This window comes from Apteryx mantelli, chromosome Z (genome assembly GCF_036417845.1).
Source record: "Apteryx mantelli isolate bAptMan1 chromosome Z, bAptMan1.hap1, whole genome shotgun sequence".
Classification (NCBI taxonomy): Eukaryota; Metazoa; Chordata; class Aves; order Apterygiformes; family Apterygidae; genus Apteryx; species Apteryx mantelli.
Window position 1 is genome coordinate 87,196,297 of NC_090020.1, and position 68,881 is coordinate 87,265,177.

At 48.0% G+C, this 68,881-nt stretch overlaps 1 protein-coding gene and 1 long non-coding RNA gene across 3 annotated transcripts; one reads left to right on the forward strand and one right to left on the reverse strand.

Moving 5' to 3' along the window:
• Positions 1-9,050: 9,050 nt before the first annotated feature.
• On the reverse strand, positions 9,051-14,367 carry LOC136995400 (uncharacterized). 2 transcript variants are annotated; one of them, XR_010886979.1, is made up of 3 exons: positions 14,217-14,367; positions 11,520-11,666; positions 9,051-10,064 (listed from the first exon to the last, which is right to left on the reverse strand). It is a non-coding gene; the product is annotated as an uncharacterized lncRNA (long non-coding RNA). The 2 variants fall into 2 exon arrangements; XR_010886980.1 differs by lacking the exon at positions 14,217-14,367 and adding an exon at positions 12,376-12,450.
• Positions 12,874-40,562, forward strand: ONECUT2 (one cut homeobox 2). The gene is made up of 2 exons (XM_067316263.1): positions 12,874-14,023; positions 40,230-40,562. The coding sequence occupies exons 1-2, from the start codon at positions 12,874-12,876 to the stop codon at positions 40,514-40,516; spliced, it is 1,437 nt and encodes a 478-aa protein (XP_067172364.1). The 3' UTR covers positions 40,517-40,562.
• Positions 40,563-68,881: the final 28,319 nt, after the last annotated feature.

Here is a 68,881-nt window from a genome sequence, read left to right on the forward strand (position 1 = left end):
GTTAGCTGGGCTTGTGCCCTTAATATCCTTTCCTTAAGTGGCTGCCAGACATGCTGGGCAACTTCCCCTCTTGTGTTTTTTTCCCATGGGCTCCTGCCCTCTATGTCTCTGAGCTTAGTGAAACCTGCTTTCATTCTTCAGAAGTGGAGAAGATAATGGGAATTCTATGTTTTCCTGGTTACCTGCACTCACCTTGCCTTCCATTACCACATTTTCAACTGATTCCTTCCTGTATTGGTTAAAGTCAAACCTAGAGCACAACCACTTGCCACAGTTTTAGGGAAATCCCAGGATTCTCCACACACACATTTCCCAAACAGATTATATATTGGTAGCAATGAAGAACATTACCATGTTGTATACTTTTGAACACATAGAGCTCATCTTCCAGCTGCGTCCATGGCTTGCAGGTCCTGCCTGAGGTGCTGCATAGCCTGTACCACCTGCTGATGCCTTTCTGGAGAGCGTCAGTATGCAGCCACTGGTTCTCGTGGGGTGGCCACCGGAGAGTCAGTCACCTCCTCCTGCTCTTTGGTACCACTCCAAGACTGTGGTAACCAGAATAAGTGCCCTTTCCCCACAGTTGCCCCACTTGCTGGGACACAGAGCAAGGGTCACTGCTCCGCCCAAGGATTTGTGCATCCCTGCTGAAAATCTCCACAGTCCATGGGGCTTCCTTTGGCGGCATTGCCGCTGTTCAGACCTGCTGCCATGCTCACAGAACCACTGTCACGAAGCAGGGACAGTGTCCAAGCTCCTGTCACACATTGAAGGGCTTTCGTTTTCATTTTAGTTTTTCCATCTATCTTCTATCTTTGTTTTCTGTCCTGTTATCTTCTGAAAACCCCCAGTGATTCTGATATCAGTTTCTGACAGAGCAGGAATGATTGTTTTCACTTTTCTATTTTCATAATACTAAGAGTTTTTGAGGATGTTAATATGGATCAGAATCTGACTACGAGTCCCTTTCTAATAGGAATTTACCACGTTGTCATTGCTTTCCACCAGCTTACTAGGTTGGGACAACAGGGACCAGCATTTACATGTCTCAACCCATACTTCATTGTAAACTGTTTATGCTGGTCCGCCACCCTACTGGGCAGTGTCACATAGTGCTGTATGAAGTACACGATACCCAGTGAGCCTAATTCTACCATTTGATTGGGCATGGCATCTTCTCAACTAATACACCAGGTCAAGGATTTTATTTCTTTCTGGACAATGTCAAAAAATCTATTTTTCTCTACTTTGGAAGAGCATTATTCTCCTATTCTTCCAATTAGTCTTCAGTGTATCTGCAACAAGGGCACCAAGTGCAACAGCACAAGACACAACATATTCTTCTAGGTCACTGCTCATTGGAAACCAATATAACACTTCGCTGTGCTCCATTCTCAGAATTTTTCAGTCCCTTTTTTTGTGCATTTTTGGTAGTACTTTAAAAATAGCTACCCTCTTACTGTTAATCAGAAACATCTTCACACAGAGGGAGTTCCCCCTTCAACAGGCACTTGAGACAAGCTGTGTGTTGTGCTGATAGCTGAGTCACTCTCTGAAGGGTCTTGTCTCCAACAGTAGCTTTGGCAGCCCAGGTCCTATTTTTCTCTGGACAGATATCACTCTGAAATTTGCATTTCCCTAGAAATGCTACTGAATCTCACCATGGTTTGCAAACTGCTTATTCACAGCTAGAAGCAAATCACAATAGCTGTTACTAGATAAAAGAAGAATAGACTTGTGGTAGGTAGAAACTGAAACACAGAACTCCCGACAGCCAAGAGACTGCCAAAACCATCAGTCTGGGCTGATGTACATGTATCCTCCGTCTTTTTGATCTTCTCCCCCTCTCTCAAAAAACTGTCAACACAAGGAGCTGAACTGGCCTTGCTTCTTCACCCATGTGTCACTTGGCATCAGAACACCTTCCTGCAAGATGCAGACTTGAACTGCACTGTGAAGGAAGTGGGTTAAACTCAGGAGTCTCCGATCAGACATGAGTGTTCCTAGGTACTGTGCTATTAAAAAGGAAAGCTCTTCCTCCGGCCGTGTTTAAAAGAGCAGTGGCAGTGACTGCTGAGACATTTTATGAAGAGCTGCTAAGCCCTGGGATGTGCTCTGAGAACTCCTAAGAGATGGTGCTGATAAGAAGGAGGATGCAAATCAGAGGGGTGCAGCCATAAAGCAGGCCTGGAGCTGCTCCACCATGTCAGGACTCAGGCATTTCTGAGTACAGTGCTTACGGGATGCTGTAAGTGCTGGCAGCTGTGGGCATTAGGAGCCTTTGGCAGCACACAGCAGCTGACTAGACATTTTAAGGGTCTACATTCTGGACTTCAAGGCTTGCATTCTGCATATTAGCATGTGAGCTTTTCTGTGGATCTGGCCTTAAACAAAAGGTTTTACTGGAAAACTTTATCAGAAGAGTTGCCAAAGGTCTTGTTTGTTACTTCCTATATTTCGTTATATACCACAACAAGCTTAGCATGGTGGATCAAATTCTGCATTACTGTGAAATATTTTGAGTTACAAAGCATGCAAATCAGTGCAGAACTTGGCTCAGGGTTTTTGTTCATTAAAGTGAATTACATTACCAAGAACATCTTATAATCTACATCCATTACCTACAATATACAAGTAAAAGGTATAGATTGCCCTGCTTTAGCATGCAAGTTTTATCTTTTGTTCCAATTTATGTTATATCATAGCAACTCTTAGCATTGAGGAAGCCACATCTGTGTCCCACACCGTCTCACCAACCTTGCAGTGAGGCAGGGTGGCAGAAGGAGTCAACTCCAGCGGTCTGCTCCCAGGTCCTCCACCTCCGGCCGCAACCCCAGCAGCAACATCGGCCTTTGGGTCTTTACTCTGTGATTTCCATGGCACTGCTGCAGCATGAGCGGCTCCCTACTGTCAAGGTCTTGGTCAGAGATGCATGCACCCAAGAAGAGCCCAGCAACCCCTGTCAATGTGCACCATCAGAGGGTAGCTGATTTTCACGGGCGACAGAGAAAGGCACAAGAGCCTTACAAAGCACAGCTCGTGCATCGTGGCAGACAGTAGAGCTGGCCAGCCAGAGGGGGTTGGAGAATGACCTGAAACTTGGGGGTTAATAACCACTATTTTTCTGTTTTCTCCTGCATCAGTGGATATTTTCAGTAGACTCATGAATATCTGATTCCAGTCTGAGCTGTGAATCTCTTGGCTTCCTTGTAGGGTAAATCCAGAGCTCTAAGAGCTGCCATTTTGCTGTGTCAGAAACGATCGATCGTTTCTACTCTATTTCTGCCTTGTGGCCAGTTTCTAGTCCAAGAGAGGACTTGCTGCTTGCCTCAACACTACTTGGTTCTCTTACTGGCTCCTTGCAAGGAACTTTGCCATGGGTTTTTTGAAGTTCACATAAACTCCCAGACATGCAGTTTTGCAGGATAGAAGGGGCCATAATAAATATTTAGTCAGAAGTGCACTACTCAAGAATTTCACTCAGGGATTCCTGTATCATGACTATGTTTGTGACTGAAATGCAATGCATGTTTTAAACTGACGGATGTAAAGACTTCTGCTGCTGCAGAATCCACGATCTCATTTTTTAAGTTGTCATAGTGGTTATTTTCCCCACTATTAAAAATGTGCTTTAAATCTCCAGTCTTTTATTACAGGCAGCTTCTGGATATCGGATTCTTTTATGCCTTTGTGAAATTACAAGGATAACTAGTAATAGGAATATTCTCCCTGTATCCTCAAATTCTTCTTTATCATCTATTTCAATATCTGTGAAGGAAGTGCAGGCGCACACTTGACTCCCTCCCATTAATGTTTAAGACTTAACACAACCCCGGCCAAGGCCAGGATCCTCCAGGAGAATCGCAGCGAGGCTGGAGCTGCGCAGGTTTGAGTACCTCCAGGATCTGCTCCTCAGGATTTCCACCTCCAGGTCATGGATTCAAAACACCAGAAGCCTCTGGCTGAAGGAAACCTTCAAGCTGTGACTCCTCCTCACACCAGGCACACGCCTGACACCAGGTAAGTCCCGGAGCAGGTGCCCACTTTTCCTCATCTGTTGCTGTCTCCTGTTCTGGATTTTTCTCCCTCTCACCACTACTGAACCCGAAACGATTGCCAGATCAATCCACATTGCCAGCATTTATTGCCTAGCAGTATTCACACAGAGGATACCAAAACCAAAAGTTACTTTGAAAGTGGTAATTTAGGTGCTCACCAGGATACTGGGTCTCTGACAATTCTAAGTTGGTTCCCAACAGTTCTTTGTCAAATCATACAAAAGTGAGAAATCAACCGTCAGATAATCTAGGTCCTTCCCAAATATTGCAGCATCAGTATTCTACAACATACTTGGCACCGCTTTGTTCAATCTGATTTTAAATACCTATTTTGATATACCAGGACAATAAATGAACCTATATCTAAAGAGAATGATTATCAGCTTGTAAGATCTAGCAGGCTATTGCAGGCATGCCTATTTCTCTGTTATTAGTATGAAGAGCATGCCATCAAACCGAAACAGAGAAAATTCTATTTTTGCTACATAAGAATCCGCTCCGGGGGTGCAGATTTGGGCTAATTCTGTGGGTTTGATTATTTAAGTCACAGCAGCGTCTGTACCTTAATTTTCTCCTACAGTGAAAGGTTAATGCTTTCACATGTCTCCTACCAGCTATACAAATATTTGCATCCAAAATTTTTCTCGCCACTGAAGTCGTGGCTTAAAACATGTAATCCTTAAAGTACACGATACAAGCTCTGATGTTTCAAATCGATATTGCTCTATGCATCAACATCAGAAAGAACTCGTCCATGTGTCGGGCAGCTTGGCACGACTCATGCATTGGCACCTGTGCAGAAGCGAGCTGCAATGCTGCTTCTGACCCCATCCAGGCGGCACGCGTGATACGCTGACTTCTGCTGAGAGAAAAAGCAAATGTCCAGCTTTCTGCACTTCAGTCCACACTTGTGTCTCACCTGCACAAGCGCCTAACCTCCACTTCCCATTTGGGGCCGAAAAGGACATTTCTGGACCTGTGCGATAGATCCGTCAGAGAGGGTGAGGGTCGGCCAGCGCACACCACTGCAGCAAAGTCAGTAGGCAGTCACCCAAGGTCTGCTTACAGCAACCACTCGTGCTTCAGACATATCCCCTGCTTTTCACTGCTGCTTTCCCCTCTAACACCCCGAGCCCGAAAACTCTTCATCCTCCCTTTTTCCTTTGTCGTCAGGCAGGATTTTCACTCGTTTGTCTTACAAAAGCACTCCTCTGCAACCGGTCGTCGCCACAGTACAGGTCCCTTCTGACCTTACTGAGAATCCATGGACAAGGACTGGCGGATAACTAACTACAGAGAAAGGGGTAATGTCAGGTTACACTTCTGCTCTCTGAATACGGCTGGTATTCAAATCTACCTCAAGACATCCGTGCTTGGGCTAGCTTCTCCTTGATTTGTTCTGATGCACGAATTGCTCCTGAGAGGTTTCCATGAACTACACTATATAAATGCAAGCAAGTTATTGAATGACATGTATTTCGCACCTTTGCACACCAGGGACTCATGCCACCGATATATTGTTAAACCCCACTCTTCCATATAAGTTAGATGGTGCATTGTCCCAGTAGATCTGTGGACACGTATACAGCCCAAGTAGGGCTAATAGTTTGGGCAATCAGTTATGAATCTTTGAAAAATGCTTTAGGACCCATCAGAAAGTGTAATATATATGAAAAATCATTGTCCATCTATGCTACTTACACGCTTCCCATCACTAGTATCTGATCGCATCAATTCCTTAGTGTATTTATCCCCATGATATTCATGGGAGACAGGCAAGTGCCACTCCCGTCATTTTACAGGCAGGAAACGAGGCGAAGAGCAGAAGGGGAGCAGTCTCCCCCAAACGATGGGACGTGTTGGATGATCAGGCCCCTCTGTCAGGGTTTTCTCCCCACGGGTGGGCACTGCGAGCATCCCCGCTGGCCACGCCGCCCCACACCACGCGCAGATGCCCGCCAGCTCCAGCTCCAATCTGCCTCCTGGAGGAGGCTCCTGCTCACCTGCTCCTTCCAAGCCGGCTTCGCCATTTCCCAACACTTCCCACAAACCAAACAACCTGCATCCCTCCCCCTCCCAAGACAAATATTGCAGACCGGGCCCGGTTTTAATCTTTAACCATGGCCCTCGCCGGCCAAGTGTGCCATCAGCCACTCCGCGGCTGGCCACCAGCCATGACCGGACTGTGGGGAGCCGTCCCGCGCTGGACAGTGGGACCACCACCGTTCTTCTGGAGACAGTGAGAAACCGGCAAGCAACCAGCCACCAGCCGTGCCAGGCTCCCACCGCCCCTCCATGCCCAGCACATCCCAGTCTCCCGTGTCTCCTGGACGTGGGGAGCACGCTGACCACGCACCCCGAAATTAAAAAAGAGCTTCCACCCGCTCACCCAGATGCCCCGCAGGGTGAATCTCCCGCTGGAGCAGCACCCATAAACACCAGGAAAACTGGGGTTTATTTCCCCATAATCCAATTTCTGGGATAGCAGTGGGAGAGGAAAATTCCTTTGCTTCATAGTCACACTTATAAATTCCAGGAAGGAAAACATTCCTTTTCCCCCCTCCTTTATCACTTCCCCCAGTGCGGGGGAAATCCCAGGGGGCCAAAGGCTGCCGCTCCGTGGAGCGGAGCCACGTTCCCAGAGGCGCTCGCCGCGGGAATGCCCCAGGTCTCGCTCCATGCTGGCTAGCGGAGTAGCCCTGAACGGTGGCTCTTGGTTATCGGATCACACTGATAAACCTGGATTCAATTTTTCCCCGACCTGTTTTATCCTCTAAACTGCCGTCCCTCACAAAAATCTCTGTGGGAAAAAAAAAAACATGTTGTCTGACTTGGTTTTGGCTGAGGGGGGAAGAAAAAAAAAAAAAAAATCACGAGAAAAGGTTGCTTTTTCTTCTCATGAGCTCCTGAGCAGCGGATTTGCCTAGTGCAAATACTGTTTTTGCGTCCCCGCTGGCTTCGTCCCCAGCTGCCGAAGTCACGGCCAAGGTGACCGTTGACTCCCCCGGAGGCTGGACCAGGCCCCTCTGCCCTTCGCGAGGAGAAAGGAATTGCGAGAGCGGTTTCAAAATACCAAGAGAAAACACTTGCAATATTTGCTTAAAAGCAGGTGAAAATACCTGTGCCACCCCGAGGCAGACGGCGCTAGCTATTTCAGGGGTAAGTCCCCGGTCCCGCACCACGTCGGGCGTCAGCGGGGCGCGCGGGGCTCCGCGCGGAGCTTACGAGTTGCCGGACTTTCCCTTTGGCCCAGCGTAGCGCCGTACGCGCGGCTTGGATCAGACGGCCGGTTTTGCAGCGCAGAAGGGCCGGGGTCGTGCCTGCCTCGCGCATCGGGAACTCCCACCGTAGCCAGCAGCTGCCGCGGGAAACCGCCGAATTGGGGCCCGCGTGAACAAAAGGGGGCAGGAATAAAAATCCCAGTACCCAGTGGAGCCATAGCCAAAAACAGGGATGAAGAACGAGAAAACCTAGGACTAGGCTGCAGGCAGGCCAGATCAGTCCCCACCGGTTCATCCCATCCTGCCTGCTGCCTCAGGCGGTGTCCACCACCTCATATTTTGGGGGGGAAAAATGGAAAAAAAAAAAAAAAAAAATCACACCACATGCAGCAATCAGCTGTGGGCTCTGCCCCCTCTGCAACTTCTCCAGCTACCAAAGAGGAGGCAGGGAAAACGCAGAGCATCACGCGGGAGCGGCTCCGTGCCATTAAGCACTTGCTGTATCAGTTATAATTGCACTGTACATTGATATTTATATATTTATGGTTGATTACCATGAAGATTTTGACATCAATTTGGCGGGGTGCCAGAATTAGACACTGCCACGGGTAATACAGTGTAATTGCAAAATGCAGTGATCGGGAGCAGGTTTAAAAAGAAAAGGTCATAGTTGGTGCTTATCTCCTGAATTTTGAAAATATCATTTTGTCGGGAAAAAAAATCAATTTCTCATTTTTCTTGTGTTAACTTAAAGAGAGCGTAATTGATCTAAATGAACGACTCAGTCCAGCCCCTCTGAAGCCAATGCCAAATGCCCCTTCGATTTTCATACCTACATCGCCAGCCCCTAAAGCCGCCCATTCACATGATGGTTTTGACTATGCGTTTTCATCAGAAAAATGAAGCGTGTTGTCATTCTCTCCTGCGACTGTGAAATTTTGTGGAGCTATTTGTTTAGCGTCTGTTGTTCAAACCAAGAATGCAGTTTGCCAACCCCTGTTAAGCCTTCAGAAGGGGAATTTGGGTTAAGTAATGCAGCCAGCAGATGTTGAACAGGAAGGGAGCCTGATTTTTTTTTTTTAAAAGGAAAGAAAACTTTGCAACACTTAAAGAAAGTAACTTACAGCCAGGGACGGAGAGGATGGATCCGATGGACCAGAGAATTCCACCCCTCTGAAAGCCCGGAAGGGTTTCCTGGAGCGCAGCTGCTTCAACATGCTACTCCTTAGGCAGGCCAAGGAAGAGCAAAACGCAGCCCTCTGATTCCAGGTGCTCCTTGACATCAGGGCGGCACAAGAGACTCAAGCGCAGAGGCCACCCCGGAGCGGCCAGGGCTGTCTGCAGTGCCTCAGAGTTTCTCAGCTTAGGCTGAGACTCCAGAGTCCTTCCCGCATCCCAGGGAACCTTCTTCTGTGGGCAGGGTACAATTTGCCATGATCGAGGACAGCTGAGTTTCTTCAGAAAATCCCGGCTGGAGGCCTGCTGAAATCAGCTTATTTCAAGCATGGCAGAATCAAGCAGTTACGTATTCACCTATACTTGTGAAAAAGCATCATATTGTCCACAAATCTCAGGGTTCCTGCTGGCTTCTGGAAGACACAAGTCTTAAATCCACAAGCACAGATGCCACTGAAGGCTAAGTACCACCCAAATTCATAAAGTGGGGGGCTGCCGAGAGAGAGCTGAATGCAGGTGGCTTTTCTGAAAGAAAAGGGGATCAATACACAATCAAGCAAATTGGGGGGGGGTGTCATTTTTTGTTCAGCAAAAAAGTTTTATTTCATTTAAGTTATGAAACATGTTAGAAGATTTTTGCAAACCAATGGAGCTAAAATTCAAAGTCTGATTAATCTTAATTTTTAGACAGTTGCTCACATTCTCTAAGAGTGCTGGTAGTTCCCAGGAATGACAGGGGATGATGTAGTTAAGTATACAAAAAAGTATGTTATGATACCAGTTTATATTTCTGTTATATTGTTAGGGTTCGGTTTGTATTAGCAAACAAACTACTTCCGCTCCTTCTGAAAGCATGGCCGAAATCTTAAATCCCATTTTTCCTGGTGCCGTGGGGAGTGAAGCCTGTTCCCAGCATCACCAGGTCCCATTTCCGTCTCATTTTAGAGGCTCGAAGTTTCAAATCAAGAAAGCGCCGCATAAACCACGAGCCCTTCGGCGCGTTAAGTAGCGCTCCCAGCGGGGAAGATGGGCCCTGGGATGAGCGAGAACACGGTTTCGGCCAGGGGACCTCTGCGTGGTCCCCCCAAGGCTGGGGGCTGCTGTGGGGGGAGGGAGAAAGAGAGGGAGGAAAAGAGAAAAAAAGGGAGGAGAGAAAGAGGGAGGAAAGGAAGAGATGGAGGAAGAGGAAAAAAGAAAAAAGGAAAAAGCGAGCGAGGAAGCCAGCAGAGCCGGGCCATCACCCTCCCTGCCCGCGCTGCCCGCGGCGCCTCCGCAGGGCTGCACTCGCCTCGCTCGCCCCAAAATCAACTGCAACTTTTGCCTTCCTTTAGGGAGGACAAAAAGATTTCACGCATAACTTGCCCCGAACAAAGGGACCTCACGCCGGGGATTTCCTTTTCTTCTTCCTTTTATTTCCTTTCTCTTTTCTGCTGCGGGCTGCCAACAGAAGGAGTGGCTGGGGTGAGGGGGGAGAACTTAATTTTATACCAACGCGGTCAGTGCCGACAAACAGCTTGGAGAGTGCTGTGAGCCCCAGGGACCCGCAGGGACGGCAGCGGGGGGGTGGAGGGGTCAGTAAACACAGACCGTCGGGATCCACGGAGGAAACCTGGGGACAGGAGAGCGGGCTGTTATCACTCGCAGTGTCCTTGTAAAGACACTCCAGGTGCCCTGCAGAGGGGTCTGGTAACGAACGCCTCTTCACCTAGGAAGAACATGCCTTGCACACGCCTTGCATCGCGCACAGCACACTGCATGCTGCACAAAACATCGCACACTGCCCTGCACCGCACACCACACTCCACGCACCGCACGCTGCACATTGTGCATGGCACACCATGCACCGCACACTGCACACCGTGCACCACACACTGTGCACCGCACACCGTGCATCGCATACCATACACCGTGCATTGCACACCGTGCACTGCACACCGTGCACCGCTCCCCGCCTTGGCTCTTTGGGGAGTTTTTCTCACCAGTGTTCAATGCAGGCTGAACTCTCACTGATCCTATCAAAAAGGTGACATTTTCACCCGTGTTACCGAGAAAAAAAAGGGGGTGTGACCTTTACAAAAACAAAGATGGTTATCAGGGCCCTAGATAAGACTAACATAAACTGCCAGGACACACTTCTTGGAGTTACGTGTCGCTGCGTTACTCATTAAAGCAAAGAGCAGGGGGCAGCGGAGGGGACTGTGCTGCTGGGAGCAGCCGGCGCAGCCTGGCACGGCATGGTCCAGCACACATGCATGGCACGGCATGGTCTGGCACGGTCCGGCACAGCCCGGCCCGGCGTGGCATGGCACAGCCTGGCACGGTACAGCACGAGGAGCTGGGAGCCAGGCTGGCTGGTCCCACAGCAGGGGCCGTGGGCAGCACAGCCTGGCCACAGCCGCGGGTGTCCCCTCGCCGGCTCCGTGCCCCGGCCCTGCTGCTCCCGGGGGCCCTGTGTGTGTGAGCATGTGTGCAAGGGTGAGGGTGAGTGCAGTCTGGGTGTGCAGGGTGGGTGTGCGTGTGCAGGTGTCTGTGTCTGTGCACGTGCGAGCGCGAGTGTGTGTGAGTCTGGGTGTGCATGTGTGTATGTGCACATGCATGTGAGTCTGTGCATGTGCATGAGTGTTTGCGAGTTGACGGCGAGTGTATGTGCATGTGAGTGTGTGCATCTGTGTGCATGTGAGCGTGCAAGTGCATGCGAGTCCGGGTGCGCAGGGGCGCAAGTCTGGGTGTTCAGGTGCATGTGAGTGTGCGTGTCAGTGTCATGTGTGTGCACGTGTGCACAGGGTGGGGACGCTGTGCGTGCGTGAGTGCGTGCAGGTGGGGGGGTGCGTGCACACCTGCGTGTGTGCCAACCCCCACCCCGGCACCCTGTGCACCTCGGCGGCTGCCGCAGGACGGTGCCCTGCAGCACGCACCGCACTGCACAGAGGTCACGGCAGGCCCAGGAGGCCGCTCCGAAACCGCGCGTTTCCCTGCTCCGGGAGCCGCTCGTGCTCCCGCCAGAGCGGCAACAGCAAACTCCTCTCCCTGCCAGCGGAAGCAGAAAGGATGAAGACAGACTCACCCTGAACAGATGCTTCTGCCGGGGAAAGGGGACGTGGGGAGGTGTCTGGAGCCGGGCGGACAGGCGCAGTTCAGCGGCGAGGCTGATGGCCAGCAACGCGCCAGATTAGCATGGGGTCCAGCAGCTCACAGATTCGGATCAATAGCCCTGCAATCACATGCCAGATGGTTTTGGCAAGGACAGAAATAAAATAGTTCAAACCAGCCCGCAATGATTACGCCTTTTTGCACTCCTCTGCTCAACCTATTTGGAGCGGAAATGCGCTGCTGCACCTTCCAGTTGCAAGGAAGAGCAGAGCCCTCTGAAAATGGCTTTTCCTCGGCGGAAAAGCCCGTGTGTGTGTGTATATCTGTGAGAGAGAGAGCGTGAGAGCGTATGTGCCTGCTAGTGCGAGGAGTCAGTTACATGAAAGAAGACTTACATGGGCAGCTGGATTTTTTTCTGGTGACCATAGCAAATAATTTACTATTTTCAGTTACTAGTACATGCCTTAGCAAGCCGTAATTTCTCCCGCATTTAATCAATATTAAGCCTTGTTTTAAAAAAAAAAAAATAAGAGAATGGAAAAGCACGGCAGGCGTTGTTAATGCAGAAGACCTGCGCCGCGTAAGATCGGCTTGTGCCGAGCCCGCGCCCGCGGCTCGAGCGGCGGCGGAGGGGTGACGCCGGCGCGGTTCCCACGGCGGCGGAGGCTGGCGCGGGGGCCCCACGCGCGCTTCCCACCGGGTTTTCCCGCAGCAGCTGGACGCGGCTGGCGGGGGCCGCGGCGCGGGGACCCCCCGCCCGCCCTTTGACAGCAGCTCAAAAGGGAACGGGTCACGCTCCTCAAGCGCGGGTCCAGCCTGCCCTTAATTACCGCCTCCGCCAACAAAGGCGACATCTGCGCGGCCCGGCCCTCCGCGGCGCGAGCGGCCCGGGGACAAACCGCGGCCGGGGGCCGGGGGGGGCCGGGGGGGGCGGCGGGGCCGGGGCCGCCCGCGCACAAAGCAGCGGCGGCAGCGGAGGCGGCGGCGGCCCCGAGGCCCGTCCCGGTGCCGCCCGCCCCGTCCCGCCCCGCCGCGCCATTGGCGGCCCCGCGGCGGCGCCGCCCCCCCCCGCCGCCCCCCCCTCGCCGCCGCCGCCGCCGCCGCCCGCCCCGTCCCGTCCCGCCCCTCCCCGCCCCGCGGGGCGCGGCCGCCGTGCGCGCAGCGGCCCGCTCTGGACAGCTCCCGCGGCCCGCGCAGACGGCGGAGGCGGCGGCGAGGGCGAGGACATGGCGAGGGGCCGGCGCGGGCCCGGCTGAGCCGCCGCGGCGCCCCGCAGCCCGGCGCCAGGCCCCGCCGCCGCCGCCGCCGCCGCCGCCCCCATGGACTGAATGAAGACCGCCGGCGGCGCCTACCGCTGCCTGCCCGCGGCGCCGGGGGCCTGCGCCATGAACCCCGAGATGCCGCTGGAGCCGCTGGGCAGCCTGCACGGCGCCGGCCCCGAGCCGGAGCTGATGGGCAGCCCCAGCCCGCACCACGGCGGCCGCGCCGCGCCGCTCCGCGCGCCCCCGCCGCCCCCGCCGCCGCCGCCGCCGCAGGAGCTGGCGCCGGCGCCCGCCCGCCCGGCCATGGTGCCCAGCATGGCCTCGCTGCTGGACGGCGCCGCCGAGTACCGCCCCGAGCTCTCCATCCCGCTGCACCACGCCATGGCCATGCCCTGCGACTCCTCGCCGCCCGGCATGGGCATGAGCGGCACCTACACCACGCTGACGCCGCTCCAGCCCCTGCCGCCCATCTCCACCGTCTCCGACAAGTTCCACCACCCGCACCACCACCCGCACGCCCACCACCACCACCACCACCAGCGCCTCGCCGGCAACGTCAGCGGCAGCTTCACCCTCATGCGGGACGAGCGGGGGCTGCCCGCCATGAACAACCTCTACGGGCCCTACAAGGAGATGCCGGGCATGGGCCAGAGCCTCTCGCCGCTGGCCGCCGCGCCGCTGGCCAACGGGCTGGGCCCCATCCACAACGCGCAGCAGAGCCTCCACGGCTACGGGCCGCCCGGCCACGACAAGATGCTCAGCCCCAACTTCGAGGCCCACAGCGCCATGCTGGCCCGGGGCGACCAGCACCTCTCCCGCGGCCTGGGGACGCCCCCCGCCGCCGTCATGTCCCACCTGAACGGCGTGCACCACCCCGGGCACCCGGGCCACACGCCGGCGCACGGGCCCGGGCTGCCCCCCGGCCGGGAGCGGCCCCCCTCCTCCTCGGGCTCCCAGGTGAGCGGCTCGGGGCAGCTGGAGGAGATCAACACCAAAGAGGTGGCACAAAGGATCACCGCCGAACTGAAGCGCTACAGCATCCCCCAGGCGATCTTCGCCCAGAGGGTGCTGTGTCGTTCTCAGGGGACCCTTTCGGACTTACTAAGGAACCCTAAGCCTTGGAGTAAACTGAAATCCGGCAGGGAGACCTTCAGGAGGATGTGGAAGTGGCTGCAGGAGCCGGAGTTCCAGAGGATGTCGGCCCTGAGACTTGCCGGTAGGTCCTGCCCCGGGCGCCGCTTCCCCTCGGCGCCGGCCCCGTCCCCGTCCCGCCGGCCCGGCCCCAGCGGCCCCTCGCCCGCTCGGAGCGGCGCGGCTCAGGCGCCGGGGGCAGAACCCCCAAATACTTTGGGGATGGGTTATCCCCCTCCCCCGGCTCCCCCCGCTGCCGCCGCTGCGCTCGCTCTTGCCTGCAGCCGTCGGAGCTTGTGTCCCCGCTGCGCGCAGCCGAGCCCCGGGGGCAGCGGCGGCCGCGGCCGCGCAAGGGAGGGAGGCGCTTTCCCCCCTCGCCCGCGGGCAGCGGCTCCCGCCGGGTCGGGTCGGGTCGGGTCGGGGCGCCGCTCGGGGCGCCGGCTCCCCCGAGCGCGGCCGCCGCTCCGCTCCGCGCCGCTCCGCGCCGCTCCGCGCTCCCCTGCGTGCCCGGCGAGGCAGCGCGGCAGAGCGCGCGGCCCCAGGCGGCGGGGCGCGGGGAGCGCGGAGGGGGCGCGGAGCGGCGCGGAGGCGCCCGGGGCAGCGCGGCGGGGCGCGGAGGGGCGCGGAGGGGGCGGCCCGCGGCCGCATTGTTCCGCGGGGAGCGGCGGGCGCCCCCTGGCGCGGCCGCGGCGCGCGGCAGCCTCTATTGTTCTGAAATCGCCCCAAAGCGCCGGCCGCCGCGGAGCGCAGCGGAGCGGAGCGGGGAGCGCGGCCGCGGGGAGCGCGGCAGCCGCGGCAGCGCGGGGCGCGGCATTGCGGGCGGGTTGCTCCGCCGCGGGGCGCGGGGCGCCGCGCAACCAGCCCGGCCCCTGTCGGCGCCGCCGGCAGCGGACTTGCGCGGCCGGAGGGAATTCCGGAGTATTCTGTATTCCGGAGGGAAGGGGGCGGCGGGGGGGTTGGGGGCCAGATCTCTTCTCATGCGACGGGGGAAACGTCTTGGCCTGGGTGCACGCCGGGGACGCGTTAGCACTGCTGTGGCTACCCCAAAGGAAAGGAAACGTTCGCAGAAATGCGTTTATTGCAGTTTGCTTCACTGTCCGATCACATGTTAATAGAGGACTTCAGGGGTAGCGAATACTTGTTTTCGAAGATACCCTTTAACACATCTGCCTCCCCATTAGGATAAATAATTTATCTCGTGGATATATGTAGATAAATGGTAAATAGGAAATCTGTGGACAGACACAAGTACAAACGTGGTGGTGTGTGTATGTGTCCGGCTTGACTCTCTACTGTGACAGCAACATGTCCACAAACACCCTTTAGAAATTTAGGGATGTTTGCTCGGACAAGTCCTTCGTTCCTTTATTTCTATCAATTCCAACCTGGAGTGATTACTCCTTGCATATTCTTCATCAGCAGAGTTTAAATATAAAGCAGGCTTTCCTAAAGGTTGTCTTTCAGTTCAGAGCCCACTCTCCGGCTGAGTACGCGGAGGAGTTGGTTGAGGGGAGAGAGGCAAGGGGCGGGGGGGATGTCTGCGGCTGATCTGGACCCTTCCAGCATTTCCTTCTCGCCCTTCTGCGATGCTCATGTGCTATTGCTGCCGTGGCCATCGTTCCCCGGGTGATGCTGTGGTTGTTACGCCCCATAGTGTAGAAAGGGACCCAAGGGGGTAGAGCTCTGCTTTGCTTTTGGGGGGCCAGAAAGCCCCCGTGGAAGCCGGAGGAGTTTCCCCCTCCTTTGTTCCTAGCGGGGTGTTTTGCGCTTGTCGCACTCCCCAACACAGTTTGGAGAGACCGTGAGAGGCAACTTCCAGCCTCTCCTCCCCCTTCCTCGTTCCGTCCTTGAGCTAATTAATGCGTGAGACTCCCGAAGTGACTCGCGCAGACCTCGTCGGCCCATCTCGGCTGTCAGCGGGACTCGCAGCGCTGCCTTGAGCAGGAAGGTAGTGGATGCGGCAAGGCCGGGGGAGCCCCGTCCCGGGCGGGACAAGTGGCGGCTCCTGGTCTCACCCGGCTCCCGGGCTCGTCCGTGGAAGGAGGGTCTGGCTGGTCGTGGCGAGGGCGGCTGCGATCATGCCGCTGGCTTTCCTTGGGCCGCCTGAACCGAATACACGCAAGGAAAAGCTAGCAAATATACCGCCCTTTAGAGGCATTCCCGTATGCACCTGCATGCCTCTCAGCTGCACCTTAAACTGAGCCGAGATCTCCCTTTTTGCCACGGGATTTTATTTGCGACAACAAGTGTGTGAAGGACTCGGTGCATCTCATAAAAGACCATTTTCTTCTCTCTCTCTCTTTTTTTTTTTTTTTTCCCCCGAGTCAGTGGATTGCTCTCCCTTTTGCAAAGTACTGAGAGACGGGCAGTTGGGTGCAGAGGGCCTCCGCATGCTGGGCAGCTCCAGCACGGGGTGGGAAGCGGGCAGGGCAGGAGGAAGAGAGGCCATGAATTATTGATGGCCGTAATCCCTGCCCGACCCAGAACTGGAGATGCTGTGGGTTAAACAAGCACCAGCCTGGAGCCTCCAAACGCCTCACCGAGGCGGCCGGGGATTTTTCAAGGTGAAAGAGGCTTTGCACAGCCGCCCTGCTCTGCAGGCTTTCACAGCAGCCCGGGGGCTGCCTGGATTGCAGTCCCTGCCGGGGCCCTGGTTAGCCGGGCGGGGGGAAGTAGGTCTTGAAGCACAGGGCTGCGGAGGTGGTTTTGTTCTCGTCTTGCAAATTCCTGCTGTCCTTTCCAACACCCCGGGTCGAGCGGGGACGGATATTCAGTCCTTTTACATTTTCAGCCTAATGCAGGTCTAGGTTTGTCCGCAGCAAGAGCGTCGGTGGAATGGAAGGGGCCTTTGGTAGTTAAAGGAAGAAAGAAAGAGAAAAGGTGGCAGTAGCGGCTGCTCTGTAGGAAGGGAGCTTTCGATCAGTGCCACGTACAGCCTGCGTGTTCATCACATTATGCTGCCTCTGATGCAAGAGACCACGAGTTAATTGTTTTCACCTTTGCGATAGCGATCGCTTATGGTCAACTCTCTCCCCCCGCCGTCACACACCCCTTTAACCCCTGCCTCCCCCCAGAAACCCCAAACCCAACGACTTCTCTATTATGGCGGCAGCGGCAGCGCAGGGCGGCGCGGTCCGCGGGGGTCGGAGCCGCTCCGCGGGCCTGCGTGGCCCCGCTCCGCGGCTCTGCGCGCACCGACGGCCTCCCCGTCGCGGGAAGCGCCAGCGCCGCGGGCGCCGGTTCCCCGCTCTCGGGCAGCAAGGGTGGCTCGTCCCCCCGACGGCTCCCTCGGCTCCCCCGACCCCCGGCCCCGGCTCCCCTACCCCGTCGGGCCGCCCTTCCTCCGGCGGCTTCCCCGCAGCGGCGTCGGCGCCGGCAGCGCTCGCAGGCCGGGCAGCAGCAGCAGCAGCAGCAGCCCCAGCCCGGCCCCCGTCGCCTTTAGTCCCTTTCGCTTTAATCCCAGCCTCTGGAAGCACGCGGTTATGTCACTTTCTCAAACAAACGTGTACGTGGAGGGAAATCGATGCAGATAATGTTTAGAAGATTAAAAGAGCATTAATGCTGGCAACAAGAACATAAACGTGTGGACCCAGTTTCATTGATCTGGAACCTGATCCGGCTTATTTCCAGTAATGCTGCCGGTGCTCTTCCTTCCCAGCACCTCGCTCCCCGCCCCTCCCCGCCGGCGCCGGCTCCTCGCCCCGCTCGGGGCGCTGCGGAGGGGGCGCAGGCGGCAGGACCCGCCGTGGCCGCGGAAGGGCGGTTGGAGCAGCCCCCTCCGCCGGGGCACCCGGCGGAGCGGCGAGGCTCCCCAGCACGCCGTCCTCGTGTTCCCCGGCACCCTTCGCCGGGCGGGGGGCTGTCTCCTGAGCTCCCGCGCGTTTAGAAAGGGCCGCCCGATATTCCTTCGCAGTTTTAATCCGGTTTTGTTTGGGGCTGCCAGTGCCTACGGATACGATCTCCGATTTTCTCTGTCTCACGCGCGCTGAGACGCGCACACATGCTCGTGGGTCTCTGCTCTCCCCGCTTCTTCCCCACTGCCTTTCCACTAAACTCGGCGTCGCTCCATCACAGCCAGGGCCGGGCTTTCTGGTTGCTTCCCCCTTTGGTGTGTTTGCAGGGCTTCGAGCGGGCGCTGAGAAACGCCGCTTGCTTTGCTATTTCCTTCTTCCAAAACCCGAAACCTCCCCTCCCCGGCGCCCGAGCCCTCTCTCCCCAGAGCGCCCCAGGCCGCTCCGCGCAGCGCCCTCCCGCCGGCGCCCGGCCGCCCCGGCCCCGCAGCCCCGCGGAGGGAGGCGCGCAGCGGCGCGCAGAGGCGGCGCGACCCTCCCGCGGGGCCGCCGGGCAGCGCTGGCTCCTCTCGGGCGGCCGCGGAGCCGCGGGGCCCCTTTGCCCGTGTGAGCTGCAGCGGTGACGGGGAAACAGTCCCTGCTGGGGCTTCCTGTGCAACCTGCTTAATTACTGCATATAAATCACACGGGCATCCCGTCGTGTCCGCGCCGTGGCCTAGGCGTTTTCTTCTCCGCGTAGCCGAGGAGCCAGGGAATAGCAGGGGACGATCCTCCCGGCCGCTTCCAGTCCGCGCCCGGCTGGGCATTGATCGTCCCAGGGAGCGGGGAACCCGCCTGCGCTCGCGGGGAGGGGGAGTGGGAAAGACCTTTGTAAATTACCGTCCCTTCGGGAAATTGATTTTTTATTACCACGTGTGAATATGCAGCTTCATTGCCCCGATGTTTCCTTTCCCTTTATTCTCCTACTTAAATCCCTCGGAGCAAAAGGAATGAACTGAAAGTGCTGTCAGATTTCTGAAAACCGTTTACCCCTGTGCTCTTGCCGTAAGTTTTCCTCAAACGAAACGAAAATATACTGTCCTTTGAGAGAAAGCCTTTCTCTCCCCATGGGAACTGTAGAAGAGGGATGTGCTCATTATTTATTTTTTAAAGGACTGCTAAGTCCGTTGATCATCTTCAGCCATTTCTGTACTGGAATTACCGACACCGCTTATAGCGATTTTGTGCAGTATCGGAGCATAAAGCTGTAAGCAGTACTTGGCAGCTCCTATGGAGGTGTAAGAAGCTCATGCAGTTCAAATTTCAGATATTATCCTAGTTTTAGACACCTACAGGAATACAGGCAGTGTATTCTACACACAGAATAGTAGATCACATCTGATTAAATTTTACACAGATTTTAAAATGTCTAAAATATATCCTTATGTTAACAAACACATTGTTTGCTGAATGCTTTAAAGATACAAGGACAAAATATCATCCTTTGGCATAAAGGTGCACATACAAATGTCTTCAGAAATGTTTAGAGGGAAAGATAAAATATGCATTCAAATGAGTGCATGGTGGTCTAAAGCAAGGAGTACTTGTCTTTGTACAAGCAAGGAGAAGGAGGAACCGCTAACAGCTGGAAGGATCTCTGTTAGCCGTAGGACTCTGCATGGCACATTGTAACAAAGGACCCCGATCTGCAGCAAGAGAAACCTCTGAGAATCTTCAACAGGAACGTCTGGCTTTGTTAAAGATTCCAACTACGCAGATGGAAACAGAAAGGTTTTTATTTCTGGAGAGTTGCTATCAATTTTGGATAAACATTCTCCTAAAAAAATAAATAAAATCTCGCCAGTCTTCAGATTCTCACTATACCTCGACTGTCACTTCACCACCCTTGTATCTCACCCTTGAAATTACGTAAACCTCCTCTTTCTGCGGCAGGGAAGATGTGACATGAATCTGTGTGGGGTGACCGCGGGGCATATGGAAGAAACGGCATGAAACCAAATAGGAAGGACACATAAATAACATATTCTTATCTTTAACGAGGAGGGAGTGTGTGGCTACTGTCTCCATCCCCTTCGGAGACTGAGCTGTCGGTGCACCCGGGATTGGCGAGGCCGAGGCCAGCAAGGCCCGAGGGAGCAGCCTGCTCGGGCGGCTGCTCCTGCCGTGCCTGGGCTGCCTTACAGAAGGCTGGTGCCCGCTGTGGGTGAGCCGGCCCGGCGGAGGGCGAGCAGGGCCGCGTCACGGGTCCACTGCCCACGCTGGCTCACCAATCTGCACCTGGAGAGGAGCGCTAACCCAGTGGAAAGAGGAGCCCTTTATCGTTTTATGCAGGGCCAGGGAAACCTTTCATATTGATCCTATTGATCCAGTCCTCCCCATTACGGAAACCGCATAGTTAAAGACCCCTGCTCAATAGATTTACCCTTCATGCTTGCAATACTCTTTTAAGTGGTCTCAGTCGAAGTAGCTGGACGGCTTTAAACCAGGGATCCAAACAAAAGGCGAGGTAGAGAAAGACTTTGCTCCAGGACACTTTGCTGAATCAGTGGTAGGTGTTTGAGATGAGGGTGGGCAAAGTCAAGGGGTAAAATACTTCCCCATGGTATGCTCAGCTCTCTCCAGAAAGGTTCATTTCCTGATTGCCCACCGTAGGCTTCCAGCACTGCTGGGCCTGGGCCCAAACCTTCACCGTACTTGCAGCTCTTCTGGCAGAGCAGGCCACAAGGAGTAAAACAGTGTTAGCAGGATTGTCCTGTCAGGTCAGGCAAGCTGGGGACGGCTCCGAGAGCCAGCAGGACAGCAAGGCAGGTGGGACTGTCATTCCCCAAGGGGCTGTGCTGGCTTGGCTCTGGCAGAGGCTCTGGCAGCAGCAATCTGCCCACTGCCCCCCCCCCCCCAAACTCTGTGACCTTCTAACTGCACGAACTGCAAATACGGAAACATTTCTATTAAACCTTTATTTGCTCCAGCCCCAGTAGGGCAGTCCCTAAATTTCTGCCAGGATGAAAAATATTAATGATCCCTAGGTGAGTCAATGTATTTATCTGCTCTGTGAGTTCAAAGGGCAGAGTTCAACTGTGGTTCAGGTTAATTGAACACGAAACCATGTCCTAATGCCTGTGTTGCCTGCAAAGTACTAAACCTCAGAATATTATCAGTTGGAAGGTGCACCAAATCTATGGTAAGCAAACACAGGAAGAATGCAATTAAAATAACTTTTGTGCTGTAATCTTTTGTGAGCTACCAAGCTCAACTGGGTTCTGAAACTCTGGGTAAAGACCTCTGGGGTGAAAGAAGCATTTTCTCACCCAATAATACAGTTCTCACCAAATAACACGGGTCTCACTGACCTGTAGAGCAGCTTCTGCAGTTTAGGCTGAGACTCAGCCTTAGACTAACATGCTCCTACCAGAGCAGAGCAAAACATTTGTTTACATAATCAGGTTTTTGCCTCATGCTTATTTAACCCCATCAAAATTATTTACTGCTTTGAAAAGTCGAAGGTTACAACTGACCCTACTGTACAAACAATGACAGTCCGAAAGCAAGGCAAAAGACAGTCTGGCTAATCCTGTGCTTTGCAGATATCTTATTATTTTTCTGGGCTGATCAGCAGAATGCTTGCATTGCTTGTTTACATTTCCTGATTGCTGAATCACGTTATTGATGATTAAACATTTTTGTACCAAAACACCATCAATGATTCATTTGTGCAAAACACACATACTGACCTCTTTGTATTTGTATCCCTTTGATCACTGCGCATTTCAGCAGTGCTGCCTGGGCCAGCGTGGCTCCTATTTGGACTGCCCAGCAGAGGGATGGGAGGGCCTCGCCACCCCCACCCCGCTGCCCTCAGCCCTGCCACCCCTGGCCCCGGCCGTGCTGGCCATGAGTGCCCCCTGTCGCCAGCTGCCCGTGAGCTGCGCCAGGGCACAGCTGCACGGCCCCACTGCGCAGGGCTGCAGAGCATCACCCAGGGGAGACACATCCAGCCCAGGCCCTGGAAGCCAGGTCTGGTTTAACAGGTGCTTACTCAAGGCTGCATCGCAGGTTCCCGCGTAGAAATCTAGGCCATATTCCTCACATTTGCTCCTTGCAAATGCTAGAAAAATGCACACTGTCCTGTTCTGCTTCTTACACCACCCCCTCACCTTAGCTTGATCTTCCTCCTGCAGTGTATTACAGGCTATGGTTAACATCTGATGTGCATGGTCTGCTCTCTTCTTCATGCCCCCAGGCGGCGGAGGGGGTGGCATGGGAGGGGTCTCACTGCGGCTCTCGCAACTGCAGCCACAGGGCATGGCCTAGCACTGGCACTCATCATGGAGGGCCCGGTCTGGGCACAGAGGCAGTCACAGTAGGAGAGGGTCCCTCTGGTCTGGACAAGCTCTTCTCTCTCTTCTCCTGGAGGAAGATACACTTAGGCAGTCACTCTAGGGCAGTGCTGATCTGTGCCACATTGCACTGTTTCATGGGCTGCTGTGCACTCCTGGCTACCTTATAAACCCCTTTGCCCCAGTGCACTGGGAAACAGTTCAGCTGTGGCTTCTGTGCAAAAAGTGCAGTAGGAAGTTCGGCAGGATGCTTTTCACACTGGAAGGAAGAGAAGTAGTGGCAGATAGAGAGATGGGCGCTGCTGAAGCCAATGCACTTAGAAAAGCCGACTTCCGTGGAGGGAAAGGAGAGCGGGTGCTCGACGGAGCCCGACGTCCGAGGGCCCTGCCGTGGTGAGCGGGGCAGCCCGGTGGGACGCGCCGCCGCCGCCGCGCAGACCATCAGCACCAGGGACAGCGCCGCAGCCCTCGGGCTTCAGCACCAGGGACGGCGCCACTGCGACCCTTCAGCACCAGGGACAGCGGCGGCGGCGCCCACCGGGCCCGGCCGCGATGGGCTGGGCGGGGCTGAGGCCGGGCTGGGGCCGGGGTTGGGCTGGTGCCCTGGTGCAGCCTCTGGCACCAGCAGGCACTTAAATAGCACCTTCAGCGCTAGGAAGCGTCCTTTGGTTGAGATTTGCTTATACTATAGATGATCGCTGAGGGAATCCTAGCTTCCAGGTGGATTGCTGTCATCCGCTTGGCCTCTGTCTGTTAGGATTCTAGCTACGTTTTCTTTCTGTGGATTTTGGAGGCTATTTTGTCACCCATTTTTGCCTAAAAATTAAGGCATAATAACATCTATATTAAGTACATTAAATATATATAAAACTATTTCTTAAGGTTGAACTAAATATGCAGTAATCTTTAGATCCTTTGAAAGGTGCTTAGTGGCTTAAAATATTAGTACTCTCTTCAGATATAGATTAGTGGTTATGTTTGAACTATCCATGCAATAAATTGTGGTGCTGTGTGATAAATCTTATTTCTCATGTATCAGCTTTCTAAAATAATATCCTTTCTGATCTTTTTGTTCCACACTGTTCCCAAAGATACTGAAGACATTTCTGCTCTGCATATATTCAAATACTATTTTTGTTAAGCAAACCATTTTTGTCAGTTTCTTGATTGGTTGATAGAGATAAATCTGACCCCACTTATTATTAAATGCATCTCTATCTTTCTTCCTCTACTTCTTTTTTTAAGAAACAGTCTATCAGCATATATTACTCATTTGGAGGTTTTTCTGATCTCCAGTCTTTACTATTTCCTTATTAAATTTTTCAGCATCCCATTTTTTTTCCTAATCTCTCACCATTTGTACAGAAATTTCTGAGATTCAGATGCTCTTCTGTGTTTGAAAACTGACAGAATTTTATTTGTGACAATGATCTTGTAAAGGAGAGAACATTTTTGCCAAAAGGATTATTTTCCAATAACTCAGATCCTCTTTCTTCCCTTGCTCTTCACAGGGGCATTTTGACTCAAGCTTTGCACTTCCTTTTTCTGCACCATGCTCCCAGCTGGTCATCCTTAATACCTTTTCTTGTGTTAAGCACAAAACTTTGTACTAGATGTTCCTGACATCCACCAATTGCAAGTTACTTCTTCATCCCTTCCAGCTAGGCATTACTCAGCTGTGGCAAGCTTCTTGCCAGTATCCCGACACATCTATTCTCAGTCTCCAAGCCCTAAACGTAGCAGACTCCTTGCATCAGAGAAGCTCTCATGTGGCTGCCTTCTGAGTGGAAACAGCCTCTGCAGTATATGGAGGATTAATCAAATATGGAAAACAGGGCTAAAAAGGACCTTGAGACATCACCTGTCCTGACAGCCTAACCCATTCTTCTGTGATGGGGATTTCACAGGCAATCTCTTCCAAAGCTTAGCTATCCTTACAGGTATACAAAAATCCTTAATGACTAACCTTAATCTCCATTTTTGTCATTTAAATCCTTTACTTCTCATTTTATCCCCACTAGACACAGCAAAAAATATATATTCCTTTTCTTCTGACAGCAATCTGTTTGTATTTAAGACAGTTATCATGTCTTCTGTCTTCTCTAGACAAAACTCCCTCATACTTTGGAGATGAATAGGCAGAGAAAAAAAAATTGTCTCAGTGGGACAGACAATGCCTTTTTCTAAGGTAAAAGATTTTGTATCCAGTCCCAATCTTGCAGACTTTTGCATAAAAGGCTCACTGATTTGTAGAGAATTTTTGTATGCAGAAATCATACAAATTAGACTAATCATCTCAAATAGGCACAGTGAAAAGATCAACAAGACAACTCACTCGTAGATAGAAATGCAATCAAAAAAGAAAATGGAGTGTTTGGGGTTTGTTTGGGGTTTTTTTGAACTATAAAATCAAACTACTGCATTATGAAAAAAAGGGGGCTCAAAACACTGGTAAATGCTCCACAGAGGAATTATTAGGCAAGCAATAGAGGCTGGCAGTTTTCCAAAACACAAATTGTCTCTGGTACCAAAATATGTCTAAGTGAGCAGGGAACATATGTATAAGCAGTGGTGATTTTCCAGCAGATCTCATCTTGTCATAATGGAGATTTAAAAATGAAGGCCCACACTGAGGCATTAAGCTTTGGCAAGCAGCACATAGCTGAAGAGGATAAAGGAAGAACATAAGGAAGTCTTCCTCAGAGAGACCGTTTCCCCTCCTCTCCCACACATCTTCGTCACTGCTTCCCTTCTCCTCTGTGCGTATCATGCCAACTCGTTCACATATCTGGTGAAGAGGCACGGCCACTTTCCGCGGTAGCCAGTGCCACCATACGAGCGTCCTTCTTCCAGCCGCTTTGGTGAGGACTGCTGGCACGATGGTGCTGCATCAGCCCTCACTGCAGGCTACCAACACGAAAAGGCTCGCTCTGTCTTTCGTGGTCCCTGAGGATGAGACGTGAGCTTCCCGAGCTTTCCCTCAGTCCTTTTGGCATCTTTAGTGCCAAATTTTTCCTCCATTATGCACAGATCCTGGCAGGGCACAGTGTCTTGGTTCTCCTCTCACATCCAGCCCTGACCATGCACCTCCAAAGAGATGTTGGGGGGCCATGGGTCACACAGACCCAACACAGGAGCCACACTCGGTGCGTGCCTAGCTCCTATCCACTGGAGTAGTGTGAACACTACCTGACACAACTGTTGTCACCCACACAACCCAATGAAGCAACATCCCCTTCTCCCCTCCACCAGCGCAGTGGTAGTACCTGCACTGAGGACATGGGGGACCCACAGGCTCCTCTGCCTGAAGGAGTTCACTCACGTTGCTCACCTTCATCAGAAACAGCTCTGAGAGCAGAAATGGCAACACAGAACTCACTTCCCCAGACAAGCGTCGAGAGTTTTGCTCCTTTCCTCTCTTGTTCTTCATAATTGCACCCTGTCAGTAATAATTGCAAATAAATCATTATTTCCTGCTTTCTATTGTAAGACAGGATTTCTGAAAGAAATGTGGTTTTGGAGGTGTAGAGCAAGAAGCCAGGAGGTCCATACTCTCCCTGTAGCTTGCAAGTAGGACCCAGGGGGCTCAGCTCAAGACTCTTGACTTGTAAGTACAAGGTGATACAAGGAAACTGCAGCATGGGAGTGTGCACAGTCAGTGTACTGAAGGGAAAGCAACTTGAAGTAATTAGTAGAAAATACTAAAAACAGCATATTTCAAATTCAAATCCTCCCTAAGCTTTGACACTCTCATTCAGTGCTTACTCACCTCCGCCTTTTTAAATTCCCTGTCCTGTCTTGGAAAAGATGCCTACATACTTTTATTTCTGCAGGTGGGGAAAGTCACTGCTGTATTGTCGTACTGGAGAGGATGTGATGATGCATCACTCTTGCAGATGCAACTACAACAGGCAGAGCTCTCAGCATGGGGAAGGTCCAGTGTCAGTTCTGTGCTCTGACTGAGGGAATATAAATCCACCTTACAGAAAAGTGTTATAATTCAGCTGGAAACTATTTGGGGATTCAAAAGGGGGAATCTTCAGAACAAGAGGAAACATAAATCTCTCAGGTGTTAGAAGTGAAGGAGTCACTGAGTGTCATTCCCAGTGTTCAGCATTTCACTTTTACTGGATGGAGTACCTGAGCTGTGCTGCATTTTACACTGTGTTTCTCCCCTGCAAAGTGCCAAAGCAGTGGTGGAAAACAACCTAGCTTAAATCCCTACTTTCAGGGACCTGCCTCAGCAGTGGACTACCTTATCCTTCTTGATTTCTCCCTGATCCCTTCCGCATTAACCCTCTTCCTTTCCCATGGGAAGTGCTTCAGTGACTAGTTTTCATGATTAATACTAAATACTTTTATCCTCAGAAGTATGGAACTTGTGGCAGGATTTGTCCAGGCCTGTGGGCACAGTCTAGCTAAAGCGGATTCTGCTGCGCCTTCGACATAAGTCCTGGTGAGCTAGCAGAATGGCACGTCAGAGCGGCACACTGCATGACGCCACTTATCATAGCTGGGGGGGGGGTTACATTTAAATGCTTTCACTTTTGCCAGTTTATGTCAGCTTGTATTTCTCAAAGCAGCTTGGACTCCAAAATGGCACAAGTATATTTTGGCTTGTCAACAAGGATTATGCAGTTACGCAAGATGCATGTGTCTGTCTGCCTCTGTGGCCTCCTCCCTCCTCTCCTCACAATGTCATTTGGACCCTGTGGTCAACATGAGCCTAATTTCACACAGAGCTGGAGGTCTCAAAGATAACTATGGGGGGGTTCTACCCATTTTGTGGAAACAGGAGGCTATGTAGAGAAATAAGACCTCGTAAGTGCTTGAGCTGAAACAAAGCTATGACATGAGTTTGCACTATATTAGATGATGATTGCACCTGGAAAGAGAGCTTATAAATGTCCCAGCTATTGCAAAAGGTACATTAAGAACACATAAACAGCTCTGAACCAGAAGTCTGTCAGAAATCAGGGCAGTTCATTCTGCAGCCCACAGAACTGCTTGCTTGTAAAGAGGGTTGAATAATTAGCATCAGAGGACGCCCTCTGCCTAGGCCACAGAAAAAGAAACTCTGGGGCTGCTCTGCAGAAACTGCTTCAGTTTATGGTTAAAGCTTATGACCACTTGGTGACAAGGAGTACATTTAAACTGTATTGTATGCTCACCAAGCCTCCACTCATTCTTGCCCTAGAGTGCAATAAATTGGCCCTACCCCATCTATTATTTATTATTCTGTATTAATGATGGATGTATATTACAATAGTACTTAGAAGCCCCTGTCAGAGATGCCACATTGAGATAGGTGTAGCAGTATCACATAGGAGGAAGCAGTCCCTGCCCCACAGAATTTACAGTCCAATTTCAGTTCTCCAGCAGATTTACAAGAGACTGGACACAAGTAGCTTGAGACCTGCTACATGCCAGAAAGAAGTTTAAAAGAACAAAGCCTCAAAATCCGTTCATCTTTCTTTCTCAGATAGCTGAAGGATGCAAGCACTAGATATAGAAAGGGGTCCTATCCATGGTAGAATTAAGAAAGAGAAAAATTAGGTTGAATACCAAAGAAAACAATTCCTGGCAGGAAATATTTAGGTTGTGGGATTGTGTCTCAGGGCCTTGTATCCTGAAACAAGAATCACTGTATAGTGAACATCTTGCATTTACTGGAGGGCTTGTCAGGGTGAGCGAAGAGATCTTTTCCACTAACACTCGATCCCTGTGAAAGAACAGAATTAACACTTTGTACTACACTTTTCATCTGTGTGCATATTCTATATTTCTAGATAAATGCCTTCAGAGGGCATTCATAGGGATTAAAAAAATCAAGAGGGTTTAGTGCGTGTGTGTAGCAGATGGAAATAAGCAGATAAATGTGCACTGGCTGCACACCCTAACAATGTGATTATTTGCATCTTCATTCAAATTGTTTCTTGTTACATAATGATTTTGTACACAGTGGAGTACTTAACCTAATTTGTATTGATCTCAGTTGCTTTCATTTGTGCATACTTAATTCAGAGAGGTAATCAAATTGATTTTTGAGGCCTAGTTTTTAAGAGATTGTAGTAGCACAGATATACAAGAGGTTGCTTTAAGTGAATCATATCAAAAGAAAACATTTTAAACCTCTGGAAAACGTTTTGATGGTCATTTCATTGTGTTCAATATTACTAGCATAATTAAATTTCTTTCACATCGAGTTCTCTCTGAAATCAAATTGAGAAATATTTTTTAGTTCCATCAGACAGATAACTTGGTTTAGTTGACTTTGTACTACACCCATACGAAACAACATATAAGAGATCAATATTCATGGTTTATCCTTACAAACAATAGAGAGGAGTGACCTACTGTCGGATTAAAAGAATATTGTTTGCTGCTTGACTTTTTCTTAGCATTTACTTACTTGTTTCATAGTTTCAAAGTCACTTTTGCTGTTATAGTGAAAACATCATTAAAAACTGTGATTACCCGAGGTCATCAGCAGAAAGAGGGAAGAGGAGTTAACCTGAGAAACTGCGGGTAATCAAACTGGGAGGTGATGGAGACAAAGGGAGTCTCTTGCCAGTGAAAGCAGATCATAAAGTCTGGCCTTGCAAAATTTTAGCCTGCTAAATAGTCCTCCAAGGTATCTGGCTGAAATCTCCTTGCTTAATTTGTTTAAAATTAGAGATAGCTGAGGCAGATGGAGTGATGTCAGATGTATATTGGAGTTCTGTTTGTGTAAGAAGCAGGACTAGCACTGTGTTTGTGTTTCCTAGGACATAAAGTCACTCGAGTTGTTTCCTTAAGATGTTACCAGTATCCAAAGCAAACTGGTATCAGGCTCTCATAACAAAAAGGAGATGGGTTTGTAGCCTCAGAAGGTCCCTCTGTGCCTGTCTTCTGTGGTTTGGTGATTTTGAAGCTGTGGTTGCCAAAGTAAAGCTTCACATAAGTATTTCTTGCCGTTGCTGGCCAGCTCCAAAATTTCTGGAGCTTCACTGCCAGGACTTTCCAAAGCACTGACTGTTGTAATACTATTTCGGTGGGACTGACCTTGCTGGAGCAGGGAGGTTGGACTAGATGATCTCCAGAGGTCCCTTCCAAACCCCAACCGTTCTGCGTTTCTGTGGCTTTTGTAAGGCTGGTGTTACGTGCTACGAGTTGATTCCTCTGAACTGCACATCATTAACAATGGGGCCAGCTGGATATTTTTCAGTTGAGAAAAGTTTCATTAGAAAAGGCCAAAATGTCTAATCTAAAATGTTGCGCTTCAACCAGCTTTCACCAGACCCACGGAGGACTTGCTCCAGAACGGGGGTCTCATCCTTCAGGGTACCCGAACAAAGCCGCTCTCGCAGGTGAAGAGCTGCTCAAGAACTGGAGGGTGGAGGGCCCCAGCGCGAAGGGTTTACCCCCATGTACGGGGCTGGTGGTGCTGGGCATGGCAGTGCCGGGCTGCTCTCCCAACCGGGGAGCACGGCCACCGCATGGAGATTAGCGCTGTTGCTGTGGAAAGGCAGGAGGGGAGGTTCCCACAGACATAGACCTCTCTTTTCTGACAGCTTTACCCAGCAGTATTAATGGTGCAGTAGAATCCGCTACCATTTGCTAATAGTTGCCATATATTCATTTTTAATGACTAGAGTTAAATTTCACAATACTTTAATCTTTATAAACTGAAGTTTTAAAGACAGTACTTATCAACTGAAATGCTTCTAAATATTTGTCAGGATTTATAGCTATTTGTAATGCATGGGCTGGCTACATTTCTGTCTTTTGAGAAAGAAAATGGAAAATAAGAGTTATTGTTGCTGAAAATAACACTGCTGTTGCAGACAAATGGACTATTGGTAGAAACATTCAATTTAATGATATTCAGTGACAAAAAAATTAAGTTTGAATTAGAAGCGTGTGAAGGAAACCAAAACCCAGACAGGTTTGCTGAATTGAAATTGAAAAAATCATCAGCTTCATGCAGATATTTTTCAAGCCGATGGGGCTGCACGTGTTGGGATTCATGCAATGGACTTCCTGTTTGTGTCGGGTTTTGTAATTGCTTCCCAAGCGGTATGGTATGATTCTTTTTTTTAATGTGAATTGTATTGAAACCTATTAAATGCAGACGGTTTAGAGCAGATTTTCCCTTAGAGGACCACAGGGGTGTCCCAAGGCTCAGCGCAGGGGAGGGAAGGCTCTAGCGATCTCTCCCAACTTCCACCAGCTCCAAGGGAAGCGTCCAGCTGCCAGAAGGCAATCAGTCCCACCTGTATTGGACACCTGCCTTCTGGCCACGGACGCGGCCCGGACAGCATCGGACGCCTTACTTTTCTATGGCAAATTATGGAGATTACCAGTCTCTGGAGCTTTTAGTACAGAGATCACTCGTAAGCGTATTTGTATAAGGGAATCATCAAACTCTTCTGGTGATAGCTTCGGCCTTTGTAAATGCTCAGTGCCATACAGGGGGTCAGGTCCTGCCTGGAAAGCCTTCCCAGCCCTGCTGCCGTGCGGAAGAAAGAGGACCCCCAATTCCGATGCGTTTGTCTTTCTTGCTTTCTAATGCTTTTAGCAAAATGGTGGGAGGGGTTATATTACTTTAAAAAGTATTATGGTGTGTTGTGGTTCTCTTTATCTAGTATTAGTGACTGTTGCAAAGGATTTTTAACTGACATTTGCCTGAATGCTAAATTTTGTCCCAATTTCCGGCAAGTGGAAATGTGAGGGTATCTGGCAGTGACACGGTTCTGTGAATACCTCTTATGCTGTACACCAGCCACAAGGAGTCTACCAAAATGTGAGTTATGCTGCTGACGAGCTTTGACCGGACATGTGAGTCTCACAAAACCTTTCTGTTCTTTTACTGCGAAAATAACCTCCTAAAGCCATTTTTTTGGTGAGAAAAGCATGTAGTGAAGAACTCCAAAGATGTTGCAAAAGTTCTCATTATTGATTATAGCTTCACTATAACCACAAATACAAATTCAGTTATTGGTATATTATTGCAAAGGGAATATCAATGAACAAACTTGTTGCTTCTCTGGCTGATAAACAGAGCATTTTATTTGGCTGGCATATTTCATGAATGCTAAAAACTCACAAAAAGATGGAGTTGGGATGAAACTATTTAACAGCTGCTGTAGCTATTAGCAGAGACGACTGCCTGCTTCTGCTCTCATGTTCTCTGGGATCTAGCAAAATATTCCAGCACATGCTTAACCTCAGGCTTGTGAACACACCGGTTAAAGCCAATGAAGCATCTTGCATATTTAAAGTTGAACTCATGCTTAAATATTTTGCTGGATTAATATATAACCACCTAGTAACTCCACTGTCTGTCTTGCAGTTACTCCTAGTTTTCAGCATTGCTTGTGAAATCTGCACCAGCAAAATCTGAGTGTTAGTACTAGGTTTTAGTATATCTACGCCTGCAAAAAAGCTGGAGTAAGTAAGAAATCACCAGTTTATTCTAAAATTTAATCTCTGTAATTCAGATCACTGAATCTGAATATTTACCTTCATGGAGAAGAGTCTTATTTAATGATGGGAACTGCAGCGATTTGGGGGCTCATTGCATTTATCTCCACCTCACCTGAGTAACCTCCTGCCTCTGCATGCTCATTCTGAATGCTATTTTTTGAATTTCTAAGTAATGCCTAACTCTGTAAACACAACCACCTCATCATTTTTAAAGCAATTCTTTTTTAACATTCCCTTTGTTTTAGCTGCAGGACAAAACTGTCCTTATTTAAGACAGGCTGTCCCCCTTTTAGGGACATAATACAAAGGGCCCGATTCAGCAGAGTGATGTCATGTTTTTAAACCACTGTTAATGCGTTTTAAATCAGTAGCTTTCCATGTAAGTAAAAATTAGGTAAAGCAGTAGTGAATTTGTTTCTGAACTTTATCTATATTGTTTCTATGTAAAGCATCCTTAGTCCAGGGTAGCAGAAAAGGGATGAATGTTTGTTTGTTTTTTCCCACTGTTACAGCCTTCAATTATAATTAATTATCTATTTTCTTCCATAGAATATATTTAGGATTAACTGCAGTTAATATAATCAAGTTGTTCTTAAAATCAAGATGGCTACTTCCCTTCCTTCTGCTATTAAAATGTCTCTCATTCCATAGGAAGGTTTTCTAGATAATAAATTTCTTTTATTAGAGTGCTCACTCCATTTTTCTTCTCTGATAAATGCATGTCAAGGAAAAACATTTGCCTTTATGGTTCCTTTTCAAGAACAAACTTAACAGTTCAAGGAAAGTATTTACTGAATGCATTGAAAAGCACATACCTTTGCATTATTTATTATAAGATACCAATAACTGCAATACGCAGAGTGTCTCTGGACATAAATTAGTGATGTTAGGAAATACTAGAATCTTCCCTGTGTCCCGGAAACTATTAGAAACTGCAGCAAAAATGCAGGAGCTCATCACATCCCTAGTCTTTGGCATGCCGTGACACTGATTTGAGACAAAAGGACTAAGTAAAACACTGAAGGGAAGAATCTCCAGTCTAACTATGATTTTTCATCGTAGACATGCAATAAGACGTTATTTGGGGAGGGCAAGGTCTGGTAGCTTAGAGGGGCAGAGAAAGAGCTCCAAGGAACGAAGGAGGCAGCAGGAGCACGGGAGGGAAGAGCGGATTTGCAGAGATGCAGAGGAGAAACACCGACTATCCAAGGGGACGGTGTTGGACGGGGAATACTCCAGGAGACGACCTAGGATAGGGCAGAGTGACGTGCAGGGAGGAATGCCTGGATGAGGAAAGAGCCTGGGGAAACTGGAGCAGGCTGTCCCCACGCAGACCTAAGGGAAGCAGAGGTTGGGAAAAGACTCACTGTTTAGCTGAACGGTCTTGTGGTGGGAGGTGGAAAGGGAAAGGGAAAGCAAGCAATGTTCCTTCCTTTGCAAAAAACACACAAAACTCTCCGTTTTTAATGCTGCAGAGAGCTCTGTCACTCTGAGACGTGTGCTGGGTGATACAGTGGCAGTACAAACCTTATTTAGGAAAATTACATTCTCCAGTTGTCTCTCCCTCACTTGTCAAAGTTAATTTAAAACAGACTCAGTTTTAAGCAGTATCTTTAAGGATTTCTGATTTATCCCTGACTGAAATTCAGGTGTGTCAGGAAGGGTTCGGTCCTGTTTATTTCCACAGAACTGCATCATTTTACCTTAATTTTGAAGCTGGCCTATCTCTGGCAGGGATCTCCGGCTGCATCTTGCCCTCACTCCTTTCCGGTCAATTCTTGGAAAAGAAGTGTTGTAATAAAAATGCTGCAATGAGTTGTTCTTTATACACTGGGTATGGTTCTCTGATCCACACCGGTTTAAATCAGGAGTAGCTCCACTGTTGAGTTTAGTGTGAGACAAAGATAGGGATCAAACTTGATACATTCGCCAAGTAACTCACAAGAAAAGTAAAATTAAAAATATATATAATTCCAGAAAATGTTTGGGCTAGATTTTGCATAAAAAGTGCTACCCAAAATAAAGCCACAAGTCAGTATTGCACACAGTCATTCAAGCAGGATGTTACACAATATCCAGAAAGTTCAGAACTATCTGAACACAGAGGAGAGGATCTGGTGAGAAAAGGAGGAGACAGGATGAGCAGGCGTTTGCTTACAGCCTTGCGAAGGCAAACATACCCGGAATAACCTGTTAGAGCAGCTAATGAACCTCATGGAAAGATTTTCCTAGTGTCTAACTACAAATCTGTGTACCACAAATTAAACTAATTATTTGTTGTCTTCCTTGAGGTAGGCACAGAGAATAATGAAGCATCATCCTCTTTAAAACAATCTTGCATATAATCCCTCCCGTCAGTCTTTGGTTTTGCTTTCTGGATGCACAAATGCAGCCCTTCCAGTCTTTCCTCGTTTCTCAGCTTCATATCTTTCTCGTTGACCTTCCCTAGGCTGGTGCAGTAGGAGTCCTCTTGCCTAAGTCTAGCTCGCTGCGGGTGTTTACATCTAAGCTAATTGTGTGGACTGTTTTTATGGTCAACAGACTGAAATCAATACAGTCGTGTGCAATTCATCTCATCTCAGACTTGGCTTGAGTCACATCCCAGAACTGCCTGTTTCTGTTCATTGGCCATCCCGACAGACAGCTCGGGTGGAGATGTCTCTATTCCAAACGTCTAAAGTTAGACGAGAGGAATCGTCCCTCTGATATCCAAAACTGGACATATTAATCCAACAGAGACCTCCCCGATGCCAGCTGGAGGAAAAATAATATTACTTCCTTTGTCTTTTGTACAGCACTTGTTTGAATTCATCCCACAATGATATTTGCCTTTCTCTTTCACTTCACTGCAAAACTCAGACTCAGTTTGTGATAAGCTATAGTCCCAGATCGTCCTATGCTCTGCTACTGTCCAAATCGATTTTTCTCCATTTTGAATCTGTGTACTCAATTTTCCTTCTTCTGTGTGTTTTTGCACCCATCTGTAATAGCTACTGTCTTGCTCACTTTGGAGCGTTTCTCCAGCTTATCCAGATCATTTTGAATATATACATAATATTATATAACATTATATAACATTATATATGTTATATGTTATATATGTCCTCACTTTTCGAGGAAGAAAAATAAAAATTGCCGAATGTATGATAAAGTTGACCTCTACATCTCGCCCCATACCGAGCCCCAGTTCCAAGCAGGGCCCCGGGTCGCTGTGTGGGAGCCCTGCAAGGGGCCGTGCTGTAAATCTACTCCTGGGGTACACTGCACTAAGAAAGGAAGGGGTGCTTTCAGATCTTAATTCTAAAAGGGTCCTCATTTTACGTTTTGGCCAGTCTGGTATTTTCAAGTGTCCTGATTCTGACCTGCCTTTTAGAGACAACTCTCTTGCAGCCACTTGAATTTCACAGCTGAAGACTGATGAAAGAGAGGACTCAGGTTCAGCCAATCCAACAAAATATTGCAGTTCCCTGCACAAAACCTGTGAAATATTTTCACATGCACGAACATAAGCTGATCAATATCCAGCTGAGGCAGGTTCACCGAGGTGTCATACTCAGCCATACATAGAGGAATATTTTAACTACCAACATTTCTAGACTCTGAATTCTACTTTTTGGCTCAGGTTCTAATTTCAGATTTTAGAGCTGCGAGTTTTTTAATATGGCTACTTAAAAATCTGGCCATTTATCAATTCACTCTACTCGTTTTATCCCAGCACATTACCTAATCATGTCAACATATGGATTTTTTTATCTTGCTGCCTTGTGTAGACAGCCTTATCAGTCTATTTTTAAACCTGGATATGCTTTGGTGGTGGTATTGGTTTCAGCACTTGATGTTCTCTTTGTGCTAATAAATACAGATCAGCTCTTAATGCTGATTTTTTTTAAGATCCATTAGCATGGTTCGACATCAGCGCTGCCAAGGTGGGGCTGCCTTCCCTGCCCGGAAGGCTGGCGGGGTTGGACGAAGAGCTTTTGGCCGGCTTTGCCTTGCGAGACGCTGGGGGAAGCGTTACGCGTTTGCTCGCCCGCGTCAAGCGGTCCCCGACGCTGGGCGCTGCAGCCCGCAGCTGGCGCTGGTGCCAGGCTGCTGGAGGGTTTTGCGGCCGGCTGCGCTGCCCTGAGCCCGGCCCGCCCGGACGGCCGTGGCTTGCTCCGCAGCTCGCTGGGGTGGAGCGAGAGCGGGGAGCAGGGTTTGCCCAACCTCGGTCCCCGGGGAGCAGCAGGTGAGGCTCAAGGGAGATCTGCGGAGGGAGGGGAGGTTTGCAGAGGTCGCTTCTCAGCTGAGGAAAAACATCGGGCTGTTTTGAAAGACATTTGCGATGTGGGGTATCTTCGACTGTTTTCTCCTCCTGGAAGCAGCTTCAAAATCCATGCTAAAAACACAAATATAGATAAATGCAAATATGCCTCAGACTTCTGGACAGCTCAGATAGCTTTATGCCTTGAGGCCACCCCTGCAAAACCCTGAAGACTGCTTTGGTTGGCCGTGGCCGGGGAGGCACCCTCAGGTGCACAACGGGCTACTAGAGCAGGCTCAGCCGCAGTGGTCTCTGCCACCAGCACGAGGCCGGAGCAGGGAGAAGGGAGCATTCCCCCGGGGTGGCAACGCCGCAGGAAGCGACGCCGGAGCTAAACCCCAGGGACGGGGGGGGGGAAAGAGCACGATGGGCCGATGCCTAACCGGCCATGCCAGCAGCCTGAACGCTGCCATTTTGTAGAAATAGGTTCTCGTAACCACTGACGACAAACATTTCAAAAAGCTGTCAGTCTTTATGTTTGCAGATGATTTCCATTAGGAAGTGTCACCTGATTTCTGGGCCGATAGGGAGTAACTTGTGAAAAGCATCATGAACGTATAACGTAAGATAATGCCTGGTTTCAGCACTGGCAGCCAAGTTTGTTTATGAAAAATAAAAGAAAAAATACTCAAGAACCTGCTCTGAAGCAGGGACGGGGAAGGTCCCGCTGCCAGGAGGCAGAGCCACGCCAGGGTCTGTGGTGGAGGTCTCGCCCGCTGTTCGGGCACGCGGTGTTCCCTGGGGAGGACGCTGCCTTCCCAAGCCGACGGGTGAGCACGGCCGGGCAGCACGGGGAAGCTCTGGTGAGCTTTAAGCTGCGTGCGCCAGGCGTCTGCTGCCCTGGGGCTTCGGCAGCCGCGGCTGCGTCGGACGGCGCGGAGGTCCTGCTTGTTGGAGGTGTGGGGAGCTCATTGCCGACTGTGACACAGCCGTAGCCTAAAGAGCAGAGATGTTACAGTTTCATCTCAGAAAGACGGGATTTCACTCCTTTCCATTTTTTTCCATGTCTGTCTGCGACAGACCACGTGAAAATGCAAAACTTCCTGAGAACTGTACAACTTGAGACGCACGAAGTGTTCTGGTTGTCATTGCGCAGGCCATAAGCGAGCGGTCCCACAGCAGAGCGCTGTATTTGGACTCAGGCGGCTGCGCGAAGGGGCGGTCCCGCTCCCCCATTCGGAAGGGCAGCTCCTGCCCGACTTTGGCAGGAAAAAGCGTTAAAGGGAAGAGTTCGTCCCCGTCCCTAACTGCCCTGCAATGAAATCGCGTCCACGCTGTGCAATGCAGGTGCTGTCGGTCAGAGGAAGGATACAGGTTCTGCTCTGACATTTATCTCATAGCAGATGTCTGCAACGTGCCCAGCCACTTCGTCCCCAACCTTGGGTGATAACCCAAAGTCACCAAAGCCGGCGGCTGTGAAGGTGGCTGTCCCCAAGGAAGGTGTGTCGCTCTACCTCCTCTTTTGTGCTTTTTCCCCCTTTTTAGGGCATCCCCCTCCCTGGCAGAACGATGCGTCAGAAGGTTGTGTTCGGTCTCTGTGGCCCCTTGCCTGGGGCCAGCTGGGCTTCATCCCTGGAGCTTGGAGGTGTGCTGTGGGCCGTATGCACGCGGGACAACGGCCACAGTGGCTGCCGTGGGCAGCCGACAGGCAAGTCTTCGCTAGCAGTGCGGCTCGATTAGCCCTGCCATCAGAAGCCTTTCGCTGTTTTAACCTGGGGACCAAAGGGCAGAGCTCCCAGGTCCTGCAGCCGACTCCAAAAGCCTCCGAGATGCTGCATGGCGAGCCTGGGACAGGAAGGGACAGTCCTCTGCCCTCTGCATCCACAGCCTCCATGCAGGAGGTGGAAATCGCTGCAACTCCCACGCGCCAGGTTTCTAACCCTAAATATCCAGCGCTGCCCTGGCATTCGGCATGCCGGCCTGGGGCAGGGATGGAGCCGGAGCCGGTCCCAGTCCGGCAGCGCTCTTGGACAGCTGCAGCCGCAGCGCTCTGGTGCAAAGCGCATGCGAGTGCTCTGCTGGGCCCGGGCCAGAGCACCGTGCACTGCAACGAGGGAAGAATCACGGGGTCTCAGCGAACGAGGGGATAAGTCAAAATGTTGGCCAGCTGATCATAACCATGCCCCTTCGGGTTCCTGACTGATTGAAAAAATTGTTTTGGAGACTGATTGAATCCAGGTGTAGGAGCGCGCACTGTTTGCCTATCTGCAGAGCTATCTAAAGCCGTCAGCACCGGACCGTCTATATTCTGTTTTCAGATCACTGCGGTGAAAGCAAAAACTCTTTGCTTCACCTCAACTTTGCAATTAAATCCATGCGAATGGACAACTGTACCCCAGTAGAGCTACACCAAATCGATGTGGCGTGTGCTACCTACACCAGTCTAATTACCTAAGCTTCTCCTTTTTTCATTTCTGAGGCCTAATTACTCAATACAAGTCATGTTTAGAAGCTAACTTAATCCACATAAACCTGTACTAATTCACCCTTAAAGGTGGAGAGAGCCGTTGCCAGTTACAGCGCTTTTCAGATTAGCGAACAAAGTAGTAAAAAGAGATTGTGTCATAAAATATATTCTACTGAAAGAGGCCTTTGATTTCAGCTGAATAGCGCCAGCATGCCAGGGTGATTAGCAGCTTCATTTCAGGCACTGGCTGTTGCAGTAATGGAAAATAAATTGGTAAAAAGTCTAAAAAGCGTCCGCAGAGGTCTGTTTCTCAAGAAGCAAACAAACGAAAGGGCCGAGCGGAGTGCGGGCACGGCAGTCTGAGTAAGCGTAGTGTTTTCCCCAGTCCTGCTCGCACAAAGTTGCTGCCGTGGGAGCTTTGACTGAGGTTTCCGATGGGGTTTGGGGGAATAATGCTGCGTTACAGATGTGAAACCTGGTCGTTGGGGAGGTGGGTCCATGCCTCGTTGTATGTAGATGGAGAAGCTGAATATTGGGCTCAGAATAGCCTATTTGAGGTCAAACAAGAGCAACACTGAGCTGGGAACTGGGGCCAGGAGAGTCCGCGTTTTGCCGTGGGAGTTTTACCCCTGCTTCCTTCCCGTGCCCACGTGGCATGTTACCACCACGACTCCAGCAGCGCGTGGACCCTCTGCCAGGCAAACATCTTCTGGAAGAGGCAATTAGGGAAGCAAGGCAGTGGCAGCAGGCAGCGTTTTCAGTGGCTTTTGGCCACTGAAGCTGTACCCAAGGTGGTCCCTGCCGCACGGGGAGCCGCGGGAGGAAGCGTCGGCACCAATTCCCTGGGGAATTCCTTGCAAGGAATTATGTCTGTTTGCTGGCAGAGGAGAGTGGAGACCCGTTCACTGCTAATTTCAAACGGATACCCAGAAAACGTACCGCCGAGCCCCAGATGGAGGATGTTTTTGTGTTGCAGTTTTTTGGCGAGGGCGGGGGGCTGCATTCGTGCTTGTTCAGCTGTTCGTTGCCCCGCGTACTTACAACGCAGAGCTGCGTTTCCTGCCTGCAGCACTGCGCCCATGGTGATGCTTCAAGCATGTGCTTGGAACAGCAGGTCAGAGAAATGACTATTTGTGCCAAAATATGGATAGAATATTTATTCCAAATGCATGAAACATCCACCTGTATTTCCCCAGCACGTGGGTCTTTTATATAAATTACCCAGATGGTGCAGTTTGCATTATGGATTAGTGGCCTGTACAGTTTCATTAAAAAATAATAATCTGGAGTTGTTATTTGTTATGGCACATGAGAAGTATCTGCAAAGAATCAATCTTTTTGTTAGCTATTACGAAAAAAAGGCATGCCTTTTGCATTTTCTGTCCTAGACTGAAATCAGATAAGCTGAATTTTTAATCCTAATGTTAATGTGACAGAGGAACAATGTGTTTCTCAGATGGGGGCTTTATAAAGGGAGTGGAAAATCCCAAAATTCTGCACTGCCCAGAAATGGCTAGCGAAAGCGAGTGCTGCATCTCGGGGTGGTATCTCGAAGGCAATGAGCGCGCAGAGGACGAGTGCTCCACACGCCTATAAATTATGCGCCCAAATGCCTAAAAATTAAGTGCCAATCCAAAATCATTAGTCATTTCTGAAAATTCCTGTGTTTTATACGGAAACACAAACACGCCATGTACATAGTTCTCCTTAGAGGGCTTCCGTGGAGTTTGTTCCCACCACGCTCGTTGAGGCCACCAGCACTTCAGCTGCAGTGGCCACGCGAGCGGCTTGCGTATTTAGGAGATGAACCTTAGCCAGCGTCTCACCAACAACGCTGCAACCCATGGGGAAGTGTGACAGCTCACGTGTAGCACGCGGCTTGATCGGTGTTTTCCGTGTGCGATGCGCTCGGTTCGTTGGTAGCCACGCACGTGCTGACTCGCTCTTTCTCTTTGTCTCCTTCCCCGGCCACCCCGTCCCCCAAGCATGCAAACGCAAAGAGCAGGAACCGAACAAAGAACGGAACAACTCCCAGAAGAAATCCCGCCTGGTTTTCACCGATCTCCAACGCAGAACGCTTTTCGCCATCTTCAAGGAGAACAAGCGTCCATCCAAAGAAATGCAGATCACCATCTCCCAGCAGCTGGGCTTGGAGCTCACCACCGTCAGCAACTTCTTCATGAACGCGCGCCGGCGCAGCCTGGAGAAGTGGCAGGACGATCTCAGCACGGGGGGCTCCTCCGCGGCCTCCAGCACTTGCACCAAAGCGTGACCGGCGCCGGGCGGGCGGCTGGGCGCGTGCAGCCGAACCAAAGAGCCGCCGGCAGAGCGCGCATTCGCAGCGGGGCCCTTCACTGGTGACTTGAAAGCACAATTCTCCTGCAAACGAAGTCTAGCCTAGCTGTAAGCAGAGGACACTTTTTACGGCTTTTAGTCAGTTCTAGAAGGCGCAAGTTAAAAATTAACCTCTTTCTATATGATATTATGCTCAGGACAGGCTAAGCAGGTCTGAAAAGCAAACCGGTCATTCGTGGCATGAGTTTCTGCTGAGACCCGAGGACCCCCCAGTGGGGACGGCAGGGCGACGAGCCGCGGCCGCCCGCGGTTGCTCTCAGGCTGCTTAGCCTCGTCACACCGCGATATACCAAAGCTCACAGCCATAGCATGACAACACGAGAACTGAGCACAAACACACACACACACACACACACACAAAGGAACCCAAGAACCAGTTTTTAAAACTCAGGCATGGTTTTGTTAAGTGTTTTAAGAAGAAAAATGATCAAATCTAAGTTTTTGTTTGGATTTTTTTTCTTTTTTTTAATTATTATTTAATCAGTGAATATAGCTTGATCTTGGATCAGAAAGATTCAGTTCACTTGAGCTCAAAGTATCAAGCACAAAGACAATAGCTATGGAAATAGGTACGGTCTGGACTCACTGCAGCGGTTCTTTTAAGATGCATTCTAATTTACAAAGTTGTTAGCGAAACAGTACGTGACTATACAAGTCTCAAGCACAGTTTGCAGTTTGTCACAAATTCTGTGTTTGTACATAATGCAGATGCATACTCAGGAGGTCAATTTAACTGCTACAGTACATGGAGCAAACACAAGATTTTTGAAAGATCTAGATTTTTTTAGGTCATTAATATGTCCTTTTTAGTTACCAGGAATCTAGTTTCTCCTTTATAATGTCATTGTTACTGAAACATATTTAGGGTTTGATGTATTTTTGTTCATTTTATCAAAATCTGTATTGGAATTTTATGGTACTTTCAAGCAGGAAAAAAAAAAAAACAGAAACAAGCCCTTCAGATGTCATTGACCATTTTAGATGTGCTGCATATGGTTTCAATATGCCATCTAAATCTAAATCTAAATCATCTGAATCATTGTTAAGTTCTTTTTATCCACCAGTTCATGCAGCCTGCCAAGAACACAGCACACCAAAGAGACAGGACACTGCAAGCCAAAGATACTTGTAACTTGCCATTTTCCTTTCACCCTCATTAGCGTTGGTGGTTATTTTAGAAATCAGAAAGCCTCACAGACTCCGCATGACGTGCAAATCTCACGGTCATTTGCTGTACAATTGAGCAGAAAGCGAACGCAGAAAAACGCCCGCTAGCGAAGGTCTGAGTGGAGCAGCAGGGCTGTCGCAGCCACGCGGACTGCGGTCACCGTAGTCTTCAGACGCATACATCCCTCCCACCCCTGAAATGGTCACGGTCACTTGATGTGCGTATGTACCAGTGAATGGCCCCTTTCCGAACACCCACCCGGTGTTCAGAAGTAAGCCAAACGCTGTAACGATTCTCTAAAGACACTTGAGACTTTTTTTTTTTTTATGTACTACTTAATCGAAACCAAAGAAACTTTTTCTGCACCTACTTCTTCTGCAACGAACTGTTCCATTTAAAAAAATAAACTAAAAAATAAAAAGCAAGGAAGCACGTCAGGAAGCAAACAAATAACACACTGTGTTTTGACAGACATCTTGGACATTTTCGGAAGCAGATTTCAAAGAAAGGGTTGACAAGAACGAAAACAAAGTAAAGCCAGTATGATTGCTGCTTCATTTGACAACTCAGTAGTCTTAAAGTTGAAGATTGTCTTTAATTTGTGCCTATGCAGTTTTTTCAAAGAACAAGGAACAGAGCAACCAAAACCTCAACAGCTACAATACCAAAGATGAGGATTCTCACAACTTTTATTTCAGTTCATTTTTCTCCTCTTGCACGACTAAAATGCATATAGCACCATTGATCTGTGTAAAGGTAACCGATTCTGTTTCTTTGAGCAACAAAAAGGGTGGGGGGTATTTATTTTTTTCCTGTTTCTACCCGACGTGGGCTCTTCCAGAGTTCCATGGACTCCAAGTATAAGATGTTGGGATACTAAACTACTCTGTCTTCTCTGTCCAGAAACGTGTATGAAAAATGTGTCAGCTGTATATTACTTGTTTTATCAGCTAGAGTTGGTCTCTTGTATGTTTAGAGCTTTAAACACCCATCCTTCAGTATGCGAAAAAGGGTTTAACAGCCTGCATCGTCTTTCTCTCCCCTGGGGATAAAACTTGCAATGTGCGTACTGGTTGGTTTGTTGTAGGTACTGGATGCCATTAGAGGCTGGCTCATGAAGATCAGATCCTGATCTGAACTGAAATTGAGGTTTCAGCAATCCATGTGGCAATTCAATAATTCATTTTGACATATTATGTTGGTTGGTCAAAGTCATGATGATGCAGCTCATTGACATTCGGATCTAGACCCAAATTTGACCTTCAGAACTGGAGCAGAGTTGTACCCAGTGTATCATTTTGCTCCATCTTTGCATTTAAATGAAGGCCTCTTTTTAGCTAATCTGCAAAATTATCGCAGTCATTTTCCAGTTTTTACATTTAAAAAACAAACAAAAAAGAAAAAGCCTTTTCTGCTCAGGACACCTAAGTTTTCTGAAAGATTCGACATCATAACTAAACTGACAGCATGTACCAGCTCTGGGAATCAAAACATCCTTAAACATAGCTTTCCCAGAGAGATCATACAGGATGCAAAAATGAACCAAAGAAGCCTCATGATCAGACATGGGACAAAATTGCAAAAAAATGTTCAGGTCTGGGCTGATGCATGCCAATTCCTCCGAGTGTTTGAGTTAAAAGTTAGGGCCCAGCTGAGGTGTTTTGTTCATATTTAAATTTTACATTCATTCACATCAAAGAGAGTCCATCCAAACCAACCTCTACATCTGTATTTTGGATGTGGTATTGACCACATGAATAATTTCTCATCCTGACAGTGTTTTACTGCATTTTCTAGCAGTATTATGCAATGCTGTTTTTCAGATTATTTGTCTCATATTCCATTCCATAATGCCCTTACAGTCATGTAAAGGGGAGAAACACAACACTAGTAGAAACATGGAATATAATTTCATATCTTTTGTTATCTTACTGCGGTTGCAAGGAAGAGAAGCGAGTCTTGGACAAGAAAAGAATCTCAGGCATTAGCTAAGGAATGTGTTTGAAAGCAGGTGTCCATGCCAAAGTACATCTTCCATGTGGGACACTAAAATTAAGCACATCCACAGATGGACAGATCCTGCCTCTTGCATTCCGCATTCCCTAGAGGCAAAGAGAAACGAGCCATGTTCTTCTCTTGAGGTTTTCCTTACTGTAATGCTGGGCAGTTAGGGGGCGTCTAGAGCTTTTGGAGCAAAAGAAGAGTAAAGGGTGAATAAACTCTCACAAAGACAGGTCCTTTTCACATCCCGGTTCATGAAACCTACCGAATTCCCTAGCATCTTAGGTTGTATCCCTGTGTCACAGTCAGGCACCAGAACAGGTCCCAGCACCTGGATCACCAGGAAGCAGTATTGCATCTCCAGACGCGTTGCCACTGGAGCACACTGTGGTGCAAACACGAGCAAATGGCATCAGGCCTGTGACTGCCTCGGACCAAAAAGCCCGGTGGCCAAAGACCTAGCTAGCTCTTAGGTTTTGTTCTCCTCATCTCAACAACAAAAAGCACAGCAAGTGCCCAATCCTCCTTGGGAAGCAGACGCTAGGAACCCATGCCTGAGCCTCACAGTCGGTGAGGGACCTCCGGCTGCTGAGCGTGCCACAAGAACAAGCAGCCAGGGGTGAGCAGAAGACCTTTTTTTAATGTTTTAATTTGGCTTCACACCAATAGCTGTAACTAGCAATTTCCAGGGCAAGTACTGAATTGTAAAAGATGTATCTTCATTGAGATTTTTAATTTTCTCCAAATTTTGGAAGTTCTTGTTACACAGTATAACAGCTTAAATTCTTGCCTTGATCTTTCAGATGTTGATCTGCAATCTCACAGCAGAAACAATATAATTATACTGACCGAACAGTACCGAGGATGAGTGTTACTGCCTGTAGTGCAGTATCTGCTTGGCAAAACGCATGAGGTTTCGCTGTGCTGAAGATTGCAAATACAACAGCGCCCATGTTTCCTCCCTATACCTATCAAAAATCATTTTCATTTTGACATCTAGAAATATTGCTGCATTTTTTTAATCCCTGCATCTTTCATGGCCCTATGTTATGTCTTCCATTTCACTGTCAACTGTTGCAGGCTTTTATGTAGCAGCTAACTCGGAAAAGGAATGTCAATAGCATATACTGAGGGTGGATATATTTGTATGTACGCATATGAGCGGAATATATACGATATTCTGTTCATACTAAAAAAGCCTCAAATAGATATGTTATGTTTATATACAATATATTTGTGAATCTGTATAGCTGTGTAATGTAACTTGTTCTTTTTAATTTATTTATTCTGATATGAAAGACTGGTATGTACAGGTAGTATCCCAGCATCTTCTCTACCATGTACTTGGAGTTACTATCATGGGCACATCCAAGATGAATTCAACTTTCAAGAAACCTTGGATATTGTTTAATCATCTGTGAAGGAACAAAGAATGTGCTTGATTACTTCGGTTGAATAGCTTTATTCTGGATCTCTCTTAACGAAAGCTAAATCCAAAGACCTAAGAAGGACTAAACCAGCAAACTACACTCGAACCTGCTAAAGGGAATAGGGATCTCCTCTTCCAAAACAAGACACGGTAACGACATAGTATTGGAAAGGGTGTGCTAGCTTTGGAAAAAAAAACAATGTTTTTTCTTGCTTGTCACAATACCTAGGTATTTTTAAGACATGGGGAAACTTTATACTTGGCCTCCTTTATATTTATTAAGGGGAATTTTTATTGTTTAAATTTTTAAAAAATGCAAAGCTTAAAATGGTTTTATTTTTTTCCGGACACTTGCGGGTTTTAACCCAATATATTATCTATCAATAATGTAATTTATTTAATTTAGTCTTAGAGTAGGTCCTGAAATCTCTGTTCAGTCTAAATCCCCTGTAGTTTCATTTTATCTTTAAACTTCAATGGGAGTTTTGCCTGAATACGGATTACAGGATCAAGCTCAAATGTTATTTTTTTGTAACTATTTAATTCAATAATTTCTGAATTTGGGATTAATTTTGCTTATTTATCCATTTTAGTGTTGTAGTGCATCAGAGATGCCAAGCCTATGTTAGTAAATACACTTAAAAGTTAGTATTGCTTCATAAAGAAGCCAAGTTCTGTTACAGACAGGGGAAAACAACAAGTTACAGAAATCAGGAGTCTAGTTTTAATTACTTCTTTTTAATTGATTTTAATTGTCTAACAACAAAATTAACATTAACAACAAAATTTAAATTATTTAAGTTAACCCCTTCCCATCTGATTAGAAAGTGGGATGTACCTTTATTATGGCACATAAAGCCTTCATAATATAACTTATTTATTTAACTTATTCATCATCATCCCAGGATGCCCTTGTATAGTTTTTTATTTAGAGTGACTTTTAAAGCACTACAGTTGATTTTCTGTCAGAACAACAGAGCGAATTTTGAGGACAAGCAATGAATATCCAACCTAAAACTGTGCGTTCAGAAACAATAGGAAAAAAAGACACTGAGATACTTTGCCTGAACTTTGTGGCTTCTTAAAACTTAAGCTGGGGGAAAAATAATACATGACAAGCAAAAAGAGAGAAACCCTTAAACTAGCTGCTTCCAAGAATGAACTTCTGTGTGTGTAAAAAAAAGAAAAAAGAAAAAAAAAGGAAAAAAGAAAAAAAGAAAAAACCTTTCTATTTCTAGTGAGAACCAAAGAGGCTACCTCACTGACTTTTTCCATTTGTAATTTTAATCGTGTTGATGATACCAAAGATACCAAAGATTTCTTTCTCTGTGCGGTCTGCATTTTGCTTGTGCTCTCTTATAGTTTTAACTTTTCTCTCCTACATACAGTAATGTACAGCTGCAACCCAGATACCCCAAAGAAATACTTACCGTGGAAGCTGCTAATTCTGGTGAAGACATTTTCTGTGTTTACCTTTTGCCTTTCTGCCAGCCACAAAGGTCCAAGGCCAAGCAAAGCAAGTCTGGAGACATGGGACCAATTCACGTCCCTCCCCACTAGCCAAATTCAAGTTGTTGGAGCAGTTGCGTTGACTTAGGGATGAAATCCAGATTTTGTTCATCAGCAGATTTCTTAGTTAGGGAGAGCTGTATTTTGGCGAGTGCAGAAGTTGTATTTAAGTATTTATGGGTTTTGCATATGCATCAGGTCAGAATTTAGGTCAGGACTGATGTGATGCTTGAAAATAATACAGAGAGGCTACCTGACCACTGCAACCACTTTAAATATCTGTAATCAGGCAAGATGAGTCCCAGCTGGGGCTCTCAGGCGTAAAGGGAGAAAAGACCAAGAGGAACGTTATCTCTGGCCAATGTCAGTGACCAACGTCCCTGGTGGGAAGCACCCACTTGTGACCATGCCAACCTCTTCACTCAACCGAAGCCCGGTTTGCCCGGACCGTGTGCGCACGTGTCTTGGCTGAAACCGTGCAAGGAGCCCCCTTCACCTTGCATGACCCCGCTGGAGGCCAGGCACCATCCAGTGCAGTCCCTCTTGCTGCAGGCGCTTGGCACCCTCAAGTTTGCAGAGAGGAGCTGCTCAAGCCATACGCCTGCTTGCAGACTCGCCTTCCCAATGTAGAAAAAACCCTTAGTAAAAGCTCCAGAAATGAAACCTGGAGGTTTTTCTGTCCTGGACAGGAGGGTTCGGCACCGGCCTTCCCAGTGGGCAGCGTGTGCGAGACCCAGGCATGTCTGAAACTACTTATCACCTGTGGCAGAACCTCTAACACATGGGACAGGAAGCTGTAGAGCCTGGTCCCACCAGCCATGGCATAAAACAGAGGGAGGCGAGGAGGCGCAGGCCGTAGTCATTCCTAGCTAGACCTTGTCCAGGCGTCAGCAGCTGCGGAGGGGCATGGGGAAAGGATGCTTGGTGTCAGGGCGGGATGGCCACGTGCTGCCGAGCTGCCGCCGAGCAGCGCAGAAAACAATGGCTGCTTTCCCCTGCTGAGCTTCTTGTTGTTGTTTACAACTACAGTTCTCATATGAAAATCAATTAATTATTTTTTCTCAAGTTAGCGATGAAACAAAGATACATTAAGCTCCATTAGTATCATGTTCCTAAGTGATTACTTAAAAGTTGGTTGTTTCTCTTTGGGGAGTAAATGGAGCCCTTTGTATTTGTTTCTTTTATCCTTTTATACGATTGAATCAAGTGATTTGACGAGCCAAGTCCACTCCTCACCTCTGCTTGCTATTACATGACTCTGCACCTCTCCAGCTTTCGGCACAGGGTGAAACTCAGCGTTTGACTGGGAGCCCTCACAGTCCTCCCGCGATTAGGAGAACCTGTTCCTCTGTAAAAACAACAAGAACGTGGTACGCATGGGTTGGTAGATAGGTTAAAGAAACCCAACTCAGTCAGATTTCAGGTATGGCATTTTGGCCAGGCTTAAAAGCTGGCTCATAAAATATCTGGACCCCATCCTCCTCCCACGGAAATACATGGAAACCGGCAGCTCCGCATAGATACAAACCCCTGATTTCGCAGTGAGGATCAAGGCAAGGGACGCCTTATTCTAATGCTGAAGCTCCTGCATCGGTGGGATGTTGCACGGGTGGAGCGGTCAGAGGGACCACATCCCGCCGCGGGCTTGGGGCCGTAAGCCCCTGCAGCAGTCCGGTGCACACAGGGTAGGGACGCCTGGGCTTGCCGCTAACAAGCCTGCGTGAGCAACACCTTCTGGATTTACACAGACTAACTATGCTTACCAACAGCTCAACGCAAAAGCTCCACTTCAACTAAATGTTGGCTTTTATTTTTTATTTCATTTTTTCAAAAAGTCTGTATTGGAAAAGATAGAGACTTGACAAGTGTGCTTTTTATAACTATAAATATATATTCCTTCAATAAAAAGCTATAATAATTCTCAGGATGCCTTCTAGGTGTGGAGGAGATGGTCTGTCCCTCGCGTTGAGCGAGACCTTCCCTGCCGTGCCCCTCTGTTACCCCCTTACGCAGCAAGGAACGGCCCCAGGCTGGACACAGAAAATGCTCAGAATTGGCAGGGTCCTCTACAGCAGTCGCATTTCTTACCAGACTCATGCTTCACTTGCAAAGTGTGACATAACCACGGGACGAGTGCCTTGCTTGAACCAAAGCAACGATTTTGCCAGTCTAGACCTCTCTGTGCTTTTTTTTATTCTTCCTGTGAATACCTCAGCTTCAACTGGGCCACCGTAACGTACCTGGTGGGCTTATTGTACTGTGGTGCTTTGCAATGCAGCCCTGCAGAGAACAAGGTTTGTGATAATACCAAAGGTCCTTCTCCTGCTTCTTCCTCCTCCTCCTTGTCCTCCTCCTCCTCCTTGTCCTCCTCCTCCTCCTCCTTGTCCTCCTCCTCTCCTCCTCATCCTCCTCCTCTCGTCCTTGTCCTCATCCTTTCGTCCTTGTCCTCATCCTCCTTTCCTTCACCTCCTTTCCTCTTCCTCTCCTCTCCTCTCTCTCTTCTGTTTCTTCATGGTTCCAAAGCTTTAATATAAAACTGGGCATGTTGGCAACGCAGACCGTGCAATCCCTTACCGAATTTTCTCAGATATACCTCATAGATAATAGTTGTTTAGAGTAATGTTATTATAGCGTATGTAATAAATTATTCACTCTTTCTTTTTGGTAACTGTGATTTAAAAAAAAAAAAGAAAAAAGCTTTATACGTTTTAGGTTGTGCTTTTGTAATAGACAAAAAAGGTGCGCTTAAAAATGTATGTCAGTCTTTCTTCCCGTTAGATTTTTTTTGTTTATTAAGGATTGGGGAAAAGTTGCAGAATGAGCCCAAAGTTTACAGTTTCATATTTTGCTGAAGAAACAATCTGTGTTAATTTGCTCTGTTGAAAAAAAAAAAGAAAAAAAAGATTATTTTCTACATTTGTGCTACTTGGTCTGAACAGCTAATTGTTCTGTGTTACGGTGTAGTATTATAATTAGCAACTGCCAACCAGTGCTATCATTTTTATGCATGAGGCAAAAAACTTAGCAGTGTGATGCATCGTGGTTCTTAATGGCAACTTCTTTTTTTAAATTTGAAAATAGATCTTTTGGTTTAATGGTATTTATTTATGCATGGGAGCCTGTTATCTGTTAGCAGTTGTGGAACAGTTGTGTATACGTTTGAACTGTGAAAACATGCACAGTTTTGCCTCATACAATTAAATACTGATATTTAGATCTATTCTGATCTATGTTTTAAAGGCAACTGAGTCAAATTGAATTCCAGTTAAATTTAATTTTTATCTGAGGAAAAGTTTGACCAACTGGCAGTTTTTCCTAGCCAATTTAATTTATAGTCGGTCACTTGAAAATACATGTCTTACTCAAAACTGAGCCAACTGTGCATTTTTTCCGAAGAAAAGGAGTTACTTTGGCTTTATGGCAGAGACCTCAAACATAACATGTAATAAGAGATGTAACAACAGAGCTTCACATGAATTCCATGCCTCTTCTGTGGATCAAGCTTGTATTAATCATTTTGCGCTTGGTTTCTGGTACCTCACAACAAGGTCAGTACTCAGCGTGAACCAAAAGACTTCAGTATTAGCAGATCTATCACAGCCACATTGCCTGTCGCGGCGGACCAGGCTGCCTCCATGTCGGTCTCGGTGGCACGGCCATGGTCCCCTTGCAGCCCTCTTGCCTATGCAACCAGTTCGGTTCCCTCTCTCCACCCCGAAGCGCATATGGTCATTCCATTTAACTCTCACTCAGAGGAAATGAGAGTAATAAGGAATAAGTCCCTTGCAGTCTACGTAAGACACCACCATCACTTATCACCCTTCACTCTGGGCTAATATTTATTAAAATGTTTTCTACCCCATTGGAGTTGTCCCTCATGTCATAAACTAGTTTCACTTTCAAGACCCCCCCGAATTTTATAATACCACCATTGGACTGGCAAATTTATTGTCTTTTATATCCAGGTCCAGTTTCAGACATTTAACATAACCCTAATTCACTGATCATCCTTAAGCATAAAGCCAAATCAACTACTAAATACACTTTACTTTGCATAGAAGAGTGCAACTTAGGGAACAGGAAGTACAAAAGTCGCAGTCTTCTAACAAGACATCTGGAGTTAACGTCAGTAGAGTGTTTATAGTGTCTGTCATTAAGGATATATTAGAGATGTGCTTTCATTAGTGCAAAGAAACATATTTTTATTTGGCCTTATAAAAGTAGATTGTGATAATGAAAGCTTTGTAATATAGTCTGTTTATTTTTTTTCTTATTTATCTGCCAAAGACAGTAATGGATACAAGAATTTTAAATAGGTTCTTTTGTAAGACAGTTAATGATTGTAATAGTGTTTAATCTTCCAAAAAGCTTTATATGTTCTTCCGCAATAAGCAGAATCAATATTTGTTTCAGTAAACTCGACTCATGCTAACAGATCCAAAATCTATTCCTAGGAAACGCAGTTGTTGTAATGTCTACACATGAAGTTCACACGCATTTCTCAATCCAAAGGAAACAAGGGGTATGTGAGACAATGACAATGTTCACTACTGTTCTCAACAGTAGACGGTTCAGCTTACTAAAATTTGCCAAGGTACTTGTATTATGAAATTTAAGGTATATTTTATTATGCCATTTTATGTCATTTTTTAACTTTGTGGAAGGTGATATGTTGAACTGAGTGTAAGCTGAGTTTTTCAGACAAATAAAGTAGCTAAAGAGTGAATGTTATTTTATCATTAAAGGGTTTTTACTCAATGATTTGTGCCAATAGATGTCCTTTATCTTAATGACAAGTATTGCATTGTTTTCAAATTTTTATTTATAGCTATTGATGTAAAAACCACACACACATATTATTTGCCAAAGTTCAATAAAGGAGGAAAACAACATTTTTTGCCTCTTTGTGCAATGAAAAGTTCCTGTTTTTTTCAGGTGCCTTTGTAGTGACTAGCTGCTCGCCCACAGTCTGATGCTGCCCCGCTGAAGTAAAGGGGAGCTTTGCTTTTAAGGACCTCAAGACAGAATCAGGCTGTCAGCTACCGCGTTTTACAGCAGTCTGTAAAGCAGAGCAGAGCGCAGGCAGACCAGTACAGGACCCCATCCTGAAAATGCTACCTTGCATGTAGGATCGGGACAGGTATGAGCAAAAGTGCTTGAAAAACAAGTCTGACACATTCATCTTTGAGCACAGCTCATGTAGCTAATGCCAGATTTGGATTATAATGGAACAGGGAAAAATCAGAGCATAAGGAAAAGCATTCTAATTTTTCTGCAGACTGTCTCAAGTTGGTCTTTTTTGCAAACCACTTCTCCCAGGCCTTGTCTTGCAAAGACTTCCCGGCTGCTTGTCCTGTGTTGTGCAGCACACATACATTGACCTCGGTGCAACTGCTCAGGGATCTTTGCAGGACAAGGATCTGGGGCTTAGTCATATGAGTATTGATGGCGGTTTGTAAGGAAGAGAGGTAGATAGTGATGCAGACTGATTTAAAATGAAACAAAGCACTCGACTCGTGTCGGGTCCCTTCGTAGCTCTTGCGGAGGGGGAGACCGAATGACTTTGCCATAGGGAGGGGAAGGAAGTGCAGAGGAGGGGACAGAGCGCTCGGCCCACAGGTCATCCAGGCGCCCCGGGAGGTCCCAGCGCTGCCGAGGGCAGCGGGTGACAGCCCCACGCCAGCAGCACTGCTGCCGAACAGCAGCAGGACGTGACCTGTCTCCAGACTGCTGGGCAGCCGCCCACCTGTTGGATCCACACACCCCACAGCTTGCTCCGTGCTGCTGAACCTCGCTGTTGGTCCTGGAGGAGGGAGCTGGTTTGGGTTTTTGCAGGTGGGAAGAGCACTGGCAGCTGCATTCATAAGCGTAGCTCGGTTATACGTGTGCAAAACCCCCCTCAGCCTGGTCGTGGGGCATCAGGTCAGGTTCAGAAAGGTTTCGCTCACACGAGGGACCAAACATCCTTCAGTGAGAGTAGCTGACATCGCTCCCACTGCCCAGGGCAAGTCAGCTGCAGAGGGACTCAGCAAAGACAGAGGTCATAAACCTCATCTTCTTTAGCCTTCCAATGGCCTCTGGTTCCCCCCCAAAATTCCCCAAAGTGGTCCAGTCAGTAGTAACTTGCTGTCTACATTACAGCAGTCAAGACATTCGCTGAGGAACAAATCACCTTGTATTTATGTAAACCATGGAATTACATGATGCTGTGCATCTTAAATTGCCATAAAATTAAGTGAATTATCACACTTTTATTCCCGGAAGCAGCACTAACAGGAGAGGCAGCAGAGGTGTCAGGAGGTTCCTCTAGCTGAAATTTCCTAACAAGGAGACTATAACAGATTCTGCTGCTATTTGATTCCCCTTGAATTAGTGCACAAGATTCCTTTCACTGATCTTCACCCAGATCCAAGAGAGACATACGCCATTTTTCCCTAACTTCTTCAATAGCTTCTGGCCTATGCAAAAGGAAATAAGGAATCAAAAGTCAGGCACCAGAAGTTCAGTTGAATATTCATTTTACTCCAGCTACGGACAAGTCTTTTTTTCTCCTTGAGCTGTCTTGTCATAAATAGATCAAATGCAAAAATAAATGAACACGGAAAGGCACTTCTTCCTTAAGAAGAGGTGTTTATATCTTCCCCCACCCCCCAAAATAAAACACATAAAAATAGCCCTTTCCTGCCTTAATCTTTCAGCTGAATTGGCAGATTCACCCCAAAAGTCATTGCTCTGCTGTGGTCCCACACGGGCATGATGACAGCACCAGGGTGCCAGAAGGATTTGCAGCAGTGCTAAAAAGCAGTCTTGTCCCATCCACGTGAGCCATCACTGTGATCTCCATGCAAGTCAGCTGTAAGATGTTGCCAACAGCTATTGCCAGAAAAAAAGGCATTGTGGGTTTTATTATCTTGAATCTAACCTTAGGGCTGATTTTTAACCTTGGGGTTAATGAAATCACAGAACAATTCATTTCCATGTTGGTTCTCTTCATATTCTTCTCTCGACACCGTGAGCCAGATTCTGCCATTAATTAAATTTGTGCTGCTTCATTTAACTTTGCTGAGCGGTTACCAGTGCAAATTCAAGCAGACCAGCATCTTCAGCATTTTACTGTAGTCTAGGACATTGCTTTAAAAGTCTCCTTTCCACCTTCATCTTCTGGGCTCTTGGGTGCCTCGAGGCTTCCTGAGGAAATGAAGGAACCTGAGCTGTCCTTTGAGCCTCACACTCTCAGCGACACGCTCATCGCTCCCTCGGGGTGCCAGGTTTCAGAGTGGTCTTTTTGGCTGCTCTGTCCCTATTTTCCCTTCTGCTCCACAAATTCATCACACAGTTACGACCAATAGGTCTTCCATATATAAGGAAAATCAAAGTCAAAACTTCAGCCTCATTGCAAACCTGCTGCCTTCATGCAGCCTTAGGCCAAAAAGCCAATTCACTCCAAAAAAGTAATAACAGGGTAGAGGCTGCCTGACAGACCCCAGGGCAAGAGAAGGAACACTGAAATTCTGCGTTAAAGCTCCCTGTGAACTTCTTGGTTAAGGATTTGAGGAAAACAGCTTCTGCATCAGAATATAACCTCTTCCTTCACATATCCAGCACGCCTTCCCAAGGGCCTTGCTGAAGTCGGTGACAGCAGCCACATGACAACACGGGTAGCTTCTGCACCACATTTCATACCACGTAGCCCCGCTAAAGTGAAGTCCAGAATTTTAGTCCGTATATTATTTGGAGATACTTACAAAAGACAGCATAACGCTATCCAAATTTCCTATTATTCTATTTTCATTTACAAATTTTAACAAAAAATTCAAACAATCCACATTTTCAGGGGACCAGAAATGCAGTCCCGGCACGTGTAAACTCCCACGGGAGACATCACTTCTGTGTCCCGAAGGGCAAGGGCCTCGCAGCAGCTGCATGAAAACTGCAAGAGAAGATCCCTCTGGAGGGATCCTTACTCTGCCAGCACAGTCCCCAAATCTGCCTCCAAGCCAGTGGCACCTAAGGGCACCTGGAGAGGAGCGACCCTCCACGTGCAGGCGAGGGCGGCCGGCTGGCACGCAGGCAAGGTGTTTTCTCACATAGGGCTCGGGGGGCAGAAACTCCTCCTGAACCTTGTTGCCACAGAAATAGTCCATATTCAGTATCTGCAAGTCGGCCAATGAATTTACAAAAACCCCTCAACACCAAGATTTTATGAAAGGTCGTTAACAGTGTTACATGTTTCAGCTGCTGCATTAGCTGAAGTTTGACCATTGCTGTCGTTGCTGACACATTGGGCACTTTACATCATTTGCTAAATTCCCAGCCCTTTTGAAAATTCAGTTGATTGCTGAGACGCTATTTTATACTTGCTGTGTTATCATCATACCAGTCACCCTCCCACTCTGGTGTTTGGTCTGCAACGTTGCGGACACTGGATTCTTCACATTTTTATCCCTATCACTAAATGGTAGTGCTGTAAATTCTGCAATTAATGTCAGATAAACTCCTTTAATTCACCTACGGTGGATCGCAATTCCTTCTTGCCTTTACACCAAAGTAAATTGGGACAGTGCTTTCTCAGAGGACACATTAGTCGCACTTATGTAAAGTTGCCAGTAAATAATAATGCTTTGGGACTCCAGGATTCAATGACTTTGACTACCAAACAAGATATATGTGTCTCCTGGTAGAAAATTATTTTTGTTATAGCAAAATTGTGTTCAAGTCATGATCTGCATGGAAGAAAACACCAAATGGCACTGACGGGACATAGGGGCTAATAATGAGCGCGGAAAGGCCTGGCACTGCCGGGATGAAACGCGCCAAGGTGAAGCACGCTCAGCCGCGAGCAGCAGGGATGCAGCGGCAGAGCTGGACCCGGCAAACCTGGCCCCTGGCACGGCTGCAGGCTTTCTGTCGTGGCTGGCAAAGCTCCCAGCCAGAGCAGTTCCCTTTGGGAGCCGTGTCCGCGAGGGCCACAACAGGAATCGCCTTTCCTGCAGAACAGCTGGGACAGTAGGTGACACCGCAGGGCAAAAAGCGCTTTGCCAGCAAAAACACAAAATAAAAGCGATTACACCGAAACTAATGCAGTCCGTAGCAGGTCATTTCCATTTCACTTGCAGGACTATTCCCCCCGGGAATGCATTTTCCAGGCACTTAGCAGTGGCCACATCTGGAACAGGGGAAAGGGACCATTTCATTAAGCTGACAAAAAGCTGAAAGATGACCGGCGTGCACGGAGGGTTTAAGCCGGGCTGCACCGACGCGGCCGTGCACTGGCCTTCAGCCTGGGGGCGTTCGCAAATGCTCCCACCGAAAAAGCCGCCAAGCGAAGCGATGCCATCAGCCCAGCGCACGCGTGGTTTGGCTCGCGGCGAAGCCAGTGTCGGCTGCCCAACCTCCATGCAGACCACAGCAGAGGAGGGACGTGGCCCCTGCCCTGCCCGGTGCACACCACCTCTGCAGCTCTCGCACCCCTCAAGTCTCCGGCGTCGTCACAAAGTTTTGGAGGGGGAAAGAGAGAGCCAGGAAGGAGCCGTTTCCAGCTGCACTGAGTCCTACCCCAAACACGCGTTGTTTGGCAGCACGAAGATACAGGATAGGAAATCTTAAAACATTTATAACCAGGTTGTGTATGCGGTCGTGATGAACCAATTAGTGGGAAGACTTTGGGATTATCTCCTCTCAAAACAGGCGCATGAAGCTATTCTAGAGTCACGACAGAAAGAGCCCTTTGGAACCAGCCAAGTTGGCTTCGTTTACATAAAAACTTTTACTTCAAGCTATTTGAGAAGTGGAAATGTTCAACAGAGGAACCCGAGAGACAGAACTGGATCCTTCAAATCTTCCTTTTGTCCCAGTTTTGACTGTGTTAAGGTTGTGCATGGCAGCCATCCTGCACGGGTTGACCACGAGTAGGGACCGCATCTTACACCGCTTCCTGAGGACATTACACCCCTGCTTGGGATTTTTTCTTCTTTGATCTAAATTTATTGGCTTATGTTTGAATTGAATTTGGACCTGCAAAATACACCACTGTGATTCCAAAAAAGGACGTTAAACAGTTGTACTATCTTTTTTTGCAAGATCTCCTCTAAATCTTCATTACAACGTGACCAGAGAGTGGGTGCAGAAACTAAGGCGTGTTGTGGTGGAGGCACTGGAGGAAAGGACTTTCATCTGGGGAGACTGCCCTGTTCCTCTTCACAGACAGCAGCCAAAAACCTCCTGAGGCAAAAATTACTTTTTTGTCACCTTGTTGCTTCTGTCAGTTCAAGGTTGTGACATTTATACTCTGTTCCACACTCAGATTTTGCATTCCTTGCGGAGAGGATCAATCTCCCTGTCCATGTTTGAACAGTTTATTCCTGTGAATTCCCCTAGTCTCTCTGTGTCTTAATCCTACTAGGGGTCACGTGATTATTCCAAGACAAAATATTTTTAAAACCACAGTTTTGTCACCAAAGTTAAAAAAAAAAAAAAACACCCCACAACATTTATAGAAAATGAGTTTTTCTTACTGGTTGCATGTTTCCCATCACCATTTGGAAAGCACAGCTCTTGTTTTGTGAAACTTGATAATTCATTATTTCAATACAGTTTTACGATACAGTATTATTACAGTAATAATTGTAATACAGCACACTTATTCACCCGACAATAGTACCAACGGAGTTGGCTTTGGACAGTTCTGCTGAGGGTTGGGTGCGGGGCCCTAAATACCGCTATGGAAAGACGGTCTGTGAGGCTGCAGTCGCGGGCTCCCGTCCGCGCTCTCCTCCTCTCCCGCCCCACGCCGGGACTTGCGCCCGCCTGGCACCCGGCAGCCCCCGGCCAGCTGCTCTCCTCGCGCCCCCGCCTCCCATCCATGACGATGACACGTTCCTGCCCCGGAGAGCTCATTTGCCTAAATCGGTAGTGTTTCTCACAGAAACCATGGGAGGGCAGGAGGCTCGATGGGACTCGCCGCGCAGCGAATCAAACCAGCAGACGAGATCACATGAAGCGCGCTGGACCCTGAGCAACTTGTTCATGAAGCGGATGAGCAAACCCAACAATGTGGAAGTGGGGAACGCTGAGCTAGGGCCACTGCTGGGGGTCGTGCTTAACACATACTCCAAAACAATCGTATTTACAGAAAGTTTGCCAACCAAACCACAGATTTCACACATGTGGACAGACTAAAAGTGTTTTCCCAGCGTTCAGCACCATCTCTCACATCACCCACAGCCAGAGCCACCAGTGAACCACCACCAGGACTGGCTTCAAAGGACCGGCTGCCTCGGGAACAGCCGCGTGCAGGTCATGCTGCACCACCCCAGTGTGCCCACTCTTGCGGATTTATTGACTCTTCTTTGGGGCAGAAGTTCCCAGTGATACATGGTTATGAGCCCTTCATTTTTACTAAACTGCAAAGTTTGAAAACAGGGGCAGATTTTCTAGAAAGAGGCTGCAAGAGCTGTATGCTGCCTACCCCAGGAGAGAGGTTGCAGACATGCATCCCTCTCCCGTCTCTCACCCCCTCCTCCTTCCCACATCAGCATCACAGCAACCTCCTGTGCTGGAAAGGGTGACCCAGATATACCCACAGCCAAGAGACCAATTAAAAACTTACTGTTTTCTTAGATTCTCGTGGAATCTAAGATGATCGTGATGCTAGGAGGTGAGTTCAAGATTTATGAATACGCAGCACTGTTGATACCATGTCACCCCCACCAGCAGAACAGGTCTACCACAGCCCTGCAGCAAGTCCTCAACTTTGCACTGTGTAGGAGTACCAAAGCAGCGTGGAGTGTCCCCTAAAGCGCGGTAGGAGGAGTCCCTTGACACAGACCATCTGGAGGGCTGCCTCCCCGGGATCTAGCGGCGAAGTAACTCCTGGTGACACTGCAGCCCAGTTAATGAACCTGGGAGACAGATGGGCTTTGTACATGCTTCCGTAATCAAGACCTTTGCACAGCTTTATCTAGTGCACTGGGAACAGTCTGGAGCTTTTCCATAGCCTCCAGCCAACAGTCTCTGGAGCATTACTGCAGACCATCTCTGTCCTCCCACAGCGTATTTCACAGATGGATATGAAAGTCCTTTGCAAAGGAGGGTAAAGGACAGTCATCTCTGCTTACACGTAGGAAAACAAGACAAAAAATTGCTGATAGCAAAACAAGCAGTGCAAGTTCTCTGAGATGTCCTGCACTGAGCTCAGCCCTGAATTTCAAGCCCCCAAGACCATGCTACAGGCAAGCGCAGGAACAGCACCCAGATCTTTCTCCATGCTCCTGCACAGCTAGGTGGAGCTGAAAATAGAGGGCAGAAACACACACTCTGGGCTTCCAGATACTCGCTCCTCATTTTGCAGGTAGCCTTGGCCTGTATCTCAGGATACAGCACTGCAGATGCTGACGTTTTAAGGGGTTTTGCCCCCACCCATGGTAACTCATCTTTCCCACGGATCAATATATGGGTAACCTCGCCTCTGATTTGAAAACCAGAACAACACACATTGACTTTTCCTCAAAAATCACAGCAGGTCATTCCCCAAATATGCTTTGTAAGTTTGAGGCTGCAAAAGCCCTCACAAGCACTTTCAGGCCTTTCCCTGGGATCCCAACTCTTAAAAGCTCTGGCCTTTGACAGATACTCTTCTTTAGAGATCTTTCGCTTTGCACACCTTAGGTTTGCTAGAAGTTATTTAACACTTTTATACCTAAAAGGCCGCTTTTCCATCTTTCAACAGACTGCTGTATGGAGGAGCATAACAAGTGACGTGGCCCTCAACCGAGCCCTGCCAGCGCAGGCCTGTGATGCTCTCAGGTGCACACCATGCACCAGGTGCCGAGCAGAGCAGAGCAGAGTGGGTTGCGTCCTGGGAGTGTGCTGGAGGCCCCTCGGGGCAGGATTTTGCCACCCAGGGTAAATGATGATGCGCTCTCAGTCCTGAGTTTCAGCAAGCGATTTCACAGGACCTGGATCCCGCACATTCACTTAATGATTCTCCACAAAACGTAGTTTCAAAGATGTAAACAGGAGGGGGCTGGAAAGGAGATCGCAAAGCAGTTTGAAAGCGCTCTCGTAATGGGTGATGCCTGAAATCCCATGTCAGTGGTCCTGCACGTCCCAGTCCCTGGGCGATCTCTCGTTGGAAACAATGCTTGGACTGCTCACACGCCGCTTTGAAAATTTCTCCTGCTTTCAGAAAACATAGAATTACCTCACCGAGGAAATCTCCCGAGTACTTGCCTGTACAGAGAACTCCACTGGAGTCAGCTCCAGAAAGGAAATCAGTTCTTCTGTTGGCAAACATGGAAAGTGCTGGTATGACAAGTCTCATCTGCTGCACAACTTTCCATATGGTCATGGCCAGTCCATACCACGATCACTGTCTACATATGAGCATGTTCACCCCCCTTTATGGGCTGCCTGTGATCAAAATGCCATTTTTACTCACTGTCTCCTTGAGAAACCACCCAAGGTGCTCGGTCTAAGCACAGACCATGTGGACCTCCTAGCCTGAAACATTCAGTCTCACATATATGCAGAGGACGAAAAGAATACCTGCCCTAAACAAGTGGGTAATATTCACTCTCCCTTTCAAGGCACTTCAAGGCATAACAACTCAGTGCAGAATACTGCAGTGAATCTGTCAAGATGAACTTTACAGTAATGATTGCCATGTTTGACTCTAATGTGATCATGGCAGGAATCACTTCTGAATGCAGATTAAGTGGCTGGGAAAGGCTTTTTTTTTTTTTTTTTTTTTTTAACCTACAGTACTGATGTCTTTTTCAGTCCAAATGGTCAGCCAAAATTTGAAGCTGTTTCTCTGTATCTTCCTGTGTACTTTCCGAGTCAACCCATCGCTTTTCCACTCATAAGTTGACGCCAACCAACACCCATCTGAAGCCCCCTCACGCAGGGCGTTCAAGGGCACAGCTCCGTTGTCCAGCAGAAGCAGAACAGCCATGTTAGCACTGCACCAGCCCGAAGCTAATCTCTCAGCTGAGTCTATTAGCTCAGGCTGTGCTTTCATTGATTGCGGCTGCCTGGCTTCTAGGCTGCGTGGAACAGGGGCAGACCAAGCTCACATCTGCTGGCAGTGATCTGTGCAGGCAGGTCCTAAGTTCTCCAGCAGCCCTGCACTGAGCTTTGCTTCAAACGGATGTATAGGCTCAACTACTGGATCTATTCCAACTACCAACAATGAGCAGTGCTGAGCAAGCCTACGGTTTCAGTAACGTTTGACCCAACCTGTTAAGCTACGCTCAGAGGATTTGGGGGCTCATATAAACAATACAAGGATAACGGGAAAATGCAGTTATCCCATAAAAAAAAGCACTCTGCCAGCTGGAGAAGAAAGGAAAATCTGAGCACAGTAAACTGCCTACAGACACAACAGCAATGCAAATTATTAGCATTAAGCTTACACTTGTTTCAGCCAGGTTTGGAGGGGAAGCTGCATCCCATTACAAAGTGTTGTTATAAGGCACCTGCATTTCTTTCTGGAGAACAGCAGAAGCTTTTATAATGCCACTGGCTTTTCTATAGCAAATGTTACATGCAGGTGCTTAAGCAAAACAGCCAGGAAGAATAATGCATGCAATAAGGAAGGCTTCTTCATAAACAGACTCCTTCCCTATCTCTGAAATTTGCTTCTTTTCCGTTCAAAAGATTTATTAAAGATATTCTATTAAAGATATAAGCCTGTGGAAAATTCAGGCCCCTGGCATATAGTTCTTGGGACACAAAAAGCCCCCTCACCACACAAAGACGTCAAGGCCTGATTTGCATTTACGCGCATGCCATCTGCATGTGTGACAGGCACCGCTCCTGTGTGCACGCACACAGCATTAGAGGGCTGCATCCTCGCCAGGAAGAGCTGGCCTTGGTGCGTTCTCCGTTTCACTGCTCAAGAGCAATATTTCACTGGTAACAGCAGTGATGTAAAGCGTGGTGGGACACCACAGACAGCAGCAGTGTTCTCGATGCTCAGGTGTAAACAACCAATGTGCATGCACACGCAAAACACACACACACAGAAAAAGTAAGATTATCTCTGCCTACCAGAAGGCATACCCATCAGAAAAATGCCTTTCAGATTCTGTACATATAAAACCTCTACAAGTGACTCAAGGGTCCATCTCAGAAAAGCATAATGGCAGGAAGCCATAATATATTAAAACAGTAGATTAAAACAAACAAGAACATTTTGGATCAGATTACACATCACTTTCCTCACGTCTGACAACAGAAGAAATCAAAGGCTGTAAAAGACAATCGTAGACCATAATGGTCTAATAACTCTGTGATAAAAGTACTTGTGGGAGTATGCTGTGACTAGCTCAGCACAGTCCTCAGGATACAAAGCAATCCTTAAATCCACAGTGGTGTACTCAAGAGCATTACAGCTTAAGTGCTCGTTTAAGACTTCCTTGAAAATGCAACATGCTCACTTGAGAAACGTAATTAGGCCTCAATTGCGGGTGATGTTCACACGTTATGGATCATCCTTAAAAATGACAGGAAAAGAATGATGGAGGCCTCTGGATCCTGCATTACAACTCCCTTTCCATCATCCCAGAAAAAAAAAAAAAAAAAAAATCTACTAATAATGCACCCCCAGCGCGGCTCACACAGGGGTGTGCTTTCTTTCAACTGTGTTAATATCTGAAGGTAAGAAGATAATACTGCTGCAGCTATTCTAAAAAATTAATTACTATATTCATCTATTAGCATAACAGTGATATCTGAAAATACATATAATGCACAACAGAAATGTCATCCACCACTATTGCTTATCCTACAGAAACGTTCTGCCTTCCCCACACAAAGCCAGGCCATATTTTGGTGTCCCCTGTGCAGGCTGTATCAGGAGGCTGTATCTGCCCGGCCTGATCAGCCCCGCAGCTCGCTGAGACAGGGACTGAGACAACGCAGGGACTTTCCTAAAGGCACGCAGCAAGCATCACACTGTCTGCTGGGTGCTGCTTGAAGCAGCACAGCTCTTGCACCTTCTCAGCCAAGTAAGTGTGAAATCTCCTTTTCCAGTAGTTTTGGGTCACCGCATTCCTCCCTCTCCCCTCCTCCTGCCATGCCCAGACTCTTTTTTTCCTGTCTAGGTTCCTATTCTGATAAACAAAGAGAAGGAACAACAGTCTTCTGCATAGGAACAGGCAGTAGCAGCAACTCAATTACGAATTGCAAATCCTGCACGTCAGTTTGATGACTTAGCTATTTGGTTAGATTTGGGGTGGTTTGCAAAGGCTGTTAAGGGCACTCTGGCGCCCACTGCTGTTGTTTAAGCTCTCAAAGCCAACCCATCGGACACCTCTCATTCAGCTATAAATACAGCAGTCTTTTTTTCCATTCCTGAGCTCCAAATCTGTTTCGTCTTCTCACCTTCCACACCATATTGTATGTCCTGGAGCTGAACTGGATTGACTGAAGCATCGCTTCTGCATCATTTGGCATCATGGATTTCAATCAAGTATTGAAGATCTTTCGAGAGGTTAAAACTTTTATCACCTTCCTGTCATCTGCATCTGATTTCAGCAGTGCTGTCCCCGGCCGGCTTCTGGGTGCTGGCGACGCGCACACTCTGTTGTCAGGAATAGCACCATCTGGGCGAGTGCCAGTAGATTAATGGTCACTTCATCCATCACAGATGATCACCGTACCGTTAACTAGACTCAGGTCAAGATTCCCCTTATTTCCAATAATTCATTGACAGGCCTTGATGTACTTCAGGCAAGTTTTTCAGTTTCCACTAGTTACCAGATATGGAGGTATCAATGGTAGAAGCGCTGGAAAAGAATTAGCCTGAAATAGGGCATTTGCACAACATATCACCTCAATACAAAATACGATGCACTTTCCTGAAGAAACATGGAATATGAAAAATGTCTTCCTTAGTGCACAGTTATCTGAGGCATCTTTTGAAAAGACCTGGACACGCTGCTTTCACATAAACACAGATCATGATGAAGTCAACAGTTTGCCAGAGAAGATGGCAAAGGCCGGGGATGGGCTATCAGACTGCAGATATCACACACACTTACACTTTTTTTCCTTTTGTGAGAGCAGCATTTTTCTTTCATATGATCACTCCCTGCCTGCTTTAGGGCTTGTCAAGGGAAGAGTACCCAATGTCAGGGGAAGAGTATACAAATACATTGACTCTAAATAATGACAGCTTGAAATGACAGAGCCTGTAAATAAATCGGGGGTTTTATTTATTACAGAATTCAAAACTTACCCTGGCAGAAAGCAAACACCTTTATTTAAACCAGCATACTACTAGAGATTGTTAATATTATCTTCTGAGGAAAAGTCAAATTAAGACCTTTATATTTTTCCTATTTTTCTGCAATAAAACTGTATTCATTTTCTTTCATGTTAAGAAAAAAACTCCCTAATTAATTTCAAATAATAGCAAAGCTTCAGTTCAGCTTTCATTCCTTTTCACCTATTTTTCTCTTGCTTTTTTTCCCTCCTCTCACAAAACCCAGAAGAAAATGAAATTTTTAAATTTTAGTTACTACTTTTGTTTGAGCAGCAAAATTTTTGAAAGAGGTAGAAATTGTCACTTCTTTCAGGAAACCATCTTTGTTGGCAAATTGGTTTTCATTCAGTTCTATCTGTGGTGATTTTGGCTGGAGGAAGGAAAAGATGCACAGAAACTCCCAGCTGCCTCCCTGGCTGGACATCTCTCCGAAGGAGCCAACTCCTTCCAGTAGCTGTGGATCTACACAAGCACTGCTGGCACTGCAATGGATCACCTTAGATGATTCCTGCTCTGCCGAATACCAGGCCTAATGACATATGGTGACGGAAGGTGTGAAATCCTCAAACCTGGATTTGTCCCGCCTCACCCTGGGCAATGAACCCGGGTGCCCAAGGCGCAGAGCGCAAGGCGCCCCTCCCCAGCCTGATTCAGGTTTAGATCGGCTGAGGCATTCTGGAGACGTCAACGTCCCCCCATCGCCTGCCCAGGGAGACAAAAGCAACCAGGCTCCTCATGTAAGTGCCTGCAGACGGGCTGCAGCTGCACGTCTGTAGCTCTGATTCTAACCCAACTTGGTAGCACATATAAATTTACGGGGGCAAATTTTACAGTGGAGTATTTGAGTGATTTTATATCAAACCATTTTTACCTTTCAGAAGAGTTGCAATCATTGTTTTGACACGTAGGACTTCTGTGGGTGTGCTGTCAGGATCTAGCTAGAAAATAAAAAGATTGCAGTGAGAAAGGTTCTTCCCAAATGCACAAATTGGGAAGTCAAAATTATTGTGTGTCTTAATGCTCAGTCTTTTATATCTCACTAATCCCACTCCAACCTTAAAGCCAAGGGAAGAAAAGAACTCAGCACTTGAAATATCCATTTGCTATCATTTGAAACCTTGTTCCTCATTACCTCAGGGCCTGGCCACAGCCCACTGAAATGAAGAGATCCCATTGATTCAGCAGGCATCAAACTGGGTTCTTAATTCTCTTAATTAAAACTCCTGGTAGTTGCAATTAGCAAACACATTTGCAGGGAACATCAGGACATTATTTACTGAATATGTAAGTCCCATCCGCCCCCCACTGCACATTCTCAGTCCACTTAAGATTGTCAGAACACTTCCAGTGATTTCGCAGAAATGTGTTTTTTGCCATACTATATATTTTTCTAAATTTGAGTGCTTTATGCCCAGCTTGGCAGTTACAGCACAGACCAACAGAACGAGTCACAGCAGCACTGCTGAGAAACAATAAGTTGTTCAGCATAACTTGAGATACAGTTAGGCTAAATCATAAACATAGTCTCAATAATCTCTAAATCTCACTATCTTCAGTTTACCTCTGCTAACAGAAGTAGGAATTTTCTGCAAGTGCTGCAGTTTTATTTAACAAGCTGTCTTCTGACAGAAATTATGCTGCTATAGCTATACAAGTTAGTATGTTGACTTCAAATTAAATATTTACCCCTGCCAAAGTTAACAGCAACAGATTATCTCAACAGCAAAATAAATTCTGAAAATCTTGAGCAAAATCCTGCTCTTGCTCAAAGTTCTGCCATTCTGTCTTCTGGGGATCTCCCTCCTTCCCTTTATCGCAAGTATATTTTCATGTTTGTGGTACAAGCTCCACAACACCTGGATTTTTGGTTTGGTACAACCTCCCTATCATCTTCTCCTTAGCCTGCCCGTTGTTCAGATGATCACATTTCAGTTATGCCTCTCCCTTTAAATTGCATCCATCTGTTCTGTGGTTTGAGGTTTTTCAAAGCCGTTCTGACACGGCATTAGGTGCACCAGCATCTCCGCCTGAGAAAACTGTTTGGGGAGAGATTTCTATTTATAATGGCTTTTTTCAGATCCTGCCGTTGTTATGCTTTCAGCTCCACCAGAGTATTTCTCCTTTCTTCTGCTGCGTAAGGTATTCTCACCACTAGGGAGTGTAAATGTGTCTCCACATGCATTTCTGAGAGACTCCTGAAACTTTTCCATAAATCAGTTCAAGATAATTTTGGTCTTTAGTATATTGTGAGTAATGTATTTTGACATCAAGGTAATGAGACAGAGGTTCGACTTTTAACTCTGTGTCCTTCACTGTGGGCCAGGTCCTCAGAGGGCTGAGTCCTTATAACCGTCATTGAGGCCAGTGAGAAATACCCAACGCCCAGCACCATTAAGCATCTGCTCTGTTGCGTTTGCTCTGAACTCAGCTGCTCATACGTATTTCACTCTGCACTGAAACGCTACCTAGCCGCAAGCACAGCACTTACTAGAAACTATCCCACTACTGCAAGCAAACTTGCAACGTCGCTCCGATACAGCGCTGATTCTCAGCTGCAGTATGAACCCAGGCTCTCCTCATCCTGGCTGACATTTAGCCCTTATTCCCCACCCCATGAATCATGTGACCCCAGCTAAAGTCCTGTCCTCTGAGAACAATAGGAATGACACCTTTAGTGCTTTCGCCCTACTTTATGGCCTCATGATCTCTTGGCCTCTGGAGTTCAAATGTCACATCAGGCAGCAGGCAGGCAGTTTTTGATGTAACCTCTGAACTCTGAAGGATAAAAGACTGTGATTCGCAAAGAGACAATCCATCTCTGTATGGTCAAATGAAGAATGCCATTCAATCAGACCATCGAATGCAAATTAAATAACGTTTTCCTGACACTTACTGGTGAATCCAAATTTAGAAGGAAAACAAAAAACAGATTTTAAACCTGCTCCAAATTTATAAATCAAAGTGTTTCATGTGCAAAAGAAGAACTTGCGTGTGTGGCAATAGAAGGGCTTGAAGGTTATGAATTATAATAAATCACTTGCACAGCAGGTAATAGATTTATAGACCAGTACTTAAAAAAAAAAAAAACTTGAAAGATATAGTGGAACTTGCACGTCCTCTGACCAACGTGCCACTTGCCTTTCCAGCCTTCTACAAACCCTTGCTAAATGAACTGGTGTTAATCGGCACTAGCCGGCACAAGCATTAACACCCCAGCATTGCCGCGAAGGGTATAAAGGAGAGTCTGAAGAACAGATGGTATTTGCAAGACAACGCAGAGCCCCTCTGAACGCAGCACTGCTCAGAGCCCAGGCCACGCACCGAAGCGCCGGCGACGCTGCGGCAGCGATGAGCACTGCTGCCGCCTGCCAGGAGCGCGGCCCAGGCGCTGGCGTCCCAGGGAAACTCCGCGGGGCCAGCCGGAGCGCCGCAGGTTGCTCGGACTGGTTTCTGCTTCCAGTGAGGGGCACCTCGGTGAAAAGCACCCGGACCGTGTCCCGGTTTAGTGAGGAGACATGAGATTAGTTTAAAACCAAACCCTTCCACGAGTCTGTGCTGAGACTTTCGGTCTTTCCTGTCACAGCCCCAGGGTCTGCCTGCCCACCACGATGAAAGCGGCAGAACAGGAAAGCAGCTGGACACTTCCTACCTTTATAAGTAATGACAAATGCGTGGATATTTCCTTAGAATTTGAAAATATACTTGTAGTAGCTGGTTTCCATTTCTAAGAGGTTTTTAAAGGGTAAAAGCAAGTTTAACGTATTTGCTGTTAACAGGATGTGAACATTCATCCTCCTGCAACCTAAACTGCTCTCTCTCTCCAATGCAAAATGACTTTGATGCCAAGACAATCTCATAAATTCCCAGAATTAGTTTAAGGAAAATAAGTTTAAGTAGTTTAGGGAAAATATGTTTAAGTCTTATTTAGAAATACATACATACCTATTTAAAGCAGCTTTACAAAAATTGTATTTCAGTCAAGTTGTTTTAAATGAAGCAATGACAAATTCCCGCAATTTAACCTGCATCAACTCCGGAGTAAGCACGGGCACAGCCAGCTACTGCTCCCGGCCCATGGCGGCACGAGGCAGCGAGCCCAGAGGTGCCGGGAGCGGAGCTGCCCCTCATTAACAGGAGCCAGCCGCCCGGCAGCGAGGGCCTGCGTCCGCGCCAGGAGGCGGTCGGGGCGGCTCACCGACAGCTACAGAGGAGCAAGCGACTTCGCGCCCCCGAGGATAAGATCCCGCACACAAACCTTGACGGAAAGCAGCAACAGGCTGATTTACCACAGGTTAAGTTACCAAAATCAGCTTCTCCGCAGTAACTGCCAGCGCAGAGGCTCTCGCTCCTGCTGAATATGAAGTAGCTTTTCTCTGCCCGCTACCTTAACCGGGAAACGTGAGGTTAAGAGCGACCACATACACAATCAGCACAGACCAGCTGATGCTTGGCAATTCTTTCACCCCACTGTAACTTTCTAACAGCAGAGCCTGAGACAATGCTCCCACAAGGAAAAGGTGATTATCTTGGCTTCAAATAAAGAGGGTATTTCTTAAATTCTGCCATGCTTAACCAGGCAGCTCTCCATTCAAAATGCTGCTGGACTGCAATTGCAATTGCCATTGCAAAAGCTGTTTAGCCTGCCAGAAATTTTCTGCATACAGGTAGTTTCCTTGCAGGATTCAAGTTGCACATGTACAGTCTTTGTCAAATTAGAAACTGTAACAAACAGAAGCCAAATGCTTGCTCTTACCCTGCAGAAATCCCCTGTGCAAAGCCAAATGGTCCAGAAACATGCCCCAAGAAAGTAAAGCAAAGACTTATTTCAGGTATTTTGTTGTTCATGTCCAGGACCTGCATGAGGTGCAGAGGTCTGGCAGTATCTGATCTCCTGCCTCCTTAGGGT

What these genes read in the sequence shown, in the direction of transcription:
- ONECUT2 (XM_067316263.1), top strand. Translation starts at nt 12,874, where the DNA reads ATGAAGACCGCCGGCGGCGCCTACCGCTGCCTGCCCGCGGCGCCGGGG. An exon ending in GTCGGCCCTGAGACTTGCCG is followed by an intron (nt 14,024 to 40,229) that starts GTAGGTCCTGCC and finishes CCGTCCCCCAAG; the next exon opens with CATGCAAACGCAAAGAGCAG.